At 38.0% G+C, this 72,089-nt stretch overlaps 2 protein-coding genes across 3 annotated transcripts; both read left to right on the top strand.

The window, feature by feature from the left end:
* The first annotated feature begins 22,254 nt into the window (after nucleotides 1–22,254).
* Nucleotides 22,255–29,431, top strand: LOC117288450 (homeobox protein HOX3-like). Of its 2 annotated transcripts, XR_004518881.1 has the most exons (3): nucleotides 22,255–22,711; nucleotides 27,500–28,706; nucleotides 28,802–29,431. XR_004518881.1 is itself a non-coding variant. In XM_033769318.1 (2 exons), the coding sequence occupies exons 1-2, from the start codon at nucleotides 22,255–22,257 to the stop codon at nucleotides 27,979–27,981; spliced, it is 939 nt and encodes a 312-aa protein (XP_033625209.1). In that variant the 3' UTR covers nucleotides 27,982–29,431. The 2 variants fall into 2 exon arrangements, 1 of the variants encoding a protein (XP_033625209.1); XM_033769318.1 differs by having other exon boundaries at nucleotides 27,500–29,431.
* Nucleotides 29,432–39,269: 9,838 nt separating this feature from the next.
* Nucleotides 39,270–47,027, top strand: LOC117288252 (homeobox protein Hox-A3-like). Its single transcript, XM_033769034.1, has 3 exons — nucleotides 39,270–39,716; nucleotides 41,578–41,726; nucleotides 44,506–47,027. The coding sequence occupies exons 1-3, from the start codon at nucleotides 39,293–39,295 to the stop codon at nucleotides 45,157–45,159; spliced, it is 1,227 nt and encodes a 408-aa protein (XP_033624925.1). The 5' UTR covers nucleotides 39,270–39,292; the 3' UTR covers nucleotides 45,160–47,027.
* The last annotated feature ends 25,062 nt before the right edge of the window (nucleotides 47,028–72,089 follow it).

Genomic DNA, 72,089 nt, shown 5'->3' on the forward strand with positions numbered 1-72,089 from the left:
GGCCCGAGCCGGAGGCGTAATAAAGAAAGAAACTCTGTAAAACTTATCCGTTTTCCGACGTGCTTGAGCTCTGTACGTCCGTGTGTTGCATTGTTATGACTGAGACGACAGTTTCCGGATCCGTTCAGCGCCCGCATCGCCCGTAACGATAAACGTCTTGCACCTAATACTAGCGCGTAGTATCGGAAAACAACCGGTTATAAACAATGCTCCAGCTGGTCATTATCAACCGTTTAAACACCTCCACGTGACGCGCTCTCCACCAATAGGAATAGCGAAACTGTATGGGTATTTATGAATAAGTATTATAAAAGGTTTAATAATGAAACACACTGCACCTTTACTTGTATAGGAAAAAGGTGTGTATGGAAATATATCGCGTCCAAACAACATCCAAGTTATTGAGCAAAATACGAAATTACACCCTTTTACTACAGCGCTGTGTTTCAACATGAAACTTTACCAAATTAAAATGTAAACTAATATTAGCTGTTAGTCGAATGCAAACAACTAGTGAGTGGCCTGACGTTTCGACCTGAGTTTTTCTCGAATGCTAACGAGAGTAGGGTCGAAACGTCCGACCACTAACTTGGTTTTGCAAATTAGAATGGAATGGCATTTGAACACAATACATGCAAGGAAATGTTTACTGTTAGTTTAACAATCGTCAAAATGTCGGCATTACTCCCGGTTCGCCTTTTAAGCCATGTTGAGATTGGCACATAATAGGATAGACCACACTAAAATTAGTGATTTATTCATGTTTGTAAACTATTGCCTATTGGCGAAAGAAAGTCACCAAAACAATGTGAGAACGACTCGATTTTATCAATAAAGCCGAAATACTACAAAACAATTGCAATATTCTGTCATGTGGTTTGTTGACTTCCAACTTTGAATGTTTCAGATAGAACAGAAGGCCCAGAAAAACCCACCAACCCATCACCACACCGGAATCAGGAGGTTGACAGACTTATGTTTGAGTATATTGCACATATCAAAAAATCGGTGGTGTTACCCCACAACCCAAACTTGAAATAGCCCCCTCTGTCTTTCAAATTTAGTAAGGTAGCAAATACAACGTTGGTGTCGCTGTCTTAGACTGTGGGGTGCACCACAATAAACTCGCATATCAACAAATGCTAAAAAAAAAACAATGTTTAATCCTGAACAATACTCAAGGAATAATTATGAAGATTTGTTTTAACCATAGTTCCTTTCTCTAGGCTTCTATGTTATAACTTACAAACTTACCGTATCTTGGTCATGCTCTGCAGTCCTCCTCACTATGTTGCTGGGTCGGAGTCGAATCTTTAGAAATGTACTCGCCTTGTAATGTTAGGGTGGCTGTGTACAACCGACGCCTTTGCGAACACACTAGCTGAATTTATTATTAATTACTATAAGCTATAACTTACGGTGAATATACATACAGTGATGTGTGTCTAACTAACCTTAACTGCAATACCTTTACCAATCTGAATGAAAGTGCTTACTACATGGCTTATAAACTCAAGCACATGTATCCACTCTGGTAGACTTGTGTAGAGAAGGGGAGTTTGTGTTGGCACACCCAACTATTTCAAGCCTCAGTGCCCTACCTAATCATGTACGAACGTAACAAAAGGCTACCCACATGCCTTGATGCCCTGAGATATCCAGGTGTACATATAAATAAAGGCACTGTGGACATTGGGAGGAGACTTGAACATAACATAGTGGTCACTACACATATTAGAAAGTCATTCAGCCTCTTGAAAAACAATCCAATTATCAGAAAAGTAAACTTTAAGGAACACGTTGCCTTGGATCGGTCGAGTTGGTCTTTGAAAAGCGTATGTAACCGTTTGGTATGTAACCCTTTGCGAACTAACACGGTCGGCCATTTATGGGAGTCAAAAATTTGACTCCCATAAATGGCCGACCGTGTTGGTCGACGAGGTAAAAGGAAAACCACGCAATTTCGAGTAATACTTGTGTGGATCATTATATTTTACTTTTTAAATATCTTTCTAATCATATGCATTCTATAACAAACGGTTACATACGCTGTTCAAAGACCAACTCGACCGATCCAAGGCAACGTGTTCCTTTAAGATTTCTTTGCATTTTTTTTGTTTGGCATATCAGCCGTTTAGAAATTTACAGATTACCCCAGATGTGCTTTTGTGTTTTTCCCATGCCAAATCGTACAAACTTTAAAGCATTGTATCTTATATCCTCCAAAAATTAAGCAAATATTATTTTATTTTCAAAATTATCCATTAGTTTGTGAAGGCCTATTACACCTTAAATGATAATCAGTTTGGCGCAAGGGTTTTTACACATATCGTGATGCACCCTAGATCTGTACAGCCGATGGGTTTCTGTTGCTGTAATCGTGACATTATACATAAGCGTGCGGTGTTAGTGGATAGGTGAAATGAGAGGTAGTCAAACTATAACCAAACTTGTTTTTCTGTAAAAAATGAAAGTCATGGAAACTTTCGTAAACATTGCATTCTTTACTTGTTCAATTGTTTATAAACTATACATAGACTTGTCTGTGTACACACCATTAGAACATTGTGGTGTGCATTCGTTCAAGCAAAAGCACAATTGTATTATGTCTTATTATTTAAATGTTAGCCTGGTTATGCAGATCTTTAAATTAACACAACCCTTCTTTCGATGATTGTTGCTCGATTTATAAAAGAACGTATGCTAGCGCCTTACCCATTTCTAAAACGATTATTCTGTTTTATAACAACATAATAAGTTGGGAAAAACCTTTCACCTGATGATTTTAAGATTTTTTTTTTAAAACATCATCTTTGTTTACTTGACTTACTGTATAAAGTAACAGGAACTATCCGATAGAGGTCTTGGCCTCGAAGGAGCCGGGGTTTCTGGTTGCAAGACGGCGTCCAATCCTCACCAAGAACCCCTTGATGACAGATGATTTCCCGGGTAACACCTTCACTAAGAAAGAGGAGGGAGAAAGCACATCTGGATCGCACTAGAACCTCTGAGTCTTGAGGGAAATAAAATATATCAAGATGACGAACCAACTAAAGGCACTGGTCACGTTTGTAGTTTGTAACTATAGCATAAATGTACAAACTTACTTGGTAGCGAGAAACGAGAGATGTTTATTTAAATATTGTGGGAAACGGCTCCCTCTGAAGAGATTTAATTTCCCACTAAAATATTTGAATCTGAGATATCTAAATGCAGACGAGGGTGTTTTCAATTGCATTATTTCTTGCAACTTCAATGACCAATATTGAATTAAAATTGTAACAGATTTGTTACTTTATGCATGGTTGGGGTACTCCAATTGAGATTAATTTTTTTTGACAATGATACTTTCAAACGTGTTCAGTGTCTGTAAAGGAATATCGTTTGTGTTGTTGCTTTTTTACTTGCCATCTTTTGTTTAAACTTTTACTGCAATTTTAGAATGTTTAAAGTATAGTATATAAACGTGTGTTTTTTATGAGCTAGGTCTTGGATACCTTATCGATCATCATCATTTTGTATCATCCGTTTAGTGATTATATATTATGTGATATGGAAATCGTTTTGTTTTTTCCAATACTGTATAATGTATACGGTCCGATTATTGTTTATGATTAAAACAAAACTCAGCTGACTTCAGTTTGAGCTGTTTGTTTGGCAACCAACTCCTCTTAGTATTATGTTCGAAAACCTTGGTTCATTTAAAAGGGTCTATTAAGGAAAACAATAAATACAAAAAGGGCAAAATGGGTTCGGCGTAAGAACAGTATTTTGGACCAGCAAAGTGTTATCATTGAAAGAATTTCGTTGAGCAACTCTTTGGCTCAGCTCTGTGTTGTGTCAGGATTCTTATCGGTGCTCTGCGGTTGACGGAAGAAATTTAGTTGTATATATATTAAAGGAACACGTTGCCTTGGATCGGACGAGTTGGTCTATGAAAAGCGTTTGAAACCGTTTGTTATGAAATGTATATGGTTGGAAAGATGTTTTAAAAGTAGAATATAATGATCCACACAAAAATCACTCAAAATTGCACGGTTTTCATTTTACGTCGCGAACTAACACGGTCGGCCATTTATGGGAGTCAGACTTTTGACTCCCATAAACGGCCGACCGTGTTTGTCGACGAGATAAAACGAAAACCACACAATATCGAGGCATATTTGTGTAGATCGTTGTATTCTACTTTTACAGCATCTTTCTAACCATACCGATTTTATAACAAACCGTTACAGAACGCTTTTCAAAGACCAACTCGTCCGATCCAAGGCAACGTGTTCCTTTAACAGTGGGGTTAGAACTATCAGGTGATGTGGTGAGGTTTTCACAAAACTCGTTGAGTGACCTGGGTTAAGATGTTGTGGCTTTTACTTTCCGATGCAAAACCTTTGAAATATCAAATATCTATTTGTTTTAATAAGTGTAAGATTAATCGAACACACATTAATGTATTGATGTTTTGTTTCCACAAATTATGCGAAAGACTGACGAGTTAAACTTCAATTCGGAAACTGAGGAAACGTCGAAATATAGGCTTAGTTATTTAATTCCACGTACAAGTGTGAACAAATAATAGTTTGTTTGTTATGCCAATACTGATTTTGATAATGTATTGTTTGGCATATTATTTTTGACAAACAAATAACAAACGGAGAACTATGCTTGCCTTATATTATTGCAGTTAAATTTCCTCACGATTCGATTGAGTGATCTGTTGCATTGATAATACTGGAATACTTTTAAATGAATGAGAACCATGATCCTCTTTAATTATCACATTATTGTACTAACCCCTTATTTTAACTTGAGTCGAAGTAAACAAGGGAGGGTTGGAATTGAGACATGGTAGTTTGGCTGATAACAGTATTCTGGTAAGCATAATTTTGTTGTGCTTAGCTACTTTTTGTGCTAGCTATAGCAATTTGGAATCTGCTTGGCGCTCTGTTAGTAATTTAATGTAATTACTAAACAACATCAATGGGGTATCGGGAAAACAATCCAGGCATTTTTTGTTATGCATAATTATGTCGAGTAAGGCGTTTGCTGTCTGTCTTTTTCTTGAAGTTCCTAAAACGAGATATTTCTGAATCCCTAGTTTCATTGACATTAGATCCACCTAAAAAAAAATATTCCATACTTAAAACACATGAGTTGTCCACCAAAATCCTTTCCGAAAACCACGCCCCTTCGCTCCCACCACCCCTCCTATAGGTTCCCGTGCCCCATTGATGTCGTTTAGTAATTACATCAATACTAATAGAGCAACTCGACACAGCACCAACCAGGTCCCAAATTCTTATAGCAAGCACAACAAGTAGCTAAGTACAACAAAATTATGCTTACCAGAGTACGGTTACCAGCCAAACTAACATGCCACAACATTTCATAAAGCCTGCAAGCGTTACAATTTGCTAAGCACAGATAAATCTTGCTCAGCAGATACCCCTTTCATTTGTTTGCTTAGCAAAATCGATGAGCATTATATTCTGCTTAACAGCTTTATGAAAATGGGCACTGCTCCCAATTCGTTAGCAATAGTGTGTGCTTATTGGACCATGTCTAAAACACAGTCGATCTAAACAACCCCAAAGTCCCGATTGTTGTTCAAACTAAATCCTAATCATAAAGTGATGAAAGTCCCCCACGACCAGTCAGTAGAGAGAGACAGAGGGGGGGGGGGGGGGCGAAGCAAGCTGGAGACCCTATCAGAAACTCTACCCTCCACCGCACTCCAGGGAGAGGCGAGCGAGAGCAGACTGTGGGCTCTTAGTCTTTGACGAAGACCAGAGAGAAAAGAATTCCACGACATATGAAACGCCTTGGCACCAAGGTGGGAACGTTTTCTGAAAGTGATGAACGAGGCGACGATGGGTTGGCACTTGCATTAATCAACGACTTTCATATGAAGTGTATAATAAGAGAGTAGTACTTTTAAACTCTTCAAGGTGGCGTGAGGGAATCTCAAACAATTCAGTATTTACAAGAATCATTTAAAGACACTGGACACCTTTGGTAATTATCAAAGACCAGTCTTCTCATTTGGTGTATCTCAACATATGCATAAAATAACAAACCTGTGAAATTTTGAGCTCATTTGTTCGTCAAAGTTGCAAGATAACAATGAAAGATAAAGCACCTTGTCATACGAAGCTGTGTGCTTTCAGATTTTTGATTTCGAGACCTAAAATTATAAACCTGAGGTCTCGAAATCAAATTCGTGTAACATTACTTCCTTCTCGAAAACTACATCACTTCAGAGGGAGCCGTTTCTCACAGTGTTGTATACTACCAACCTCTCCCCATTACTCGTTACTAAGTAAGGTTCCATGCTAATGGTTATTTTGAGTAGTTACCAATAGTGTCCACTGCCTTTAACATTTATAGGATAGGATGAAGTTCTACATAAAACGGTACCCAGCACTGAAACATTATTTTGTTTGATAAACGTGGAAAAAACACATTACAACTAAAATATAAAAATGTGGTATGGTTGTGTGGAAAAGAGTGCAAAAAAAGAAAAACGTTCATCCCCTATCCACTATCTCAGTAAGGTTGAGATGAAATGTAAACCTAATTTGAGATGGTTTTCATTCAGTGTGTCGCCTCTATTTAAACAATGAGAACGGGTCCAAATTGGTTGTGTTTCACTTGTTACAATGTTGGCACATTATCTGACCAAATATTAATACGAAACATTGTATTATCTTTAAATTGTCAATTGTTACTTTAAAGGGGCTATAACGTTTGGTAATCAAAATATTAATGCCAACACAAAATTCATATTGTTATAAGAGAAAGCTTTGGATAGTACAACGCATTTTGAGACACCTTTCACTTCGAAATACTGCGTCTATGGAAGCAGAAATCATGGTTTTTCGCAACAATGTGAATATGAGAAGCGTTAATGACAGTAACGTTTCTCACATTGTGTAATCAAATGGCAGAATATAACGGATTGTCGGAGATATAAAAAAAAAAAAATGAAATGAAATATTCACAGGTTAGTTTCTTAGTATATCTAAAACTATTACGGATTGAAATAAACAGTGGTTTCCTTGTAACAGTATTTTTCTTGATTAGAAGCCAGTATTTAGTATGTTAAATGCACTGGACACTATTGGTAGTTACTCAAAATAATGATTAGCATAAAACCTTTCTTGATTGGGAGAGGTTGGGAGAGGTTGATAGTATAAAACATTGTGGAAAACAGCTCCCTCCGAAGTAACGTAGTTTTCGAGACAGAAGTAATTTTCCAAGAATTTGATTTCGAGACCTCAGATTTAGAATTTGAGGTCACGAAATCAAGCATCTGAAAGCACACAACTTCGTGTGACAAGGGTGTTTTTTTCTTACATTATTATCTCGCAACTTCGACGACCAAATCAGCTCACGTTTTCACAGTTTCTTTACTGCATGCATATGTTGAGATAAACCAAGTGAGAAGATTGGTCTTTGACAGTTACCAACAGTGTCCAGTGTATTTAATGTTAGAGTAGTTATTTTATTGATATGAATTGTGCACCATTTAGCACACACTATGTATCTCTTCACGACACACGAGGCACGAGTCCTACTCGCGGTTTATCTCACTCTACCGGTCATTAGTCTTAACAGTCCAATATGACAAAGTGTTCAGTTCGTGGTCTTTAGTTTTAACTTGAATAAATCCTCCTTCCAAGATTGCAGATCACATTCACCATAAAAAGGTACGAAGGCTCAGTCCTGCCCCATTAATCATACAGAAAACACGCTGATAAAGTTAATATCCTTGTTTTGTTTTCAGTTTTTTTTTTTCTGCGTGTATGGTTCACTCACAACCCCTAAGGCCCGAGAAACGTGTGCCTTTAGGTTGTGGAGGGAAATACAACTTACACGAAGTCTGTCGTTGTATTTAATTCTTCATCTCCGAAGTGTTCATTTTGTTACCACGACCATGTCAAAGATTTTTCGTCGAATAATGGTCGACCGTTTGAGAACCATGAGAAATGTGTGGTTATGTTGTGGGTGGAAACAGGCCTTCAAGTAGTTTGTCTTTGTCTTATTCTTCATCTCCGAAGTGTTCATTTTGTTACCACGCATGTGAACGATGGAGGCACGGCATCCAAAGCCCCTTGGTTGCAACTTGAATGAAGGAAATGCCCTTCCTCCCTGGGTGGAAGGCAGATTGCGGGAGATGCCGATGCCTGCACCATCACGGAGTAGACACAGCCTGCTTTGTTGGGTGTGTGATGTGTAGCGAAATACACCAGGATCTCCGCTGGTTGTCTGAGTACGACTTCAAGCTTCAAGTAAGTTCGCATATGTATGTATGTACATGCATGGATGTAGGTACATTAATTTATGTATGTATATATGTATGTATGTATGCTTTATAACAAAGGATAAGTTATGGGCTTGTACACACAAAGGGTTAGCTCATTTATACCAGCAACATAAATATATTATTTAAATACTGTAGTATATTATTAACAATTCACTCAGAAAAATATTTACACAATTTGTGTAAAAAAAAACATGTTTTAGAGGCAGGGGGTGAACCTGCTAACAGTTAGGTAAACTTTTACCAGTTCGTTGCAGGGTAAAACTTACACAACAAAGACTTACAAACTTACTTCGTTTAGGAGTAAACATATTTACCTAAATTTTCAGTAAACACTAGATATGTAAAATATTACACATTGATTGTGTAAGCCTTACACTTATATTACATGTAAAACTATTCCGCGTTACCCTTTTAATGGGCAAAAACTTTGATTTACCTTATAGCTGTGTAATTATTGTTATTTTACCGTTTGTTTAGGTAAAATGTTTACTTGGATTGTTTGTAGTCGTACAAAATTACATCTTTTTACCGTTGTTTGTACCCTTTTCCCGTCTGAACGTTTGAGTTTGTTCTAACACGACCCTAAGGCCTTACTGCCTGTTTGTGCTCGTTGAGCAAAAGTTACAAGCATGGGGATTTTGCTCTTTGATGGGCGTATTGAAAGGTGAGTTTCTCAAAAAAATGTCGATCTTCAGTCATATACAGACACTGATGTTTGCGTATTATTATTTGTTAGTTTTTACAACCATTTCGGCCTACACGTTTGCCATAAACGTGAACATGTCTGCAGCGCTATAAAGTGAGCATGTGTTGTAACGTGTTGCAACATGTTTTCTTGCTATATAGCGCTGTATACATCTTTAAGTTCATGGCAAACATGTTGGCCAAATTGTAATGGTTGTAAAACTAACAAAAAATAATACGACACGCATCAGTAGATGGCTGTAGATCGTAACAACTTTTGAGAACTCACCTTTTAATACGTCCACCTAGGCGCACAAATCCCCATTCTTGTAACTTTTGCTCGCCGAGCACGAACGACATGACTGCATGGACTGAGACGTTAGCAACTTGTCACGCAGACACGCGCGTGCGCAAACGCGGGGAAAACACAACTTGCATGTAAACACCGGATTATTTTTCACAGTTCCTTGTAAGACCTACCAATGCCATGTAAAGTTTCTCTTTACTTTGGTAAATCTTACATAACTTTGATTAACTGCAATACTTACTCTCAAAACATGTATATATTTTTTTACATTACAAATCAGTATATATTTTTGGCCGTGTTTTACTTAAGTTAGGTAGTTTCTTACATAACTTTTTTTACAAAACATCTTTTTACCATTTGTTTTCTGAGTGTTATACGTGTAACTTTGTCGACACACTGTGTGCAATTCCTGGCAGAGGAGTAGTTTTGTTGTTGTATACACAGAGAACCTGTATTATGAACGGGAGGGGGGGGGTAGGGGGCTTCAAGACATTCCAAAGTTTATTCATATCAATATTTGATAAAAAATGTAACCGCAATCTTCACAATAACAAGAACGACTGAATGTTCATCAACGTCTGTGCATGCTGCGTAGCTGCTCGAACTCTGGGTGGTGTATAGTTCTAACATACAGGTCGGGAAGTGTGCATCAGATCTGTGAAAAAAATACATCAAAATTGAGCATACTCAGTCTGATAAAGATTCACGTGCCACAGGCAAAGGAAAGGTTGTCTCTTAGCATTATTAAGGCAGTGAACACCATTGGTAATTGCTTAAAATAATTATGAGCATAAATCCTTATTCGGTAACGAGTATTTGGGGAGCCGTTAATAAGTATAAAACACTGTGAGAACTGGCTCCCTCTGAAGTAAAATACTTTTCTACGAATTTGATTTCGAGACCTCAGATTTAGAATTTGAGATCTCGAAATCAAGCATCTGAAACCACACAACTTCGTGTGACAACGGTGTTTTGTCTTTAATTATTATCTCGCAGCTTCGACGACCAGTTTAGCTCAAATTTTCACAGGTTTGTTATTTTATGTAGGCCTACATGTATATTATGTTGAGATACACTAAGTGAGAAGACTGGTCTTTGACAATAACCAATAGTGTCCACTGTCTTGAACCATTAATACACACTAACTTGTATTTAGCAATAAAGCTATGCCTATATCAACTAAACTATACCCTCAATGAACCGGTGATGTCCTCTGCTGAGGACAATGATTTTTACTTCAGTGTTTTTTACGGCCTTTCCAGGGGATATGAAGGAAGGGACTGCTGTATGAGTTAGTGGGGTGCAGCGTGGTCCTATCCATACTCGGAAATACAAATTAATGTATGGGTGAATTTAATGATTTTTTTTTTTTTTTTTTTTCATTTCAAAGCTTCAGAGGCATACTATGTATGTGTGAATAGATCATGTCCCTTTTCGCCCTCTTTTTACACTTCCATCCCGTTTGTATGGCAATGCAGCTTATCCATGTGGTTGATTTTCTAAAAGTTTACGTAATTTTGGGGGTTTGAGTTTGAGGATGGCCTGCATGGAATGTTCGGGTGTGTCCAAAAAGCACACCATAAAGGAGTGTCATGTCATAGCCGAGGTTAACACTGCGATGTTTTATTTTGCATGAAGTCAAAGAGTGAAGTCCGTGGTTGGTGTTGGGACGACGATGTGACGGTCATAGGTCGCAATGGAGGAATTTAAGTAGAATAGATACTTTTTGTTAGCCAATGATTGCAAACATTCACAGGAAAATATTATGTTCGACTAACAACGTTCATAAACAATGAATAGGCGCTGTATCAATACAAACATTACCAAACATACCTGTGTTACAATAATTGACCTAAATTTAAAATGTTCTCTTGTGAACAATCCACACGGTTGTTGGTAAAAACAAATAACCGATGTTAAAGGAATGTACACACTTGTCTGTTTATATAATTTGAACTTCAGTTCCTTCTAATGATTCAAAACTTATCAGTTGGGAAAGACGGTTATAGCGCATAACGAAATGGTTTTTGTCAGACTATCTTTTTCTAAATACAAAATGAGTCAAAATTCAAGTTGAAGTCCAATTTCTTGTCATCGTTTTACCACAATCGAAATTATCTACAATTTACATGTTCCAATGTCTATGTTAGAAGTACGTTTATATATTGTGACTGCCTTCGTAAACCAGTATGTCTTGAACCCACGAAGTCAGAGACCTACTTACCCCACTCCCAATTAGCAATCAGTAAATCAAACAACAAGAAATTCCTTTCAACTCACATCGGATAAAACTCGTTGTTTTCTAACCATCTTGTGTAATTGTCAACATCTACCTTTGGGACTTATTTTTAAGCTAAACCACTGGACATGGACTCGGAACACACAGCATTGAGGTTGTTGTCTCGGTATCGCAGTCCATAACCCCGATGAGACTTCGCAACCGGGCCCACCGGGGGCCCGACCCCGTCGCTACTCGCTGACATCCCGGGGCGATTTAACGAATTGAACGGTAGGGGTAGACTCACAACAATCCGGTCATGGTCCTACGCGCGTCTGCTAAACCGTTTGAGTCTCTTCAATAGACTCAGTCAAGGGGTTAAGTTGGCATTAAGAAACACTGGATTAAGATGGAGCCCAAGAGATCTTGAAATGAAATAGCATGTGGGGCTAGCAGCTCCAGGCGTTCTATCCTTCATGTGGAATAATCGACAAACGAGAGCAGTTTATTGCTTCTCATTTTGTGTTACCTCGAATTACAATGAATTAACTTTATAGACCCACCTACAAAGAACTCGTTATAGCTTTGTATTTTGATTTTATAGCCCAGTCGGGTTTTTTTTGTTTTGTTTTTTCGAGATACACTGACAGCAAAGGTCCAAGTTCACCACGCTAGGTCGAAACAAATTGCTGTATTTTGCAACACTTTTCTACTAATAATAAATAATGCAAAATTGGCAGTGGAACTTTGTTTCACATACGGTTGACCATTGTTTGGCGAAAGAGTATTTGTATGGGTTTTGGGGGTATTTTAGCCATGATGTAGGTGGACCATTTTGTTTGTGCTTTGTTCGTTATCACCATAATCGAAACGAGGCTATGAGGGAAACCAGTCTCACACCAATTTTGTATACCAAGAATATCTGATATTTAAGTTAGTAATCTTATTTAGTATGGTGTTTTACTAGTTCCAATGTTAAGGTTTATAAAGTAAGTATTGAATTCGTACATTATCAGCAGGTGATTTTAGTTGGGGGGGGGGGGGTTTCAAATATGTTTTTTGAGTGCCTCGAAAAAGCCAAAACTCATCATTACGAACTAGTTTTAGTCTTGACTTGTGCCAATTGTCTCATTATTCCTCATGATTTTGTGTACACGTAATAACTTTGACTTGTAATAAGTCATAATTATGTGTAATAAGTCATGTGTATTAATTTCTTTCTCGCCAAAAGGGTCTCCTTACGGGAAGTATTCATGTACAATGTCCAAGGGAAACTACTAAGGGAACTCGACACTATTGGTAATTGTCAAAGACTAGCCTTCACAGTTGGTGTATCTCAACATATTATGCATAAAATAATAAACCTGTGAAAATTTGAGCCCTTGTCACCCTTGTCACACGAAGTTGTGTGCGTTTAGATGTTTGATTTCGAGACCTCAAGTTCTAAATCTGAGGTCTTGAAATCAAATTCGTGGAAAATTACTTCTATCTCAAAAACTATGGCACTTCAGAGGGAGCCGTTTCTTACAATGTTTTATTCTATCAACCTCTCCCCATTACTCGTTAACAAGTAAGGTTTTATGCTCATCATTATTTTGAGTGTCAACTGCCTTTAAAGGAACTCGACACTTTATCATAAATAAAGGGGGGGGGGGGGGGTCAGGTCCAGAGTGTAACTTGTGTTTTAACTATTAGTGTTTTGATGTAAGGTCTTGTCGCCATTTTATCCTGTCAATGGTGATTTTTTCTTTAGATTATTTTCTTGCAACTTTGATGACCAGTTGAGCCACATTTTTTCACTGATTTGTTAACTGTTACATTATGTTGGGATACACCAAGTGAGAATACTGGTCTTTGACAATAATACCAAACGTGTTCATTTACTTTAAGTTTTTTTGGGGAAAAGGAACGAGAAAAACGTGCGAACGCATGTAGTCCACATAGTGTTTCAAGTATCTACATTATGTGGACTTACTTTGTTTTGCAGGTCCACACTGTTCATGTAGCGCTAAAACAAACACAGTCGTTTACGGACAGTTTAATTGCCACTAAAAAACAATAGGTAATTTAATTATCAAGCTTCGTCTTCGAAACACGAACATTTTCAATGCTCAGCCAACTCCAAAAAGTGGGTCAAGGGGTTAGTTGACAGCTCTATAAAGTCCCTAAAAATTGAGGCTGGGAGAAAACAAAAAGAGAGACAGGCCAAGACGCTTTTGAAGACTCTTTGAGACGTTGTTTCCTTCTTTCGTGCTGGTCACATCTTGTAAGAATTTCTTGTGTTCGATGTTGCTTCAGCTGGCCCGAGCCGAACGGGAAGTCGTCCGAGTGATTTACAATAATGTTGTCCTCTTGAATTTCCCGTTGTGTTCTTAAAACAGGGAGAAACGTCAACTGTGTATGATGAGGCTACGTGAGGTCGGGGGAGAGTGGCTGCTTTGTGAAAAGGACGTGATACCTGATGGAAACTGCGGCTGGTTGGCGCTACCCCCCCCCCCCCCTGAAAAGAGTGATGTAAAATAAATAAAGGTGAGATTAACCTGATGTTAGTGAATGCTAATCGCAAAATATGATGAAGTTTCGGAAGATGTGAATTTTGTAAATCTGTTGAGCTCTGAGGTTGAAACTATTTTAAGATTTTGTTATGCCCATATTTGGTTTGTTCTGCTGTGAGTTGATCTGTTAATTTTTGTAGGAAATTTTGTTTATTCTCTGTTAATCTGTTTTTTTTTTTTTTTTTTTTTTGTTTTTTTTTTTTTTTTGGGGGGGGGGAGGGGGGCGAACAGCATTTTCCAGCACACAGCTCCAAAGAGTACGCAGTGTTAATTGTCTCACCCTACCGTTGTTTATAATTATTTCAAGAGAAGAAAAAGAAAATCAGTAAATCAAGACCTATTGCAATTATATTAAACCAACTTTTTTAGAAACTGCTACTTGTTTTCAATGTGGCATTTACCACTTTCAAAAATATTTTGCAATGAGCTCAAACCTCCTCCAAGGTTTTAACTCATGCGGGCAGATCCTGTTGAATCTATTTATAAGACACTAGTAAAGAATAATCCGCGCTAGTTTTAATATTGGGTTAAGTTTACCCACTTCCTGCTAAGCATAGATTTACGACATTGCAGTTACGCAGGCCCCTTTAAGCTGATCAAAGTGATGTCATATATGTCATTTTGAATTATAACTTGATGCTCGGTACTTTTATGCTATTCGAAACATATTGTACATTGGACATAACAGGAACGTAGCATTTCTAAACGAAATTGATTCAACCGTTTTTCATAGAGGTTTTTAAGGGTCATGCATAGGGGAGCAGTTGCATGGTTACCATAGAAATGGGTTATTTGAGGTTAGTTATAGTGTTCCTGGCACAAATTGTAGAGAACAAGTCGTGTCTGGGGGACTGTGGAGACGGTTCGGACATAGTTGAGTCTGATTTATTGGGGAATTGTTCAAATGAAAATGAAAAAAAAATCCTCAATAATAACCAATTCGATCACGGGACTTTCAGTGAACTTGTTTTCGTGTTGTTGTTATCAGGGACTTTCAGTGAACTTGTTTTCGTGTTGTTGTTATCTTTGCTTGGTCCATTGTACCCAGACGTACAATACCATTATGTTACTATTGCAAGAGGCCCCAGACTATTATTTATCTGTTAGCGAATATTTTGTTACATTGTAATGGATGGGGCTGGGCAGGGTTAGGGGGGTGCAAGTTGACTGGTGAAAGATAAGGTTCTTCTGTCAGTCATGTACGAAGAAATACATAGTGTGATAGAACTTGGCAACCGTTCAATTGTTTTCCTATATTTATGTAAATGATACAATCAAACTAACCTGTGAAAATATCATTTCCGTGGTCACGTTTTTTTTTTTTTTTTTTTTTTTTTTAGATATGGCGAACATTCCGAAACGAGTATGTCCACGCAGGAATAAAGTCTGAGAAGCGTTACCGACAGATAGCGCTTCTCATATTCAAAAGTTGGTGCATAACAGCTGATACCGTTTTTGTTTGCATAACTTCCAAATAAAAAGTTTTTAAAACTGCTTTATGTCTATCGATTGCTGATGTAGACGTCTAACCAAAAGTTTGTATTGCCAGTCATTTTAAGTCTGGAGTGGTTACCGAAGGTATACCTTCCCTTTAATAGGCCTATATTATAATTCATGTATATATGTTACCCACTGTACATGTTACCCACTATGTATATATGTTACCCAACTTATTTATAACTATTTAGCAGCACTAGTAATCCATGTAAAGAAAAACTATTGAAATAGTAACAACCCTTTGAAACAAAATGATCTCATTTTTGTTTTTACTGCAGAATAAATGATTATTTTTCAGGGCAAAGATTTAATGTAAAAGTGTTGGTGCTGCTGAGTTTAATAAGAGAGAGAGGGAAATTGATCTAAAAAAGAACATAAAAAACAGGGGACTTTACATGAAAAGAACCTTACATGACAAATATTTTCAAGTCAGGGAGGGCATCGAAGGTAAACCATAGTGGAAGAGGGGACTTTAAAATAACAACCATCAGTTCTAAGAAATACGGTTCAGATTAGCTTAGGGAGGAGTAAACATGGTTGTGTATTGGTTTATCACCCCGGTGGGATTCGAACAAAGCCCTCTGGGATAAAGAGAACCAATTTTACCTGTAATCATTTTATTAAGCGTTGTGCGATAGTATAAGTGCGCGTTATTGGTCGGTTAAATTGCGGACGTCCGTTGAAAAGGGACCCCGGTAATTCTTAGGTAACTTTGGTTATTAAACACACCGATCCATTATGTGTACGTTATTGGGTGAATCACTAAGATTGCCGTGGGGGTTATGACACTAATAGGTATGGACTGGGGTCACTTGTTCGGGTTATAGGCTTGTACAGGCTGGAAGGGGTCAGAATTATCTTCGATGAACTTGAAACAAGATAGAAGTGAAATGTTGGGTATACATTTGATAATCACTCTTCAAATTTATGACAATACAAACTTATTTGTGCATTTTTGTACAGCACTGAAATGAATGTTACTGATGATGAAATGTTACTGATAATGATTTTGTTTAGACATGCATCAGCTTTCGATCGTAAAAAAGCATTTAGAGAATCGTTTTATTTCGAAGTTATATGGTTATGGAAAAAAACGTAGAGGTTAAATTTACGAAATATTCCATTCGGTCAAAGGTCAGCATGCGTTCAAAGCTTGTTACTTTATCGATTATCAATTTGTACAAATAGCTATTTGTGATTTAATTTACAAATTTTCGGGTAAAATCGGTCAACAATCATTGCCCAGCATATTATGCTTCGAACCTTTACTGATAATGTTTGTTTCATGTATCGGATTCTGTTCTATATTGAATAACTATTTGCCGCCATATTCAAAGGCAAGGTTATCACTTTAAAAAAACTGCAGAAAGTTGTCATTTAAAAACAACAAACTTTCGAAAGTTGTGGCAAAAGTCTGAGATCGCTTATCTCTAGCTTTAATTATGTATCCATAGATGATTCCGTATAAGACAGTTTCGGCTCACGGTTTAGGGGATCCCCAGACATGGAGCATAAATTACAATGATACGAGTGTCAAGAAACTGAGACCGAATTCCTGATCATGTTTTAAGATGCGAGCCGCGCAAGATCGACTCCAGACGCGGGTTGGCACTGACGGATGTACGCGCAGTTCACCGCTGACAAACCCGACTCGCCAGGGACCTCGGAGCCGAGTTTGTCTATTCTCCGTGGAGTCAGGACTGGTTTTTGATGTTCCGAACGAATGGATTAGGAGATGGAAAATGGCCTGCAACTGCCAGATTGTTGTCAAAGGACTTGGGACATATTAAATGTAAAATCTAACTGAAAGAATTACTGTGTGTTGATGCAATTTTATAAAAACATTGTTTAGTTAAGCATCTGAGGCAAGATACTTTTCCAATTATGGTCATGATACATTTGGAGATAACGAGTTTCGTTTTGTTATTTTGTTGATCACTGTGTATACGTCTCGCCGGTCCTGCTCTAAACTTTTCCAGAGAGAAAACTATTGTCAATAAGTGTAATATTTAGTAGCAGAAATTAAGTTGGTTCAGTTTGTTTGTCAAATATTATATTAAGCAATAATAACGTTATTAGACAGCATGTAATTTTTAAATATTAATAACAAATAAATATAACCTTACTTTTTACAGATCGCATGTTTTACTACTGAATCGTTTGATTTAAAGGCAGTGGACACTATTGGTAATTGTCAAAGACTAGCCTTCACAGTTGGTTTATCTCAACATATGCATACAATAACAAACCTGTGAAAATTTGAGCTCAATCGGTCATCAAAGTTGCGAGATAATAATGAAATAAGAAAACACCCTTGTCACACGAAGTTGTGTTCGTTTAGATGGTTGATTTCGAGACCTCAAGTTCTAAACTTGAGGTCTCGAAATCAAATTCGTGGAAAATTACTTCTTTCTCCAAAACTATGGCACTTCAGAGGGAGCTGTTTCTCACAATGATTTATACCCAGACGTACAATACCATTAAGTTATTATTGCAAGAGGCCCCAGACTGTTATTTATCTGTTAGCGAATATTTTGTTACATTGTAATGGATGGGGCTGGGCAGGGTTAGGGGGGTGCAAGTTGACTGGTCAAAGATAAGGTTCTTCTGTCAGTCATGTACGAAGAAATACATAGTGTGATAGAACTTGACAACCGTTCAATTGTTTTCCTATATTAATGTAAATGATACAGTCAAACTAACCTGTGAAAATATCATTTCCGTGGTCACGTTTTTTTTTGGTTTTTTTTTTTTTTTTTTTTAGATATGGCGAACATTCCGAAACGAGTATGTCCACGCAGGAATAAAGTCTGAGAAGCGTTACCGACAGATAGCGCTTCTCATATTCAAAAGTTGGTGCATAACAGCTGATACCGTTTTTGTTTGCATAACTTCAAAATACAATGTTTTTAAAACTGCTTTATGTCTATCGATTGCTGATGTAGACTTATAACCAAAAGTTTGTATTGCCAGTCATTTTAAGTCTGGAGTGGTTACCGAAGGTATACCTTCCCTTTAATAGGCCTATATTATAATTCACATTATAATTTATAAATCACATATTAAATGTGAAATCTAACTGAAAGAATTACTGTGTGTTGATGCAATTTTATAAAAACATTGTTTAGTTAAGCATCTGAGGCAAGATACTTTTCCAATTATGGTCATGATACATTTGGAGATAACGAGTTTCGTTTTGTTATTTTGTTGATCACTGTGTATACGTCTCGCCGGTCCTGCTCTAAACTTTTCCAGAACGAAAACTATTGTCAATAAGTGTAATATTTAGTAGCAGAAATTAAGTTGGTTCAGTTTGTTTGTCAAATATTATATTAAGCAATAATAACGTTATTAGACAGCATGTAATTTTTAAATATAAATAACAAATAAATATAACCTTACTTTTTACAGATCGCATGTTTTACTACTGAATCGTTTGATTTAAAGGCAGTGGACACTATTGGTAATTGTCAAAGACTAGCCTTCACAGTTGGTTTATCTCAACATATGCATACAATAACAAACCTGTGAAAATTTGAGCTCAATCGGTCATCAAAGTTGCAAGATAATAATGAAATAAGAAAACATCCTTGTCACACGAAGTTGTGTTCGTTCAGATGGTTGATTTCGAGACCTCAAGTTCTTAACTTGAGGTCTCGAAATCAAATTCGTGGAAAATTACTTCTTTCTCCAAAACTGTGGCACTTCAGAGGGAGCTGTTTCTCACAATGTTTTATACCACCAACCTCTCCCCATTACTTTTCACCAAGAAAGGTTTTATGCTAATAATTATTTTGAGTAATTACCAATAGTGTCCACTGCCTTTAATAATAAAACTAAAATAAATATTTGGTCTACATCATTCCGTACGAAAAAAATAATCATACATCACGATCGCTATCTTCTTTCCAAGAGATATTGATACAACTTTCTGAATTTTTACAAAACAAATTGAAATTTAAATAATAATTGAAAGGAAAGTTTGAAGTATCTTTACAACCCCCTACAAAGGGTGTTTCCTTGCTGCCACTTCCCAGATTGTTTCATAAAATGGGTGCGATCCCTGGCTATAAACGGCAGTTGTTGCTTTTGACTGGCATCCCCAACGAAATATTGACAAAATAACAGGGAGACCACCAACATAGGGCTAGATAGCGCGGTTGGTAATGCGCCGGTACGTTATACCAGAGGTCGTTGGTTCAAATCCAGCTCGAGACATCGTCTGTGTTCAACCCCATAATTGACACTATTTGCATAAAACATATTTATTCACATACAATCTCTCTTTTTTTTTTTAAAGCGGATTAAGCAACCTTTTAAAATGTGCATAGGCCTACCATTGGATATTCAACAAAAACACAGCTCCTAAAAAGAATAATAAAAAACATTAACCAGTTTCAAATTTGAACACAAAACTTCCAACGTCAATTACAACGTCTTTCGTAATAGTTTCCCCGTTTTACATTACAAGAAAGCCAATGTTATTTTAAAAACCAGCAAATTGAAAACTTGAACTTCCTCCGTGAACCAAAAACCGATCAATTATACTTGTTAGTGCTGACTCGTTCAGATATTCTAAGTTTATGTTTCAAATTAGTCGCTTCCTGACACTCTTGACGGGTGTCAGATTACGCAGTAAACTAAAAATGTATACGCCACGATATTTGGTTAGGCACATTTCCTTTACCTTTAAGTATTTGGGGAAATTGTTGGCTGGGAAAAGTAGAGGGGTTGGGGGGGGGGGGGGGGGGGTTCTAGTGGGCAAACATTGCCTTTATGCTTATCAAAGTTGAGTCTATTTGAAACATCCATGTATTAAACAGAAAAATATGACAATCCCGGTTAGTTAGGATTTTGTTTTAAAGGCAGTGGACACTATTGGTAATTACTCAAAATACTTGTAAGCATAAAACCTTTCTTGATAACGAGTAATGGGGAGAGGTTGATAGTATAAAACATTGTTAGAAACAGCTCCCTCTGAAGTGACGTAGTTTTAGAGAAAGAAGTAATTTTCCACGAATTTGATTTCGAGACCTCAGATTTAGAATTTGAGGTCTCGAAATCAAGCATCTGAAAGCACACAACTTCGTGTGACCATGGTGCGACAAGGGTGTTTTTTTTTTTTTTTTTTCATTAATATCTCCCAACTTCGACGACCGATTGAGCTCAAATTTTGACAGGTTTGTTATTTTATGCGTATGTTCAGATACACCAATTGAGAATACTGGTCTTTGACAATTACCAATAGTGTCCAGTGTCTTTAATGTGCCAACCATTTGCTAACTATTTGTCTCCTCATTCTGAAATATGATACCCGTTTTTTTACGCAAGTCCTTCCGTTACGTGCTCTTATACAGTCTGATCCAAATTAATTGAAGATGTAAACTATTACCGAGGGTAAGTTGTTTTTTAAACTATATAGTTAGGCAAAAAAGAAATATCAGTCGATCGTCCCCTCCTTCATCCTTTTTGAAGGCCGTCCTTTTTTGTTTACTACATTACTTGATAAATTGTCTGTGTATTTCTCAGTAAACTTACTACTCTTTTAAGAACTTGTAACTACAAAAAGTAGGTGGTGACCTTAAAATAAAGAATTGGTAGCCAGTTTAAAATAAAAATGCTTGGCGGATACCTTTGAAACAAATAAAAAAAATAAAAATAAAAAAGTCCCTCATCCTCCTCTTTATGGAAAAACCCGGACAATCAACGGTATATTTTTATACTTGGCATTAGCGTCAGTAATTTGTTTTGTTAATGTTAACACTGTGGTCTTTCGTTTGTTTCCATGACCTGCCCATGGATTGTCTTGGCATTGGTTTGCTTCCAACGAGTATTTCCGCACATCCATTACCACCTTCTTGCTTATATAGAACAACCAATTATTTCATTGTTATGATGGACACTTGAGGGGATGTGGTTCCAATCCTCCAGAGTTGCGTTTATTGGTTAAAGCTCTGCAGTCACACAGACCTTGATCGACCGGTCGAACAATAATGAGCTCTTGACTTTACAGCCAGTGTAACTTAAAAAGAACCCAGACACATCGACAAGGAACAAGGATTCCCTATGTTGTTATTCAAAACGTTGAGACCAAACCGGCTTTGTCAGAGCCAAAACTCGCTCAAAAGAGAATTATACGATGGTTCGACCTGTAAGTTTATTACTACTTATAGTTTAATCCGAACAAGATTTGTTTGTTTGTTTGAGGGGTTGTAAGCCCTAAGTGCTAAACACAGCTCGGTACTAACAGAGTAGCTCCATACCACCGACCTTTAGCACTTGACCTTACGGGGATAGTATGACCTTAAAGAGAGAATCGACTTTTTTATTACTCAACCCAAACAATTTCACTCATCTACTAAACCGTGAAGATCACATAAATCCAAACATAGCCATGACTTTCTACAACACTTAATTTTGCAGAAGGGGGGGGGGTAGTCCGTGTGGTATAATAAAGAGAATCTGTGTTTGGACGAAATCTGGACCTCCTCAGCAAAACTCATGTTGCAACATCAGTGCCGTAAAGAATCCCCGACTAAATGCCTGCTGTCAAACTGCCCTCCACTTCATTGGTGACAGACCTATATCACGTGACCCCTATCGGTGAAGACAGTCTGCTCAATAATTATGTCAGGAGTCTGTCGGAGGGACATAAATTTTCTCCAGGGCGATGAGCGCGATGCACAGCCCTTATTTTGACAGCACGGGTGAGTTCTACCATAGCACAGTCTCGGAGTCCGCGGCCTGCCGCGGCTCTTCTTCGGGCGGCAATGGATACGGCTATGCCCACAGCCCACGGTACTACAACATGTATTATAACACCGCACCAGGAGGAGGTGGTGGTGGGGCCTACCATCCCATCGAGACCGACCCCGCGTCTGTCCAGTGCCTCACCGCACCGGTCGGGGAGCAAGGTTGTTACGGGAACATCCTTTGCGAAGCGGCAGCTACGGGGAATAGACCCCCGTCTAACGGCAGCTCTGACTCGGCCGACGAGGAGGGGGACGAGGATGGATTGAACACCGGGGAAAGGTTACGGACGGCTGGGGGAACGACGTCGAAGAAGATCTACCCATGGATGACTGAATCGCGACAGAACAGCAAGCATAAGATCATTTCTGCAAGCGGTAAGAAAGCCATAAAACCAATACATTTCAAGATCAAAAAGAGTGAGCTAAATATGAAATGGCATATTCTTCTGTTTGAGATTCGAGAATGTTAGAGAGAGCTAAGCTTTCATTAAATATGGCATGAAACACACATCACAAGCCAGTAGTAATTAGTACTAAACTAAAACCTAATTAAGTTATTGTCAGTGTCACAAAATAAATCGCACATTCATAAGTTGTGTAAAAATAATTGTGCATTAATTAGTATTTACTGTGCATTGTTTGAATGATTTTCGTTAAAAAACACCAACATTATGTCAAAATTCGTTCTGAGACAAAAGCGTCTGAAAAACTAAAATCTTCCAGCTGAAATCGGGCCATGAAAACTAGAGAATTGCAACTCGTAAACAATCTTACAACTGTGTATTCAAACTTAGCTAACATAAGCTTTCATTAAATAGGGCATGAAACACACTACACCACTCGTAGTAATTAGTACTCAACTAAAATCCAAATAAGATAGTGTCACAAAATAAGTTTTGTAAAAATAATTGTGCATTTATTATGCATCTGTGCATTGTATGAAGCTTGAAATCGTTTGAATGAATGTCGTTTAGAAACAGCAAAATTATTTCAACATTAGTTCTGATAAAGAAAAATAAACGTTTTAAAATGATTGTAATCGGTAACTAGTCCTCTCTTGTGTTGCCTGAAATTGGTATTCCCCGTATTACGATTCGCAATTTGTTTCGTGTACTTGTGTTAACTTTTTTTCTTCAAGATTTGTTTCAAGATTTGAAAGCTTTAAACTGCTAAAAACCGTCAGCAAATACCTTTCCTACGATTTAAAGGCAGGAACACTCTTGGTAATTTTCAAAGACCGGTATATATCCCTTCGTGTAACATAATAACGGAACCTGTGGACCTTTGCAAGAAAATAATTAAAAGAAAAATATCCGTATTGTGTAGAACTGTGTGCTTTAAGATGCCCTGGAAAGGCTTCAAACATGAAGTCCTTCTCGTATTTAAGTTGTGGGGTGAAACAATTCATCTCTCTCTAAAGCAACAATATTTCGAAGGAAGTTGTTTCTTTTATCAACTCTTCAGTGCTCTTTAACAAGTGATGTTTACGGTCACTAATTTGATGAGTAATTGCCAAGGTATATATCCCCCATGGAACTTAGAATATTCGAGATGTATTCCTAACTTGTCGTGTCGACTAAATTACTGAAATGTTAGAGTTACCATGTTCGACAATGACATTTATAAACATAAAATTCAGCTATTCACGAACATAGCAAATGAAATACTGAAGAGGGAATATTGTCCTTGGTTGTGGCCACATCTTGGAGTAACCTCAGTACACTTGCCAACCGCTATTAAAGATGTCTTGATACCCGCACATTCTTGTGAATATCTGATCGCCAGACAACATTATTACCATTCTTAAAGAGATTGCTCAAAACTCATCCAGAGAAATAATTTTTTAACGAACAGTTGAATGAAGTTACAGATCCGTCGTTTTATATAGCATTTAAAATTAAAATGTATATAAACATTTATCATTAAAATTAATACATATATTTATTGGATGTTATAACATTACACGGAACTGAAACCACCAATAATGATTATAGATGAAACGTTGGCTTCCCCCATGTGTCGTTATAAATGACCCAATTTATGTTATATTTCAAAACTTTGTAGGCATCCCATAATGGCAAAACACTCTACAAGTTACTGACAGTTCCTACCTAAAACCCACCCAAAATGTCTCCCTGGTAAGCACACGTTGCCTCACAGACAAAATGTGTTTGAATAAAGTCTAGTGCTTACAATAAAACTAAAACGGCAAGTTTACTTAGTCAGGTTTAAGCTAGCAAATCTTGCCTGCGTAATTGCAAGAGTTTGCATGAGTTCTTTGTGTAACTTTGTCAGCACTTTTCAAGTCAACTTTCACTCGAGTGTTGATGTGTCATTATCAAAGGGGTTCGTGTATGATAACAAAGTTCAAATTCCGTGGCATGCCCAGCACACACACTGATAAAATTTAACATTTGCATAAATGCAAAAGTATTATATTACTTCAAGTCCGGTCAGTGTAGTTTACAAACCAAAGCAGGAGGGAACATACACATTAGTTATATTCAAAACTGGTCACACTAATAGAAATGAATTAGAATAATGTTTTTGTTTTGTTTTCGAATTGCAATTTGTATAAAATATATTAATATTATTTATCGTATTGATTTCAACTGGCTAAATTTACGGGAAATGTACAGAGGATTTGATTTCGATAATACTTTATATTATATTATATAATTTTTTTTTTTTTTTTAAATGTCACCTGCTGATACTGGTGGTGACACACCAGCTTCAAGGGAAACATTGGTCAGTTTTGCCAGCTTTTGATCAATATTATTTGTAATGTTATGTGTAGTCGCAATATTTGAAGAGTGATCAAACCGTCTTTGGACCATGTCAATCGAATGATTAAGGTGCAGAACTAATAATATATTGATTTATTTACTTACTTAGTTTTTGATCATTTAATTTTCATTAACGTATGTTACGGGGTCATTTGTTTTTGGTTTGTTTTGGTATAAAAGGCGAGTGATATTATTAAAAACGCGGCGTATCGCTGCAAATTAAATAATGTATTAATATGTTTATTATAAATAAAACTTGTCATTAAAATGAATTAAAAAAAAAAAAATGAAAAATCTTGAAAACTTAAAAACACAAACTAATTAATAGATCATAGTTAATTGCCCTAGCTCGTGTTCCCTTTTTAACATGAGATGTTCATCGGGAAACAGACCTTCATAAATAAAACAAAGCAAAACAAAAACTGTTTCGTGTACTTACGTTATAGAGATTGAAAACAAGCAAACAATAGATACGCTGACGCAAAAACTAAATTGGCAACATCCAACTAGGATACGTGAAATGTGAACTCCATTGCCCAAGTAAAGTTTGTCTTGTATGTGGCCCTGTCAAAAAAAAAAACTATATGGAAGAATAAGGGGATCCCTTGATTTGTAAAGGTTTGAGAGTTAATTCGAATGAAAAACAAACAAACATGGAGACAATGCGACCAGTGTCTTTGAAGAAAATGCATAGGGGCTTACGTGTGCTAATCACTCTTATTAATAAATAATGTCAATATAAACTTACCTGGTTAAAATCTGAGAAATACAGCAGCTTTCGATGTAAAATCATTCAATGTTAATATGGAAAATATTCTTAGTTGTTATGCCCCAAAATTTGAATCTGAGAACTAATACTGCAGTAACGTTTCTAAAATTGTGTATTCATATGTTTTGCGATTATTCTTCATGCGTGAACAGTTTGCTCCGGATATTCGGCGATCTCTCAAAAACGTGACAACCTTTTCAAATGAAAGGTTCTTAAGTAGAATATTTTGTATACAGCTATACTTCTGCAGCCGTCTTAAAAAAAAATATTTCTGCATTTTACATTTCTGTATTTTACAATTTCTTCGTTTCGAAACAGCATCATTTGTTTAAAATCCTCGTGTAAAAGTGTAAAAACCTCGCGTCTTTAACAGTAACTAATGTTTTATTAAAGTCACCTGGAAATATATATTTTTTTTTTCAAACATTAGAGAACGATAAAATAATTTTTCTGAGTAATTGTTTGTAACGATTTATATGTTTTAAAAATAGATTAAGTTGTTTGGGGGTGACCCCGCCTACTAATTGTGTGACGTCAATCGAGGCAGACTCCTGCCTTTCATCAAACACACGTACGTGGTCGTGAGTTTGTACGTTTCGAAAAAAAATTGTTTTCTTGCATTTCCGGAAATGTCGACCACGTGCATTGCTGCTCTGGATGCAGCAAAACAACTAAAGATGGGGTCAGTTTGCAAAGTGGTCCGGTACGACGTCTTTTCCAAATATTTTAGTGACAAAAGCTTTAGTTTGACAAAATACCACTTTCAGGTGACTTTAACTTTTCGGATACTTTGTTTTTGTTTTTTTGTTTAGCTTGAGTTTAAAAGCTTTTTATGGCGTAGCCGGACAAACTGAATTAAATCACAAAGCTAAGCATTACACATTGTGCTTTTTATTTACTTTCATTAATAGTTTGGGTATATTTTTCGTGTTTTAAGGTTTTACCAATAGAGTTGAAACAATTAAAATCGGTTTGGATTGGTCATAATGTTTACTTGAAAGTTTACAGTGAAATAATTTAAAAAGGATACTCGTTTATTTTGTTGTCAAATAGCGACAGTTGTGGAACGGCCTGATGTTTGGAACTGGTACGCAACAGGGCACTATTGGTACTCTCCTTAAAGACACTGGACACTTTTGGCCATTGTCAAAGACCAGTCTTCCCACTTGCTGTATCTCAACATAATGCATAAATAAAATAACAAACCTGTGAAAACTTGAGCTCAATTGGTCGTCGAAGTTGCCAGACAATAATGAAAGAAAAACACTTTGTCACGCGAAGTTGTGTGCTTTCAGATGCTTGATTTCGATACCTCAAATTTTAAATCTGAGGTCTCGAAATCAAATTCGCAGAAAATTACTTCTTTCTCGAAAACTACGTTACTTCAGATGGAGCCGTTTCTCACAATGTTTTTTTTTACTATCAACAGCTCCCCATTACTCGTTACCAAGTAATGTTTTATAATATTAATTATTTTGAGTTATTACATTAGTGTCCACTGAATTTAAATTGTATTATTTAAATAAATCTGAATGTGATACCGTATATCACAAGTTTAGACTGGTAATCAATCAGATGTAATCAATCAATTATTTATTTTCCTTTCAGAGAAAAAGAAACAGCTTGAGTTAGCAGCCAGTAAGCGCAACCGGACCGCATTCACCAGCGCCCAGCTCGTCGAATTAGAAAAAGAATTCCACTTCAACCGCTACCTCTGCCGTCCCCGTCGAATCGAGATGGCTGGATCCCTCAGCCTGACGGAACGTCAGATCAAGATCTGGTTCCAGAACAGACGGATGAAGTACAAACGAGATGCTAAGGAGAGCGAGCGAGCAGAGAGAGGGATTAAAGTCTCAGACTCGGTACTGGCTCGCCAGTCAGAGAGGAGCCCACGGTTCATAGCCGCGAGCGGTGCCTCTATGATGTTAAACTACCCGCCGGGAAACGGCGTGGTCGCCCCCGGTGCAGGTGCTGCCTCGCAGTGTATGGATGGAAGGAACTTTCATCATGGAGGGGGAGGAATATATAACCGTTTCCCCTACCCGCAGGAGCAAACAATGAATGCATCACCTAGACTCACAAATTTGTGACAAAACGGAAGCAACCCCAAAAGGTCATCCATGGACATGATAGTTTTTTTCAAGAATGATGGCCTAAAAGTTACGTTTCTATGCAAATAAGAACACTTTTGTCGTCTAGTTCGTGTGCGTATGGCAATTGCAATGATAACGTTAAGACCAATCTACCTTCTGTGGACAGCGTCGTAAACTATATCACTGGTCTTTTGACATACGCATGAACAATCGACAGAAACAAAACGCTTTATTTATTTCGAATAAGTTACAAACTTTTTCGTAAGTATTTTGTATGGCCAAGTTCGACTTAAGTCAGCTCTGTTTGGACTCAAAGCTAGTCGACTTGTTGGAACCAGCCTACCTATACTTGGAACAGTCACATAATTGGTTATCAAAATGCATTATTACAGCACAGTGCAGAGAGTACCAGTTATAATGTTGATTCGACATTATTCACTTAGACTTTTTTTACCAACTTTTGCAACAACAATAATTATTGAAATAAAAAGCTATCCATAAAAACAATTCGGGGTACTGTTCGTCAATAATAGCCGAGGAACGCAGATAAGTTAACTTTCGTGCACTTTGTGGTAAAAGCATGAAACTTGGCAAATATATTGTAAACTTTACACCAAAACATGCAATTTTAGATAATTTTAGATTTGGCCTTGGGTGGACTTGGCGGCCATTTAAAATGGCCGCCAATTCTGATATAAAACTACATAATACTAATTTTAAGGGTAAAAATGAATCTTTGATTTGGCCTTGGGTGGACTTGGCGGCCATTTAAAATGGCCGCCAATTCTGATATAAAACTACATAATACTAATTTTAGGTACAAATTAACAAAATAGTCCGTGTGTGTTCGATGTAGATTTCATAAACTCGTCCAAAACATAAACAAACTGACCACTGTTATGATTGCATTGACTTGACATGGCTTGCTTGGGTGTTTCGCACTTTAACTTCAGTGCGCATGCCCAATGCGCATCACTAATCAACATCTATTGTTTAATCGATGTGCGAACTCGATTCATTATGACACTGTTGTAATCATTTGGACAATTTGTGAAGTTGTTTTGTATCAATTCAAGGAATTAAGTTCTGAATTGATTTATGTTATTGTCCCACGTGATATTGTGACTCAATCCAACATTAATGTGTTGAATGTTTTTAAACGAACCTCGAATATTGGCTAAAATCACTCTAATCTTGCATATGTCCACAATAAACCACGTGGGTAAATTTCCAAGAGATTGAATAATTATTATTACATGTTTTTCTTTCTATGTTTGTAACTGCTCAAGTTGTTCGTGAAGGTTGGGAATGCATTTCGGTCAGTCGAAGAACTGACTGACCGACTTTGACCAATGAGGGCAGTGTTTTATGAGTATATTTCAATGTCGAAAATTGTGGTCATATCATTCATAAGCTTTTTTTTTTAGACATGGCCGACACAATGCTACAACACTCTAAGGTTTGGGTCAATTTGTGTATATACACCCAAACCAAACAGTACACACTCTTATCACGTCCGCCATACCTCAAAGAGTTTGTTTCGAATAGGGCTACTTTTTAACAGTCGCACAACTTAGGCTAATTTCTTATGAAAAGGCAATACTTCATACACACAAAGCATGGTTTGTAATTATTGTTAGTGTCGGTGTGGGGGGGGGGGGGGTAATGAAGTGTTTGAAATATTTTTTAAAGACATACAGGTTTTTTAAATTGTATAAAATAAAAATGTGTATTCTTATTGTTCTCGAGTTTATTCGCACAGACATTTGAAGGGTTTCTCAAAATGACAAATAATATCAGAAAGCAAATGAGAAAGTAAAAAAGTATTGAGCCCCTTTTGGTAGAACAAAACATGCCTGTGCTTTATTTTGTTGGCGGGCTGGTGCAAGTCAGTTTTACAACAGCATGATCTCAATATGTTTTTGTTTTTTTTTCTTCTGAAAACTATAACTATTTCCTTTTGTCAACTTATAAACAGTTTGAAAAATAAACATGTTTTACCTTTATATAGCTGGAATCAAATTGGTAGATAAACAAATCGTAGTACTCTACTGTGTTAACCCCCCCCCCCCCCCCTTCCTGGTTGTTAGACAGAGCGGTAACATTGTTTTGGTCGTCTTCTATTTTAGAGAAGTCTCCATTGATACATAACTAATGCCTAAGAGATCAAATGTTAATTAATTGCCGCAATGGTTACTTCGTCAAGTTGACCGTTCAGATATTTTATACGCTTCTCTTAATATTAAATGTTCATGGGTACGTCCAATTCTTACCCAAAACGAGGCCGTAGGCGCAGCCACTGCAAGTGGTGGCAAACGTGTGCCTATACCTGGCACCATGATGAATCATAAAAACATCACGGTGCAGCCATCTTTAATTTCTCCCATTGATATCAATGTTACCAAACCGAGGCTGGAAGAACAAAATAGTCTGGTTCCTAATTGCAAGATGATTATTAGCATACACTATTGTTAATCGATACGAGGAACATGATCAAGAGGGCGGCAGCATAAAGGTCTACAGTCTCTATCATGAGTTTTCGTTCTCAAACTTATTCTGAATAGCATTATAACATCCGCTTATTTTTTCATTTTCAAATACACCATAAAGTTAGCAATATTTCATCTTGCCAGAGCTGACGGCTCTGCATCGAACCATCGAACCTATAAAGAGCGCCCTCAAGCAGAATTAACCATTGTTATGCTTGCTATATTATATACATTTTCTTTTTTACTCGATTAACAAAAGGAAATACTTTTTGTTTACATGACATGTAATCTCACCAATTGTCCTACATTATCGAACAAACGCATAATATCAATAACATGTCGCTTGTTTATTACAAATACCCCATAGCAAGGATGTGTGAAATAGTTTTACATTAATTGCGCCACTTCTCATCCCATTGAAGTTGCTCATCTTCTCATCCCATTAGTGCCTTGTTGAAGGCACTGGACACCTTCGGTAGTTGCCAAAAACCCGTATTATAACTTGGTGTCCCCAAAAATATGTATCATTCAAATTATATTAACTGTGACAGTTTGGAATGAATTTGTCATCAAAGTTGCAAGAGAAAAAACAAAACAAAAACTTTTTGCACAAATTGGTGTGCTTTTAGATGCCTAATTTATTTGAATGATAATTTACCTCTTTCTCGAAATCTACGTTACTTCAGAGGGAGTCGTGTCTCACAATATTGTATACTATCCAGCAAAGACCCAGCAAATCAGACCATACCGCCTCCACTGTTTCCTACACTTTCGATAATGGCTGAAATGAAGAGTACACACGGAGATGTGTTGCCCATGGCAACGTAGTCCGAGTTAGAGAGCGGGATTTGTTTTATCACCATTCATTTTGTGTCTTTGATCCGTTGGCAGAGGGCGCAAGATCCGTTGGCAGAGGGCGCAAATTGAGCACTTTGACAGTGACAGTCTGAAATTAATTGATAACCCTTTTCAAACGCACGGCTTCGGCTCCAGATTCCACTCCAGGCTATCTTGGCCGCGCGGTTGTTTTGACAGCTAGTTGTGCGTGCTTTGCGTACGTGCTCAGAGCTTCATGTGAAGCCTGAAGCCGATTCCAAAGCCGAAGCCGTGATTTCGAAATGAATGGTCTAGCAATCATAGACCTTATCGCAAATACCGGGGCGCGCGCGTAAAGCTTGGAATTAGGTGCATTGTGGTCTTGCTGGTATCAAAATTTGATCCATATATATCCCACAATGCACCTCATTCAACAGTCTGCGCTTGCGCATTGGTATTTGCGATAAGGTCTATTCAATGAATGGCAGTAAATACACAGCGCCCTCTATGAAGAAACACTTTGTTTTGTTTAGGCCTTTGTTTTATTGAAAACATGTTTTTTTTTGCAGTATGGATTAAAAACAAAAACAATATCAAGAACATTGATTTACAAGGGGTTCTTTGAATTCATTGAAAGTTGTAACGTTTAATAACCTACACCAACTTTGTCTTTCTTTTTTGATAGGCTAGGTGGTCGGGCATCAGCTGATTAAGTTTTTTGTCTTCTTCTTCTCTTTTGTTTTGTATGATGTGTTTAACAAAAACAAGATTTTGCCGTTTAATATTATGCCGAGTAACCCGAAATTCCTACACATTCCTACACAATTTCATTGGGCGACCAAAGTTACTAAGAACAATCTATACATACAATTATAAAGCAAAAAATAAAGACATTCTTTTTTATTATTACCATATCGTAACTAAGATGAAACTTTCAAATTATTATTTTCCTTCACATATAGGCCTACAAATTATATTTTAAACTTGACAACATTCCCGGATTGTATAGTTTTATAACATGGAAATAGTTTCTATTTTGACATTTCTTTATTTTTCATAGTGACGTAGTGATGACGTCATTAGTGTAAGTCTCGATATGCTAAAAATTCCATAAATATTTCATCCACTGAAACATTGTTACAATTGCCTACTGCTCAGTACGAGTATGGAGACTAAACTCACCCTGGTTATCCGCAAGAATAAAGACATGTACATGTACTTGTTATTCAGAACCAGTGATTTCATTTGATGCAGTGATTTTATTGGCTACATGTGCAGTGACGTAAGCTTTCTTTCCACATATCTGCGTTTTGATAGGTCGAGGTGATGTATAGGTGCAGCTGACAAACATAACCTCGGACCAATCAAAACACAGATATGGAAAGCTTACTTTCGGTCGTCTGCATGTTGTGTTGTATTTGTATTACAGCCATTGTGTATCACAACTTATATATAAAATAACAAACCTGTAAAAATTTAGGCTGAATCGGTCATCGGAGTCGGGAGAAAATAACGGGAAAACCCACCCTTGTTTCCGCACGTTTTGCCGTGTCATGACATGTGTTCAAAATAAATTCGTAATTCTCGATATCGAGAATTGATATTGTTACAATGTTTTCTCAAAAAGTGAAGCATTTCATAGAATAATATTTCAGGATAAGATTTTCTCCAATAACTTCTGTAAACCCTGTAAGTTATTTGTGAAAAAAAATATATATATATGTACCGAAAGTGTCCAATGGCTTTAAGTGCACACAGTTGGGTATACATGTACTAGCATGTAAATTTTCTTTAGCATGTATGTAGCCAATTGCGTGACGTGACGTGTGTCTTATAAGCTACTCTTTCGTATAATTGATTCGGTGAGTGGCCCCGTTGACGTTTATGTTATAGTTTTCTACATGAAGTTCCTTTTTTAAACAGATAACAAGTACATGTTTCCATAGAAAATTTATGCTTTATTACGTGTTCCCTCACATATTTTGTGTCATGATCAGGTGACAATCACTCTACTCTTTTTCTGGTGTTTGTTTTCCTTCGAAGCCATCAAAATGTCATTCAATTGATACCAAAACCTGCCCTCTGCTCAGAGGCCAAACCTTTTTATATGTCTCTCTTTCCTTTTGTTTTTTCCTTTTCGTCTCTAGTTTTTCGTTTTAATACTTGTATCATGAAACACACCTCTGCATGTTGACCTTCAGCGCGCGATATGGTTAACTTATCTGTCAAATAGCATGGTCTCAAATTATACAACTGTTGATAACAGGGATCGGAATACAGTGGTGTCTGAACAGCGTAGTACATGTAGAAAACTAATCCAACAAGTGGTGGAAAATTATTTCATCCTCTTATAAGCGTATCCGAATAAATGATGCGGATTAAGCTGCGGCAACTAGTGGTGCTATGGTTTTGCTAAGGGGTTGTGAACACCAATGACGTGGTAATCCAGCCCCAGCCCTAGCCGTATTTCTAGGCCTAGCTGCCAATTCGAACTCGAACCGAGTGTCTCAATCTGTGAGTTTGATATCGGGGTTTTATAGGTGCGACCGTATGTAAGGGCTTGTTTTAAAGGCAGTGGACACTATTGGTAATTACTCAAAATAATTATTAGCATAAAACCTTATTTTGAGTAATGGGGGATGTTGAAAGTATAAAACATTCTGAGAAACGGCTCCCTCTGAAGTAATGTAGTGTTCGAGAAAGAAGTAATTTTCCAAGACCTTGATTTCGATACCTCATATTTAGAATCTGAGGTCTCGAAATCAAGCATCTGAAAGCATACAATATCGTGTGACAAGGGTGCTTTGTTCTTTCATTATTATCTCGCAACTCCGACGAACGATTGAGCTCAAATTTTCACGGGTTTGTCATTTTATGCATAATATGTGAGACACACCAACTGTGAAGGCTAGTATTTGACAATTTCCAATAGTGTCCAGTGTATTTAAGGTATGACAACGCTTAGTGTATAGATACATGGAACTTGACAACGATTGTTGGACGCTCAAAGCAATCCAATCATAAAACATTTAGAGAGTAAAACAGACAAAACACCCTGTGAGTAGAATTGAGTAAGTTTGGCAATGCAGGAGATTTTCTTTATGATCAAAGCAAACAGTTTGAATCTTTATACATACTCGCACCCCAACAACAAAAACTGTATACAAGAACCCCCAACAAGCAAAACAAAAATACATACAAAGCAGCCTCGTTCCTCATGGCTGTATTCCACCAACACACTTGGGAAGTAGAAGGTAATCATTTTCTATCGCAAACTTAGCTCCGAGCATGCGCACAAGTGGATTGGCCGGTTGTGTATGCTGCCAACTAGCGTCCGGAAAATTCGTTCATTGTACATGCACTGAGCGAGTGTACTGGGTCGCATTTATCGTTGATTAGTGTTATAATTCTGAAAACACACCCGTTCAAAATTTACGCTGATACCAGGTCACGTGGCCTGACCCATTTTGTCAGACTGGGCCGGAAAAGGGATATTAGGACCCGAAAATGCTCAGACCCAAACTGTTTTTCTTAACTAGCTATATGCTGTATTGAGGTGAAACTTTCACACGTGACTTTGTCTGTTGTCACAGTGTGAGAAACGGCTCCCTCTGAAGTAAAGTAGTTTACAAAATTTGGTGGGAGAAAATGTAACGAATTTGCGTCGAACGTTCTTGTGACGTCATGCAAGTAATTGTGGCTTCTTATTGGCCAGCAACTCACCACGCTAATGCAGTATGCATTACATTTTCTCCCACCAAAACCGTTGGCAAATGTAAAGAAAAACATAAGGCCCCCAAAACGAGTTGGTAAAGGCGCTTCGCGGCTTCGCCGCTCGGGGTGATAGTCTTTTTTCGTGCGTTACATTTTTGGGGCTGTGCGTGCTATCCGGTGTGCCGCGGGCGCCTTGACTAAAGGCTATGAGTTGAACAGCTTTGGTTTAATAAAGTGGGTGGGGTTAATCCCACGTAAAGATGAGTTATGTTTTCTGCACATGCGCAATGATGGTGCGTCTACTCTGCATAGATGGGTAATTTTATCGAACGAGATAGGTCAATGTTCTTACAGTACAGTGCAAGGACGAGGTTTTAACAAACGAGATATAGATCTTTGTTCTGAGAGGGCATGGGCGTTCTCGCTTCACTTTCGTGTGCAAAATATATGGTGACGTCATTGAGGGCAAAAGTCCACAGATAAGGAGAGCAATTAGCAAAAATAAACTAAAATACAGGAGCAACAGGTGTGCGTGAGCTTACGTGGATGTCATTGAGGGGTATTTTACACAAAGGACCAAAATACCCCATAAGGGAATTCATTGTTCGACGTGGACCCAACAAGGGAACGCTTAAGGACCCCTGGCAGGACCCCGCAAATCATCATCATCATCATCTTCCTATACTGTGCAGAAACCCCCTCTGGAGTATACTCGCACATTGGATCCAATGGTCCAAGGGTCGATGATGACCGTGTTACATTTTAAACTGAGTCTACGGTTCGGGTTCGTGAAAGGTCCACAGTTGGAAAACGTGTACAAAACCATTAGGAGCTGTTGCTTAAAAAGCAAGTATAAACAAAAGAGGGACAATATAATAATACGAAGAAGAAATGCTTTTATAGCGCAATTCAGTACTGCAAGTACTCTCAATGCGCTTTACAAAACAAATAAACAAATGTATACAAGAGAAAGCAACAATTTAACTAAACAATACAATATTACAAAAAAGATTTAGTGAATAAGTGAGTTTTGAGATGGGATTTGAAGAGGTCCGGGTTTATCTGGGATTGGAGAGTAGCAGGAAGAGAGTTCCAAAGTGTGGGTGCGCTGAAAGCAAAGGTTCTTTTACCGTACGTTTTTTTTTCTGTATGGGGGAACTTGTGGGAGAAGCTGTGAAGAGGAATCTAAGTGACCTTGTCGGGGTGTATGACGTTATCAGTTCAGAAATGTAATGAGGGGAGAGAATATGACGTCCACGGTTGTGAGGTGAGGCGTTTACAAGTTTGCTTGTGTGCATTGGTGTCTACGCATATAAATTACATTGTACACTAAGGACTTTTACAAATAGTTCATGGAAAATTACAGGGGTGGTCCTTAAATTTCTATTGTGTACTCTAAACCAATGGGGACGTCGCTAAATAACAACTTGTTTTCAGCTTACACCATTAACAAACTTGTGGTGGTGTGTTAGATGTTTACCCTCCCACTAAAGTAGACTGGTCCTTAAGTCTTTATCCGCAGTGACGAAGACAGTCACTGGTGTATGCATACACAGTGATTTCATTGGATGCAAAGATGTCATTTGAATAAAACGTGAAGTGACGTAAGCTTTCCATATCTGTGTTTTGATTGGTCCGAGCTGACGTTTGTCAGCTGCACTTTCGATCCGTCGTCTGCATGCAGCGTTTATGACTGACATGTAAATGGCATGCATTGTTGTTTCATATGAAGAAATGTTTGTAGGATTTGACTGTGAAACGGATGCGAGGTTAAATGTGATTTTGGAAGAGGATTAAGAAAAAGCGTTTGTTATTTAATGGATGTGGTTGATAAGTTTTACTTGACACTTGTTTTCTCTCATTATTTTACTAGTTATCTAAATAAAAAAATGATAAAAACAACGAGAAGCCCCTTGATTTATGGAAATTTGTTTCCTGATATTTTGCCCTCTGACTATATGGCATATTGTTGCAATGGATTTATTGACTTATCAACACCTTCCATTTAGACCCCCAACCCCCCCCCCCCACCCCCACCCCCCCCCTTCCATTTAGACCCCATGCTACCATTTGACAGTAACGGTAACAGCATCATGGGCTCCACGCCTTTTGGGAAAACATGCAAATCAAACCGAATTATCAACTTCAAGTTAACTGATTACGAGTCTTACACGTGTTGATAAGTCCTACACGTGTTGATAAGTCAATAAATCCACCCGCACCGACAAATCTAACAAATTTGTCAACCTACCTATGTTATCTCGCCGTCAAATAATTGTCCACAGTTTGGTTTTCGGTTTTTCTTACTGTTTGCATTTTGTTTTATTTGGGTGATGACATTTTCCTCAAAAACTACGTTACTTCAGAAGAAGCCGTTTGTCACAATGTTTTAAACTAGTAACAGCTCTCCACTGCTTGTAATACCAAGTACGTTTTTATTATAACAATTATTTTTAGTGGTTTAAGTGCAAACACCTTTATTTTATTTAAATAATTAAGCCCTACATAAAAAAGCAAAAAAACTAAAAACGGACGGACGGACGGACGGACGGACGGACGGACGGACGGACGGACGAACGGACGGACGGACGGACGGACGAACGGACGGACGGACGGACGGACGGACGGACGGACGGACGGACGGACGGACGGACGGACGGACGGACGGACGGACGGACGGACGGACGGACGGACGGACGGACGGACGGACGGACGGACGGACGGACGGACGGACGGACGGACGGACGGACGGACGGACGGACGGACGGACAGACAGACAGACAGACAGACAGACAGACAGACAGACAGACAGACAAACAAACAAACAAACAAACAAACAAACAAACAAACAAACAAACAAACAACCAACCAACCAAACAAACAACCAAACAAACAAACAAACAAACAAACAAACAAACAAACAAACAAACAAACAAACAAACAAACAAACAAACAAACAAACAAACAAACAAACCAACAAACCAACAAACCAACAAGCAAACAAGCAAACAAGCAAGCAAGCAAGCAAGCAAGCAAGCAAGCAAGCAAGCAAGCAAGCAAGCAAGCAAGCAAGCAAGCAAGCAAGCAAGCAAGCAAGCAAGCAAGCAAGCAAGCAAGCAAGCAAGCAAGCAAGCAAGCACGCAAACAAACAAACAAACAAACAAACAAACACAAAAACAAACAAACAAGTAGACAAAACATGGGAAGAAAAACAAAGGCAATTAAACCATAAATCTCCACTTTGTGATAAACTTGTCTATTTGTAATTGAGACAGTCGCAACCTTTTTTTACGAATTCATAATGATATTTTACTAAATTAACTTATTGTACGCTCCTCCCCAACCCCAGCATCAACCCAAGTGAAATCAACCCCAAACCATTACACCCACAACTCATGTTAGCGTTGAAAATGTTGTAAGTTTATCCTGACAAGATAAGACATTTGGCTATGCGTGGGGGAAAAAAAAACACTAAGTAAGGTTTGCGGTGACACCATAATTATAACACTCTCTGCATGAGTAGTGGTGGTTCAACGCTACCAACACCCACAACGAGATTGTCACGAGGTGTCATCGCAAAAGCAAATTCCAGTGCACGCCCCCCCCCCCCCCCCACCACCATGACAACAGAAAACGGCAGTAATGCTCCCAGAATAAAAAGTGGAAATTTAATATTTGTATAAATAACAAGAATTGTAGTAAACAATCGCCACCGGGATTGCTTTATCGGCCAAAGAATGTAATACGAATACGGCGTACCCCTTCCAAAATAAAAACACCCTCGGGAGACCCATTCTCTGGGACAACAGCCCGTCTACAACGGTCTACAGTCAACCACCCCCCCCCCCCTTCCTCATCCTCTCGCCAACACCCGTGTGTGGCCGGCCTTCATCTTGTCGCCAATCCCAACAAGAATAAACCCACAAGCAGCGACGTCTCGCGTAAAATGAAAATGTCACTGACCACGTGAATTTGTTTTACGTGTATAGCAATGTCGATACAGTAACGTGTTCGTCTATCACGTGGCAAGGATAAGACACTATAGAAAAACAAAGCTGAGGACACCCATTACAAGCTCCACAGTTAAAGAGTTTTTTTTTTTTTTTTTTTTTTAACTAGGTCACGTCATAAGGAAATATTGGTATAAAAAGCCGGTGATTTATATGCAAGGTGGCAGTTACAGAGCAGCCAGTATCTATGTGGTCCATCCCAGCCTGCAGAGAAACCTAAGGTATTTGTAGTTAACTCTCATGTACATTGCACAGACTCGCCGTTACTCATCTTCAGACATGGATGAAACACGCAGTAATGAGCAGTTTGCGGTAGCTAACAACAACCACACCACACACAGTTTCCAAAATGGTGTGGCCAGTAACCTTTCTACATCTATGCTTTCATCAAGCAGCGCTGTGCGGACGAGTGTGAACTATCCAGCCATTTCTGCCCATCAATCCGGTGTCCAATCGATTACTGCGAATCACTCAGCAACACCGCCTCAGGCACAAGACCCGAGCTTGCCTTGCTCAATGCCGTCGGTTGGCTTGAGTAGCCTACCCTGCTGCCACGCTCTGACACCGTCTAAAGTCCGTACTAAAGTGGTTGGGTCCAAGGGATGCCCGGTGCCGTCTGTGAAGTTACCTGAGTATCCCTGGGTGGACACTACCCAACCAGTGACCCATGGAGCTGAGAAGAACCAAGACGTTAGTAAAGGAGGTGAGGTTTTCATGCAAGAAAATCCTGATTAATGGGGGTTCATGTTTGTCATTCCGCGAAGTATTGTTATTCCGCGAAGTACCAGTTAGCCACTGCCAACATGTTGACTTTTTCCATACTCTTATAGTTGATGAAATTTGTACATACACCCACACTAACTAAATGGGGGAAAAAAGAAGAAACAAAATCAGCATAAAATGTCTTGTTGTTTATGAATTTGAACGAAGTTCTCGTGAATTTCATGCTAATTAGAAACTATGGCCACAGGTGGTAATGATACCTCAAACGTCAAGTCTTCTAAACCAACATGGTTTTTGAGACAACAAAATCAGCATTTTTTTTTCTTTTTCGAATTGGCTATAATAACATGCAACAGGATTGTGATGAATAAGTATTCAATAATGGTAAACCTATGATTAAAATTTATCATGCGCATCCTTAATGCATTTTTTGTTTACTCAATCGTCCTCAAAAACATGACCGACTGAGCACTATTTTATTAAAGTTGTAGTTATAATTATCGATAGAAAATATTACAAAGATGTCACCAAAGGCACGTTGTTAGTGATGTCTTGGACACACTTTGTTTACGTTGAATGAAACGTCGACTAAACACCAAAACGACTTGACTCAGACTGATGAGTTAACTACAGCCAGGTAGATATGAGTCTTCCGGGTTACTACGTTGCTGAAAAAGCAGTCAAAGACCCGTATCCAACCTGGTGTATCCAAACAAGTGCATGCTACCTGTTGTAGAAAAGTGACTAATTGGTCCTAAAAATTGAAGCAAATTATAAATTAACACCCTGTTTCCTTAGAATCAGGTCCTTTAGATGCATGAGAAAAACTTCATGTCTAAAACCTGTCTTAGATTCATATCTCTGGGTAAATTGTGACCCCTTGCTATGACATTAAAATTTACTTTAAATTGGATCGTTTGTACTAATGTTGTATAATATCAACATCTCTCCAGTGCTCTTTACCAAAGTAAGTTCGATGACAATTAACTTGTCGTATATTACCAAAAGAACCCTGCCTTTAAGCTGGCAATGTCAGTCGCGACTGTTTTGAAAATCCTTATGTATGGTAATTAATTTGCAGTTAAAACAAGGTATCAATATATCCGAAGTATGCTTATGAATTTGTTTGTTTGTTTGTTTGTTTGTTTGTTTGTTTGTTTGTTTGTTTGTTTGTTTGTTTGTTTGTTTGTTTGTTTGTTTGTTTGTTTGTTTGTTTGTTTGTTTGTTTGTTTGTTTGTTTGTTTGTTTGTTTGTTTGTTTGTTTGTTTAACTGTTTGTTTGTTTAACTGTTTAACTGTTTGTTCGTTTAACTGTTTGTATAACTGTTTGTTTAACTGTTTGTTTGTTTGTTTAACTGTTTGTTTGTTTGTTTAACTGTTTGTTTAACTGTTTGTTTAACTGTTTGTTTAACTGTTTGTTTAACTGTTGTTTTGTTTTGTTTTAACATTGAATTGCATTATTCAACAAATTATTTAACAAACAATACCACGTTTGAATATACATATCTTTAATTTGGTTCAATTTTGCTATAAAGTATGTTGAATTATTCACGATACAGAAAAAATAAAATGTAGATAAATAACCGCAATCATTTATAAAGCGCAATAAACAAGAAATCACAATTGGCCGATCAACACGCCTTGCAAACATCTTAAACTATACAAGTTAGTCAGCCAGCAAAAAGCAAGCAAAAGAGTCCCCTCCCCACTAAACAACGGCAAATTATGGATTGATTCACTTTCCGTATTGTCAAGCAATATGCTTATTAGTTTGAAACAATGGTGATGATATTGGTTTTCCCTGTTTACCATGAACTGTTTGAATTATTGTGTCAATTACAGGAAAGCCACTCGGCCCAACGCGACGTGTCCGAACGGCGTTTACCAATACACAATTACTGGAGCTGGAGAAGGAATTTCGCTTCAATAAATACATCTGCAGACCCAGACGAATTGAAATAGCTTGCCTTCTGGAACTAACGGAGCGACAGGTAGTTTACTTTATTCCAAATTGTTGAGTTCAAATCATTACAGTTACTATAACTCTCCTTAACCGATGCCTAAACTCAATTGCAAAAGTTGAGTTGTGGAAAAAAAGCAATGGGACGTCGAAATTCCCTTCGCATTTGCATTCACAGGAAGTATTAACCAAGCCCTTCAGTCAATGGCTTTGGTCTAAGGTTTCGCACCATTTCAAGCTTTCGAAAATCGTTTTCTGCACGCCAACCAAAACATAAAACCGCAACGCATAGAAACAAGTTATCCATTAATATCTTCTGAAAACCTTAATTAAGTATATTGAAATGATACTACTATTGTACAATTGGTTAAGTATTATTTAAATACTTAATCCACGATGACTAGTGGACGAGATTCCCGAGCAGGGGAATAAAAAGTTGATTCAAAACTGTCTCGAAGATTTGTCATGACGCGACCACGATGGTATAACAGCAACTGGCCCTCTTGAGCTTGCAAAAGAGTATAAAACAATAACAATTCAGACTTCAAATCTTCTCACAATTGTTATAAGTTCATTCCTTCTTATCGAATATTTACCATTGATGTTGGAAATGTATGTTTCAAAGTGATTTCAAGGCAGTGGACACTATTGGTATTTACTCAAAATAGTTATTAGCACAAAACCTTACTTTGTAACTAGTAATGGGAGAGGTTGATAGTATAAAACATTGTGAGAAACGGCTCCCTCTGCTGAAGTATAATGTAGTTTTAGAGAAAGAATTAATTTTCATCGAATTTGATTTTAAGACCTCAAGTTTGGAATTCGAGGTCTCGAAATCAAGCATCTGAAAGCATACAACTTAATGTGACAATGGTGCTACAAAGGGTGTTTTTCTTTCAAAAATATCTCGCAACTTCGACGACCAATTGAGCTCAAATTTTCACAGGTTTGTTATTTTATGCATATGTTGAGATACATCAAGTGTGAAGAATAGTATTTGACAACTACTAATAGTGTCATGAGTCTTTAAGCTCAAACGCTCTAATGCCGTAACCAAATATTACAAGTAAAGAGTTTGCAATCTTTGTTTTACACATTTTCCTTTGTTTATGATGTACTTTCAAACATTTTGACAAAGTTCGTTAACCATATTCAACATAGGATCCATAAGAAGAAGAATAGTCAAATTCAAAACTTTCTGCCATAAAGGAAAAAGACATGGATGAAACTTGTTGAGTGCCGATGACTAACAGAGAGCATCTGTATGAGCAACTAAGATTTGAAGAAAGAAAAGCCAGATATTGAACTTGCATCGGGATAAAGAATATCATTTGGTTTTGCTCTAACATACAATAAATAAAGGATAGGTAACTAACTTGCTTCGGGGATAACTTATAGTATTTGATTTTACCATCTCTATAAAGAAAATATATGTGTTAAACTTGAATCGGGGATACAGAATAATTATTATTTGGTTTTGCCCTAACATACAATAAATAAAGGAAAGGTATAACTAACTTGCATCGTGGATAAGAAAGAAAAGAAATGAGTTAAATTTGCATCAGGGATAAAGAATACTATTTGGTTACCCACACATAGAGGGCATAATAAAGAAAACTGGATATTAAACTTGCATCGGGGATAACGAATATTGTTTGGTTTTAAACAAACATACAATAAAATAAGTAGGCCCCCTGTGTAGAAAACTTGCTTCATGATAAAGAATATCATTTGATTGTACCCTAACATATAATAAAGAAAAAATATATATTAAGCTTGCATCGGGGATAAAGAATACTTATTGGTGCAACCCTAATATAGAAGAAAGAAAAGATAGATATTAAACTTGCTTCTGTGATACAAACATTATAAGGAACAGAGATGCAAACGACCCTGGCAGAGTCTTTCTCGAAGGCTAAGAGAAAGACTCTGCTAGGGTCGAAACGTCAGGCCATTAACTATTTTTTTGCATTATACAATCGGTCCATTTGATTGTAAGTTGTTTGCAACAGCTAATTTTATTTTCTCAAGAAACAGAAATATGTACTAAACTTGCATCGGGAATACAGAATAGTATTTGGTTATACCCTAACAGACAAGCAATGAAAAGATAGATAGTAAACTTCCATCGCGGGAATAAAGAATACTAGTTGGTTTTATCCCAATATACAATAAAGTTAAGAAGTACATTAAACTTGGATCGATGAAAACATAATATAGTTTGGTTTCACCCTCATATACAAGAAAGAAAATATGTAATTATAGTAAACTTGCGGGGACAAACAATATTATATGGTTTTACCGTAACATAAAAGTTAGAAATGTTAAATACTAATCCTGCATCGGGGATAACGAGTATTATTTGGTTTTATCCTAACGTACAAGAAATATAGATGTACAGTAAACTTGCATCGGGTAAATAATATTAGTTGGTTGCACCCTAAACATGCAAGCAAGAAAATATAGCTGTGAAACTTGCATCGGGGATAAAGAATATTATTTGATTTTAGCCTTACACCGATGTGTGTTACACTGTATGAAATTTTCCGAGTCATGTTCAAACCCCAAAATCCGGCATATTTACTGGGCTGGATTCGAATCAAGGCGAACCCAACTTGGCTAACCTCCATTTCACCAAGACTGTCCAGTAGCGATGGCTGCTCAAATCCTGTATTTAGAAGCGGACAAGTTCATGTTGAACCTCTAGGAGAATCATGGTGTTTCAAAGCTATCATAAATACTAGAAGTGAAAACTAAGCTGATGATTCGTTCACAAATGAAAACATTTAACTTTATTTTTATTTGAACAGGTGAAGGTTTGGTTTCAGAACCGACGAATGAAACAAAAACGTATTGCCCTGAAGAATGTCACAAAAGCCAAGGGTTACCCGTCATGCAGCACTCGCTCTCAAGACTCAATGACCAATGACGTGTCTCAGTTTATCGAGCGTAGCCCCCCGTCCTTCACTCACTGTCAAAAGACCATGCAGTTTGAATCGTCCTATCGAAATATGGCATCACCAAAATCGTCCTCCGCGTACACAACGGTCGTCAACTCCAACCAGCTTGCATCCAAGTCCATCACAGATGACATACAGCAAACATCCGTCGCCCAAAAGCAAAATCCTAGGTCAGGCAATTTGACCTATGACCGGAGCGCCTTACGTCCAACGCTCGGCAGTGGGTCATACGCGAGTTTTGGGACCTACGCGGGCCCGTCGGGAGATATAATCGAGGGGTGCGTCAGGGGTAACTTAAACGCGACTTGGAGCCCCTTACCAACGGGCAACCAAGGTTGTTCCAGTAGCACTGAGGGTTATCGACTGGCATATGGGACCGAGGTTGGAGAGGTCACCACGCATGCTCCCTACAAGATTTGTCATGTGAAGGACAGTGGAACAGGTCAACAACCCCACTCAAATATTAACACCAACATTAATGTTGTCTATCCACCTCACTTCTAATTTTCTTCTTGAAAACCTCTTTTAGTAAAAACTTCCACCATACGCAGTTTCAAATCCTACCGAAGAGACCTTTCAAAAGGAATAACGATCACTGCATAAAAATAAAGATGTTCAAACAGCATCAGCAAAACGCATGAAAAGGAGGTAATAATACTTAATAAATAAAGACACAACAGAATACTCCAAAACTTAATTGGTGAATCAAACACAAAATAATACAACGTTTTAGTTCATGTAAATAGAATACGATAACTTATAACCATATAAACACTCGGTTAATGTTTACGCACACATTAAACATATTTGTCGTATGCATGTGATTGTTGATAAATAAGTGTGAACCACTAATATAATTTAGTTTATGATGTTCATCTGATTTGCATTAAAGACGATATATCTGTGCTCGATTTAAACCAGAAATTTTGTATGTATGTGACTGTGTAAATTCGATGAAGTGATAGCTTTTATATAATGTATTGCACAAACAAATGCACCTTTGTTAAAATGATATTCCATTAAAACCTACTTATTAATTATTGGCAGGGTCCTACATTGTCTCACATTGGGCCCATCTGCAATAATTTATTGTGTGAAATGTCCGTGGCATAAGTGAACGTGTTTGGAAAGTTTCTCTTCATTTTGTCAAATTTAAAAAACAAAATCGGGGAAAAAAATGCTCGAGTTGAAGGGTTTTGATACCTGGCCAATGACAAATATTGCCATTGACATGACTGCCTATACTCACTGTGAATAAAAATGTATGTACTTACGTTTAGAAGTTGCACTTACATCAGTCGTCAAGTTTTTGAGAAACAAGTGAGCAGTGTTTTCAGGAGAGTGGCGTTAATCCCTAGTACGTGCTAAAACAATTGTCGTCTCGTTAGAGAGTTAAGTTCGTGACATTGCTTTACTCATTTCTCAAAAACTTCAGAACCGAGCATAGAAACATGTTACGGAAGGATTTCTACCATCATTATCTTCAAACCGTGGAAGTTTAATGTAAATCTGACAGCATTGTGTTCTGTGTCGTACAAAGAGTACCAAAACCCTTTAAGTGAGAAACACCCCAGATAACACCTTTCAGCAAATATGTGCCATGCAACTTTAATTTAGGAAAAATAGACTCCTCTGCCAACATTCAATGCCAGCACTCCTTCTTTTTGTTATCTTCTTCGCCATGGATGTTTACTATTTTAAGCAAATGCACTTAAAACATTACTATATGTAAAATGTAAAATACAAACAATGAAAAAAAGTATAAAGTTGATTATATTTTGTTTGAGTTGCTTTATCTGACAGTTCTCTGATAAAAATTCCTCTTAACAGTTAACAAAAAAGCCGCACGTACAATTCCTTATTATTTTTAGAGAATCCCTGTACCGGATCTGGCCCTTGTTTAAACCAACCCTTTATCAGTGATGATATATATAAGTTGTAAACCTAAAAAGAAAATCACATAATTATGTCATGAAAACGAAAACAATAATGAGAAACAAGAAAAACTAACTAAACATTGACGGTAGATTTTTAAAAGAATATTTTGAAACCAATATTACGGGCTTCCGTAATGTATTTAATGGCAAACAACATTAAAAAAAAACACAGACAATGACATTTCTGTGTTTATGGTGTCAGATAAAACTCCCAAAAACTCATGTTGATAGACTTGTATATAAGCAATAAGGAAAAGCTGAGACATGAACAGGCAACGGACAACTTCTGCATCTGCAAGAAACTTAAGACAATGGTCAGACCGCCACATGACTTAGAACAACAAATATACATTTGGTTCAAAGACTACATAATAATTGTTAACACGAATGTTTGTACTTGTCTGCCCCCTGCCCCCCCCCCCCCTTCCCCAGGAAAAAAAAACAAATTTCTGACTACAGTTTCTTAGTTTGATTGTATGCATATTATGATAAACGATTTACACAGTTGTTCGTAAAGTTAACGTAAACAGTAGCCATGTTATTTTATACTTAAATTATAACCACTTCACTGTTTTTTAATTACATGTATTTATCACAGTAAACGTTTAAATATTTTTTTTTTCTAATAAAACTCACTAACAGTCAGTAATAAATCCACAGAAGTCGTTTAAAAAAATTGTTGTGGTGTTTTTTTGTATGATTGTTTCATTGTTTATTTGCATAATTGACTTTTTTTATGGTCACATACATTGTACAAAACTGTAAACAGTATGTTTTCATTTTATTTGTCTTTTGTAGGGCTGTACACAACAAAATATGGTTCTACAAGAAATTCGTGCAGAGAAAATTGTTCTTTAATATAGATAAGGGTGTGACATTGATACAACGAGGTATGTTAGTTTTTTTCTGGTTTTGGGGTTTGTTTCTTTTGAAGCACCAATCTGGGTCATGCGTCTGTCTGATTCGTTCCTTAGATTATAAGTAATTATTAGTACTATTTCAGACGAGTCCTCCACAAAAGGAGTGGATAAAATACAAAGGGCATAAGCTAAATATATTTACTTATATATATATGTTCCACTCAAACAGAACAAATCAATAAGTATAGCACCCAACCGTTTATAAAGCATTGGAATATTGTTATTGATTATGTATAAACAAACAAGCTTGCAATTATTGAATGCGATCGGACAAAAATACGGACAATGTGGTGAAGTATAAAACGTCGACCAAACAAAATGCGGAGGGAGAACTATTTAATTGCCATAATTTTTAAATTTGTCTTTTGGTAGTCGTGTAGATCTTTTTGAAATGAATATTGTGGCAAGTTTCATAAAAACAATCGCTCAAAATGTGGTTATAATATTTGAAAGAAAGAAACTGTATTTGTCATTTGAATTGTACAGAAAAAGCACAAGAATTAATAACTATTTAACATTTCAATTGTTTGCAATGTTGAACATTTTATCAACAAAATAAATGTCCTTCGAGACTATATTTAGTTTTTCAATTCGTTGTGAATTAGATTCGTTTCAATTTCCAATTTGTGATGGATTCGTATTTCGCAAAAACAAACCACCTTGTCCATAACATACAAAATTATTTATAATTCTAAAGAATCGTGCACTTTTCTTCAGCCAAGTTTTAAGTTGTAATCAAGTTTTAAGTTGTAAACAAGTTTTAAGTTAGTTGTAATCAAGTTTTAAGTTGTAATCACTGTAACAGTTAATGACAATAAAAACCTCTGTTTAGAAGCACACATCAGCGTCTGATAATAAAACGCATTTTGAGAAACACTTCACTGCCAATTATGTGTTTATAAAAAGATAACCGTTTTTATGTCTCACAATTTGTTTTTGACGCTGATCAGATTGTGTTGTCCTTTTAGGGATTATTCTTCCAACGTCGACATTATATTCATTTCGCTTTCCAGTAACATCTCTTAAAAGTGAGCACCTTTTGAAATTGAATTTTCAGATAATTAACTGTCAGTGTACATTTACTTTTATAGGATTAAGACAATCGAACGGTTACGGAAACTAAAGGTATACTTTGATTTCAAGTTCAGAAAGTATTTAAGTTCCAACAAGGAAACCCCAAAGATTCATAGAATAAACATTCGTAATTACATTTATAAATAGAGGTAAAATGGTCTAAAAAGGGTGTCTGCGAGTTGGCATTTTCTGGGACGTATCTTCTCATTTCGTGACTCAATTATTTATTTTGTTGTAAAGAGGGCAAAGGGCATTTTAAACAAATCGCATGAAAACTTACTTGGTAAAATTTGTGAACATGTTTGGTTGAAGAAAGAAACATTTTACAAAAGCACCGGCAAGATAATCCTGAGGTCGCGGGTTCCAGACCAGCTCTATAGTAAACGGGTCGTTGTTCATCAGACAACTTACAGTGGGAAACACTGCCTTCCGTCGTAAGTCCGCGAGAATTCAACCGGTGGTCGTATCCAAAATCAGGAATAGCACTTGATTTACAGAATGGTAAACGGTGTTTGTAAGGTTGGGCTCGTCAAACAAGAGGAAAACATGGGAATGTCCAGAAAGCCGGGATACTCCGCACAGAACCTCCGCAAGTACGGACCAATGGAGGAGAAACCCGGCCGTCCCTCGGCCCAAAATCGCGGTTGATCGAGAGAGATTGATGGATGACCATTGAATGTACCCTACCTTGAAGTGTGTAAACTTCTCTCTAGTTCAATGGGGGAGTCCCGTCTCCTCGGACGGATACAACGGCCGATTAACTCCCGGTATCGTCGACTCTAAAACCAAAAGGTAAAGCTGAGTTTGCTTTCGTGTCTCCATACACCCTCGGGACCGGACGTGTTGCGGGGTTTGTCAAATACAACCTCAACTATCGTTCTCGTTGTTGTTTCATCTTCGGCTAACATGAAGGGGATAAAATAGCAAAATGATACAAGCCATCCTCATCGTGACGCAGTTAAAATGTAATTCAATACAATGGTGAGTGCCTTAAGATAAAAACGTTGCTTTGAACTGCACACACAGTGAGGACCCCTATGTCTATGTACAGAGGTTTGTCATCGGATAGAAACTTAGAAAAGGTTTATATTATGCGTATAGAATATTTGGGTTGCATCAACCCAAAGTAATCAAAGTCGCATGCCACCCCCCCCCCCGCCAATTATCTCGCTCTTTCTCACTTGTTAAGTAATCATGATGTATATTCAGACTTATGTTCATGATGATTTCATTTAATTTTCCACTATTGTTATATTTACATTTGGTAAAACACCTTTATATAATGTCGCCTGTCTGTCAATTCTTAAGTAGGTTATCTTAATCAAGACGGGGGTCAAGGATCAGGATACATGAGATGATACATTTAGGTGGGTTGAAGAAAAAGATACACCAAAATGGCTGCATCTTAAAGCAAAAAGGCTGCGCCTTTGGGCAGTGGTGTAAATGGACACTTGGTTTTGGGGTTTGTTTATTTAGGTGTTAGTTTGTCTGTTTTGGTATATGTTCTTTTCTTGTTAATGTGTCATACCAATCATGTTTTTATTTGTGTGGGGGTGTGTGTGTGTGTGTGTCGGGGGGGGGGCAATGTTGACAATAGGGGCATGAGTGAGCAAGAGGGGGCAAGATGGATAAAGAAGGGGCACAAAGTGCAAGTTTGACAATATGCGACAATAGGAGACAAGTGTGTCAAGAGAGGCGAGATGGAGGGAGAGGGGTACGCGGGCAAGTTTGGCAAGATGGGGCAAGAGGAGGTAAGTGTGGCAAGCTTGAGTGTGGCAAGAGGGAGGAAGAGGAACAAGTGGGGCAACTGGGGAAAGAGGGGCAAGAGGGAAGAAGCGGGGCAATAAGGAGGAAGAGGTTATAATGGGGAAAGACGGGCAAAATGGACCAGAGGGGAATGGGAGGAAGAGGGACAAGATGGGGCAATGATTTTAAAGTTGGACGGGGAACGCTCAGACGAGCAAGTAAATTATTACACACGGGAACAAAATTATGGGGCAAGAGGGGCGAGAGGGTCAACATTAACAAGAGGTGGAAGAGCGACAATAGGCAAGTGGAGACAAGATGGAGGGAGAGGGGCATTAGGGGCAATTTGGGCAAGAGGGAGGAAGAAGGGCAAGGGGGAAGAGAAGCAAGTTGGGCATGTTCGGCAAAAGGGGCAATAGAGGTGACTAACGGGGGCAATAGAGGTGACAATGGGGAAAGGTGAGCAAAATGAACAGGAGGGGTCGGGGAGGAAAAGGGGAAAGAGGGGGCAATGGGGAAAGGTGAGCAAAATGAACAGAAGGGGTCGGGGAGGAAAAGGGGCAAGAGGGGGCAATGGGGAAAGGTGAGCAAAATGAACAGAAGGGGTCGGGGAGGAAAAGGGGAAAGAGGGGGCAATGGGGAAAGGTGAGCAAAATGAACAGGAGGGGTCGGGGAGGAAAGGGGGAAAGATGGGGCAATGGGGAAAGGTGAGCAAAATTAACAGGAGGGGTCGGGGAGGAAAAGGGGAAAGAGGGGGCAATGATATTTACGTTGGAGAGGGAACATTAAGACGAGCATACACAAATTACACACGGAAACAAAATTATGGGGACAAGAGGGGACAAAGGGGGAACGATGGGGCGAGTGGGCAAGAGGGAGGAAGAGAGACAATGGGGCTGGACTTATGTTCCTAAAAATATGTTCCTAAAAAATATGTTCCTAAAAATTTAATTTAAAGGAACGTTACAGAATTGGTAAGAAACAGACATCGTGAAGATCACAGATTTACATAAAACTTACACGGTATAATGATGATGATAGTTGAAAACATCCCTTGAAATATTTCTGTCTGAAATGTCATATTTGATGAGAAATAAATAATCTAACTTCGCGTTTGGAGTTTATCGCTCAGTGAGCGTTACTTTGCAAAATTTTAATCGGTTTTTCACTATTCTCTCGTGACCCAGATGGCCGATCGATCTCAAACTTCTACAGGTTTGTCAGTTAATGTATATGGTGGATTACATAAAGTGCCTACACTGCCAGCAACTGTTTTGTTAGCGAAAACCAGTTCTGTAGTTCCTTTAAATTTAAACCTGAATCCGGCGGCACATACTAGCCATGTTATCATTGTGCACTTTTTAGTTTTATTGATTTGCTTCTATACGGACTGACTTGCTGCAGGTCGCAGAGCGATTATTGAACTATCTCTTCAGTTTAGCAGACGCAGGTGGTTGAGGTTTCCCTATGAGCTGCTGCGGCCTAGGAAGGGGCTGAGGAGAACACTAGTTTAGTTTAGACCAGGGGTATTTTCCAGGATTTGTGTCAGGTTTCATACGTCCAAATACACGCAAAGGACACCGGAGCCGTGTGCTAGATCGCTAGCCGGTGAGCAGTGATCTTTTGGTACCCTCCCTGGCTTGTCTGGTTATATTTAATTAAACATCTGTCATATTAAACACAAAAGTGCATTGTGCGTATCAGAAACAGAATAAGATTATTAAAAAATATCGAAGATATCAGATGATATCAGAATATAACAGACGCGATGGATCTGGTGGTAAAGACTAAAAGCTTCTTTGGTTAACGACAAAACAATTACTTCAGCCCACATAAAACAGGTTAGGGGTATGGAGGCGTTGTTAAACGACTGTTTAATAATAAATAGTTATAAAGTGACTGCAAATTGATGTTAAGTTCAGATTGTAAGTGGAATGGACAGCAATAAATCGTGTTTACCCCCTCCCCCATAGTCAGATGAGATCACAAAGAGTGCAGTAGAGGCCTGATGCACCTTTTAACCCGGTTCAAATAGCTTCAACTATAGGCGTCTTCACTGTGTTGCATCGGCCATGTACGTTAAGCGGACCATGGGTATTTTCTGAAATTACATTTATATCATAGTATTGTAGAATGATTTATGTAGTAATGGTTCATATAACAAAGTAATGCCACCAACCGGGACAGCTCCTCAAAAATCAATCTCCATTCGGTGTGTCAATTTGGTAAGCAGAAGTAAGCACACGAACAAGCAAAAATGAGGTGGTTAATAGAGGAACACGTTGCCTTGGATCGGTCGAGTTGGTCTTTAAAGGGCGTTTGTTACCGTTTGTTATAAAATGCATATGGTTAGAAAGATGTTTTAAAAGTAGAATACAATGATCCACACAAACTTGCCTCGAAATTGCGTGCTTTTACTTTACGAACTAATACAGTCGGCCATTTATGGGAGTCAAAAAATTTACTCCCATAAATGGCCGACCGTGTTAGACGACGAGGTAAAACGAAAACACACGCAATTTCGAGTGATACTTGTTTGGATCATTGTATTCTACTTTTAAAATATCTTTCTAACCATACGCATTTCATAAAAAACGGTTTCAAACACTTTTCAAAGACCAACTCGTTCGATCCAAGGCAACGTAATCCTTTAACGACACAAAAGTATAAGTTGCTATTCGCTTTTCTCTTGAAATGTATGGGTTGGTTGTGCTCGAGTCGGTAACAACTTGTGACTTGACTTGTCTTGCGCAAAAATGACTTGATAATTTACAATTGACTTATACGTTTGATATACGTCAATGCAATTTTTGTTTAAAATAAAATGTGGCAAGATTGAGCCTTCGGCAACGATGCCGCCCGATGTTTTCGAGTGCATGCTCTTGTCACCTTTTCAAGGCCTGATTGTATTTGTGTATGTCACAGCATCATGTGAGTGGGCTTATTTAGGGACATTATGTAACTAGTGACTTGACTGGACAAGATACGGAACACGTTTAACATTACGTTTAACATAATTATTCGCTCATGGGTCATTTCCCTAAGATGTAATTATTTTACATTGCATGGATTACTTGTGCACAAAGACAGAACATTATTAGTAATGTTTAAAATTCATCAGCAAATTTTCAGATGGTGTGATAAATTATTCTCGTGATAAAATTACTCACAATATATTGGATTTTTAAGTATGCAATCCCAGTCAGTTTCCCCAGCCCCCCCCCCCCCCACACACACACACCCCCTCTATCCGTCTATATCTTTGTTATCCATTCACTCTGCAGATTTGACCGTTGTACTCAACGTGTGTGTAACTCGGTATAACGAAGGAATTCAAAGCATCCCTTGGGCAAATATCTCTCAACACCAAAACTGTCTGCTTTGTCGACGTGTGGTTGGAGAGAGCGCGATGATGAACAAAGCAGATGTTGTCTGGCGCCACCAAGCGGTCACGCAACACTGCGTTTTTCTAGCTCTGTCTTTCATCATTCTTTGTCTTTTTTATCATCTTCGTCTTCGTGGTTTTCAAAAGTTCATCAGAACCGAACAAGTGGCGTTAGATATTAAAGTACAGTTGTTATTCACGGGAGGACATGTCAGATTTCAGTGTTGAAATTGGCTGGTTGCATAATAAGAATTTATTATGTTGAGTAACCTCGATATGCTGCGAAGTCCAGCTGTTGAAAATCCATAAATGTGGGGAAATTGTGCACTTTTACTAAAGTTGTTATGTATACCCTTACATTATTAGACATGGACCCATCTTGGGTATTACCCATTTAAGGGGCGGGCTACGTTTTCTGAAAGTGGGGGTAAATAACTAAATAATGTAAATTTTGACGTTATGTTAGGAGGTGAACAGTAAATTAAAAACAATAATAAGCGTGGTTGGAATACTGATGTCCTATGCTATACTGAAGATATAAATTATTGCATGATATGATTGTTGTTTTAGTTTGACCAGTATGTCGCCATGGTTGTCATTGTCATTGTAGCTGTCATTGTCTCTGCAATGTTGTTGTTGTTGTCGTTGTCGTTGTCGTTGTCGTTGTCGTTGTCGTTGTCGTTGTCGTTGTCGTTGTCGTTGTCGTTGTCGTTGTCGTTGTCGTTGTCGTTGTCGTTGTCGTTGTCGTTGTTGTTGTCATTATCTCGTTGGCGTTGTCGCTGCAACTGTGACGGTCATTGATGTTGTCATTGTCACTGTCATCATCGTTGTTGTTGTCGTTGTCATTGTCATTATCTCGTTGCCGTTGTCGCTGCAACTGTGACGGTCATTGATGTTGTCATTGCCACTGTCATCATCGTTGTCGTTGTCGTTGTCGTTGTCATTATCTCGTTGCTGTTGTCGCTGCAACTGTCACGGTCATTGATGTTGTCATTGTCGCTGTCATCATCGTTGTCGTTTTCGTTGTCGTTATCGTGGTATGATTGACGTTGTCGCTGCAACTGTCATGGTCATTGGTATTGTCGTTGTCTTTGTCATTGTCGCTGTTGACGTTGTTATCGTTGTCGCTGTCATTGTCATTTTCGTTTGTTCGTTGTCATTGCACTTACCGTTGTCATTGTCGCTGTCACTGTCACCGCGCTGTCGCCGTCGTCGTCTATTATTAATCTCTCATTATCATTTTCTTGTCATTTATTATAAGTATATATCATAAATTAATCATTTGACGTTTAAATCAAATCAAAAAAGTCTCAGTCACGGTGAGCTGTAAAACAAAATGAGTTTCACTTTAGAGGCAGTGGACACTATTGGTAATTACTCATAATAAATAATTATTAGCATAACACCTTACTTGTTAACGAGTAATGGGGAGAGGTTGATAGTATAAAACATTGTGAGAAACGGCTCCCTCTGAAGTGACATAGTTTTCGAGAAAGAAGTAATTCTCCACGAATTTGATCTCGAGACTTGAGATTTAGAATTCGAGGTCTCGAAATCAAGCGTCTGAAAGCACACAACTTCGTGTGACAAGGGTGTTTTTTGTTTCATTCACATCTCGCAACTTCGACGATCAATTGAGCTCACATTTTCACAGGTTTGTTATTTTATGCATATGTTGAGATAAACCAGGTGAGACGACGGGAATTTGACTATTACCAATAGTGTCCACTGCCTTTAAGTGAGATGAACAAAATCCCCCAAAAATAACAAAAAACAATAATATAGTAAAATTCTAGTCATTATGGGTAGTTTCCTCAGAAATAAATGAAAATACCTATACTGAGGTTTTTCATTTCAAAATCTGCACACACAAGCAATCAGCGTTTACACCGGGGTATGTGTAACTCCGTCACCTGCATTGGCCATACATTAAACATTTGTTTTAAACAACCTCATTATAAAAACACCACTTCAAGTTTCTTGACCACAAAATCGAATTTTGAGATTTATTTAAGTGTGGGGAGGGACACAAATATGAATAACCGACTGAACAGGAGGTTTGAAAATAACAATTTCAATGCATAAATCGGGGATCGGGGATAATGAAATTGTCACGGGCGAGCAGCGATGCGTAGCGTAACCATTGAGCTTATTGCCCGTTGTCTGGCGTCCGTCAGACGGCAGGGTTGACAGCCACTCAAGAGCCGACTCTCTACCGAATCACGGACATATTTGACTCGAACCGATTTCAAAAGAAAAAAAAACCGTTGTCCCCAGGGAAAACCGCTCATTTCAATTTCAAATCTAAGAGTAATAGTCCCCGCTTTTCTCCATCAAAACCCTCTCTCTTCCTGCAAATTAAATAGTTTGTTTGGTTGTGGTTCCCAAAGAATCAATGGAAAATGTCGTGTGAATGAAATCCATCAGAAAACACGAATGTAACGAATACAAAGCGCTTTTCAAGGACCTTTTTTAACTTTTAAAAGTAATCACATGTCAAATTTATTATTACGATAACTGACATTAAAATTTAATTTTCGAAAATGAATGCGTTTTTGCCCTAAAAGCAAAATGTCATTGACCGACCTGTATTGTTTTTTTTTTGTTTTTTTTTTTTTTTTACGTCAGAAAGCAATTTTTGCTTGTATATGTAAACGGATAAAAATGTTCAGTTTTTGTATTGTTGTTTTCGAGTGCATTTTATTACATAATTTGTGTATTGAGGTTGCAAATAAAGAAAATACTATTTTATTATAAATATTCGTTCTACTTCACTGAGATATAACCTTTCCTGAAATTGAAATAATTGACCAAGATGACTTTAACATTTTACTTAAGATCTCCTACTGGGGGAGGGGGTGGGGTCGAAATTGAATTTTTTTTTTTTTTAACAGACCTTATGGTATGCTTTTGTCGGATACAAAGGCTGTCAATAACCGTATCATGGTGGTGTAATGGGCCGTACGTAGAACGATTTGACAACCTAGTTCAGCAAGTATGCGCTCAATTTCACCAGAAAGTGAAATCAATTGAGCCCGAACGTATTTATGGCAATTTTTTGTCAAATACCAGTATTCTCACTTGATTTATCCCAACAAATGCACAAACAACAAATCTGTGAAAATTTTGACTCGATTGGTCATCGAAGTTGCAAGAGAATAATGAAAGAAAAACACCCTCGTTGCACAACGTGTGTGCTTTCAGATTGCTACTTAAAAGGCTTCAAGCTTGGTATTTTAGCATTTTAGTACACTCAACAGCTCTTCATTGCTCGTTACCAGGTAAGTTGTTATGCTATCAATTATTTTGAGTAACATTGTCTAGTGCATTAAAGTCTACCCCAAAGCGAGGTCCGCAAAGCGAACAAGGTAGACAGATTCGCGGTGACTGGAGGAGTGATCAGAAGCGGTCACGCCGGGTTCACCCTCTGATCATCGGCGCAATGTCACAGGCAACCTCTGGAGGACCGCTGCTACGTGTGGATGAGCAGAGATCCCATAATTCAGGATTGTTGATCAAAGTATCAACGCCCAGTCGAAAATTAATACGGTCCTTTGCTTTGTGTCTCCACCTAGGTCCCGTCCATTTACGTCTTGAAAACGGTCACTGGATACGAGTTCACAGACCCGTCTGTCAATCAAGGGAGTTTTTTTTTTTTTTTTTTTTTTTTTTTTTTTGCTGCATGTTTATATCATTGTGTTTTTGTATAGGTGGTTTTAGTGTTTGTGTGTTTGTTTACTAGAGCATTTTTATTTAAAATGACTAGTTGGACTGGAATAAAATGTTATCGCCAAATGCTTAGGGTAGACCTAAAATGTTTTAACGCGTGCAAACGTTTTCTCTTGTTTCTTGTTTTTGGTTATTTTGGGGTTGTTGTCAAAACTCACAAATTCCAAAAAAAAGTACAACTGCTAGAATGAGAAGGCAGTTTGTGGTTATCGAAGGAAACGATCGCGTGACTGTAATTTGACGGTTCTACGCCTTCGTGGCCATATAACCCAATACGGGAGACACACCGCTCCAACGACCCCAGACTAGTCTCTCTGGAGAGGCTCAACGGCTGTTTGCTGCATCACAACAACACAGAAGTAACACTGCTGAAACTGTGCAATATCAAATAATATTTCTACCCTTACCCCAAATTTGTAAACACTGCATACTCGGTACTTTCTGTAAAACAAAAGGCAACGGCATTATTACTCTTGTAGGATTCAAACCCACGACATTCTAGTCAATCTAGAGTAGCGCAAGATCAAGTGCGAGTGAGTGCAGACATGTATCAGCCGTCGGCTGTCCAATGTTATGTTATTATGTATAGTGCCAGTCTATCATTACACTCAATGATGGGGAAAAACAAGTGGGATTACAGCTAACACCATTTCCATGTGGTAGTACTGACTTGTTACTGAGATTGTGCCCAGGCGAACTATCCGCTCTGAATATTACCCCCCCCCCCCCCCCCTCAAGCGCAACGGATCCAAAACTACGAAACACGAAACAGTGTTCAGTGAACCTGCTTTCAAAAGTACTTGTTCGTGTGAGCTCCCCGGAATTAAACCACTATTTAATCACAACAAAATAATAATGATAACGATGGTAATTGCATTAACACTTGTAGGCTGATTTTGTTAACACGACGTTTTTAATTTCAAATTATGGAAAGTACATTAATTAGTTACTTTTACAACAACAATGGACACACTGGTTTTAGTCTGTGCTGTTAAGTATGTTGAACGTAGAAATGCCATTTCATTGTGCTCTGACCAAAACAAAAATTAAGTATGTCTGCTGCTAATAATACACACGGCGCTGGTTGTATTTTATGGCCTATTGGTATTTACCTAGTCGTTGACTGGAGTCCGTCAGAGACCAAACAGTACAAAGTGGCACATGAGATGCTTACTCGTAGCTGGCTGGATTCGGACTACCGCCATCAGGGCTACACACCAGCCTGCCCCGCCAGCGGTCACGCCCTAGTGGTTTATTGCGTATAACTGGTCAATACATTCCTCCCCATTTTATTATTGCATAACTGTACCATTCACTACACTTTCAATAATACTTTGTATCACTGTACGTTGAAAATAACTCGTGTTCCAAGACAACGGTCAAACCTTTTTACTTGGCAAAACATTGTTTGGCCACACGTTATTTGCTATCTAACATAACGACCCACATAACGATCATGTCATCAACGATGCCGGTACATTCAAAAGCCACGGCCGAAGTCGGACGCGGCTCACGAGTCAATCAACAATCACCCACAGTATTTAATGGGGACAGTATACCGTTGGTTTGTTTTCATCTTTTGATTGTTTTAGTCATAAGTAAACGAATATTTGTTGTATAGAAAAGAGCAAAAATCTGTTAAATTTCATTTCAAATGATGCTTTAGCGCTGTTGAGATATCACCGAAAATCCGGAGCAGTTTTGTCAACGCATAAAGAGTCAACCGCAATATTGGATGCAAAGTGCGAGAACCGTTTCTGACAGAAATGCTTCTGAATGTTGGCACTGGTTTACTGAGGCGCCCGTAAGCAGAATGCTGGAACCGATGGACAGCAAAGATATTACAAGTGGATCAACTAGTTTGCCCACAGCACATCATGACATCGAATCACCACAAACCTAAAAGTATCGTTTTATACTTTTAGTGAGAACATTTAAACATGTTCACACTAAAAGTATCAACAAGTTTCACATTATTTCATATAATTGATATGAAACTGACATTCCCAATTACTCGGTGCATTGAAAATACCAGTACAACCAGTCGTTTGAAACAAGTGAAGGAAAACTCACACGCATCAGCAGGGAAAATCGTTCCAGGATATACAAATAATATGTTGCAAAAGAAAAAGAGCTGAGGCAAACATTTTGTTGGATGATCGCAAAACAAACATTTACGTCAACACTATCCATTGATGCAACAGTTTCAATAGTATGGCCGCTGCAAGTGACGCCATTTGCAATCAGCCTTGAAGATTCCACGCATTGCGTTGAGTAGACACCAAGCTAAACAAAACCCATCTTCTTCAAATCTCTAGCGTTTATTTATTTTGATCTGAGACAATCGCAGTTGGTTGGCTCTTCCCCGTACGCTAGAGACATGACAAAGTGGCAAAGAAGCGTATCATATATCGCGTATGGAGAGCTCATTAGAACTAATCTGAGCGTGATGCGCCGGCAGACTCTGATGGGTGAATTGTGATGCAGGCCAGGCGGCACTTCAGTCGCTACACGCGCCAATCGTCTTCGGGTTGTACAACACTTGAAACCAATCCTAGGCCAGTGTGAACTAGTATTATCCTGAGCAGACATCTTGAAATGTTCTTAAGATTTATGAAAAACAAAAGTGTTTTGATGAAGCGGATGTCAAGGACCAATACTCCTTGAAAAGGTATCGTCTTTTGCAGAGTAAACATTGACATTAGATGTATAATGTGTGTCTTATTTGAATGTCTTCAATAAAGACAGTGTACACTATGGGTAATTTTCAAAGACCAGAGTCTTCTCACTTGGTGTATCTATAAGCATATGCATAACAAAACAAACCTGTAATAAATTTAGCTCGTCGTCGAATTGGTCTTCGAAGTTGCGAGATATGAATGAAATAAAACAAGAACTTGTCACAGGAAGTTGTGTGCTTTCAGATGTTTGATTTCGAGACCTCAAATTGTTAACTTGAGGTCCCAAAATCAAATTCGTGGAAAATTACTTCTATCTCGAAAAAAAGTCACTTCAGAGGGAGCCGTTTTTCACAATGTTTTATACTATCAACCTCTCCCCATTACTCATAACCAAGAAAGGTTTTATGATAATAATTATTTTGAGTAATTAATTATAGTGTCCACTGCCTTTGAAGACACTGGACACTTGTGTTTGAAGAAATCAGGGCCATAGCAGTGGGCTATGGCTTACGGCTCCGTGAGTTATACCGAATAATGTGTGCTAATACAGCATGAGGCTTCAAACAGTCGCACCTCTTGATTTAAAAAAAAACAACGCTGCTGTGGTACCGTTGACTACTATAAATTGTAGTAGCTTGCTCGAGTTAGCATGCGTGTTCGTCATGGATCACAACAATCACCTTTTATTGCATGGGCTTTATAGCGGTTCAAAATTGAAGCGGAAATAAGGTCTGCTTAAAACAAAATCACAACATTTGTCAAACTCATGACAATCTTAAATGAATTGTGATTTTATCTTATCAGCAATTGCCCGAATAATGCTTCTGTACCGGGAGCCTTGGTTGGATGTCGACTTGTAGGCCATGTGAACTTTGTTTACAATAAGTGTGACCTTGTGCATTCTCTGGGTATTCTGGCAGGCAGTATACTGCACTGGTCCTATTGCAAACTACACCGTGCTGAAACCCCTCACCAGTCTTATGATCAAAACATTGCATCAGCTATAGCTACGCACCAAAAGTTTGTCAACCCAACAAGATCTTTCCCCATCCAGCCCCCCCCTTCTCCTCTCACTGCTCCATTTTGAAACCCCTCACCACTCCGATCCCACACCCCCAGGCGCGTGTTTACACATTAAGTTTGGATAAGTCGAAGCTTATACCTCTCTAAATAGCGTTATAGTCACCCGCCCTGGGAGCCCTCAAGCGTCCGCAGATGGCGGTATGACGCCCGGACAAGGGACAGCACTCTCCTCAAAGTGGTGCAGATTACTACGGGGTAAGAACCTGCACCAGAGCTGGTACTCCGTGGATCGGTTTCATGGCCCCAAGGCCTTCTGAGAAAATTAGGCTCAGCAAGAAAACAAAGAGCCACGCTGAGTGTCATTTTCTTCCACTTTATCTCTGCTGAAAGTCACGGATACATTCCCCATCCCTGGATCTGATGATCCACTCAACCAGTGTCAATTATTTCTACCTTGACATCAAAAACTACACAGTGTAACTTTGAAATTGATACAACCTCATTAATTTCACCCTGTGGCTAGCTCTCAACAATGAGGGCGCTATATCAAATGAATGGACCGAGGCCAGCAGCGGGAGATTTTTTTGTGTCGCGTTTTGCTTCGTTGAATTGACGAGAAAGGGTATAGTTACGGACGCTTCCGTCCATACCGCGAACTAGGCATAGTAGAATACTCAAATTGTTTAGGGTGTTTTTGTGTTTTAGTTTTTTACTTATTGTGCACGAACAATTTTATCCGGATTTTATTGCGGATAAATTTAACGTTTCATTAGTAAGTAATGACTATAACTTTTTATAAGATATCGCGAGCAGTGCACCTGAAGCTAAGCTGACTAGGGAGTAGATTTTGTTAGCAAGCACCATGAGCGCCTGCATTGGTGGATACCGGCGCTATACAAGACTTCGATTATTATTATTAAGTAACGTAGTTAGATTTTACAAATGTTGCCTTCGTTGAGAATAACTTCATTCCTTTTTGCGTGTAGGATAATTTCAATATCCCTATTCCTAGTCTGTTCTTTCCTTTTGTTTCTGGTTAAATTCACCGTAACAGTAAAGAGTCACAAAATCAACCCTTTTCCCACCAAACAATCTCCAGCTTTTAAGGCAGCAGATGCCGTACCAGCAGAGGCAGCTGACCATACCGCGGCATGAAGCGAGCGATCAGCCGGTAGTCGCCACGGGTGAAAACACGATATCGTCCGGTACATGGTGCTCGGGGGCGGGCTGGTGAAATTGTCCTTCTCGTTGATGCACCCTTTGTCTACAGTTATTCCTTTGGGATCGGGGACGACCAGGGTTTGGGTAGAGACTCGGGAAGCGGCTTCCACGCTATCTTGTCCATCCATCAAGCCTTTCGATGACTTTTATTCTTTATAAATGCAGTTTGCATAGTTTAGTTTACTCTGAGGTGTATTATTTTAACAGTTTATCAAATGATGTACCTCTGCTTCGGGTATAAATCGTATTCTACGTGATGGTGATTTTTATTTTGCATGATGTATTTCTTGTTTCGTTTTTCTAAAAATTAAATTGATAGTTTCATATTATATCAGCTGAAAAAAAAAATGCCGTGTGGTTATATTTTGACTGATACATGGGCATGCTGCAGAGGACAGTGCAAGTGGACAAAAATAGATTCTGGGTGTGAAAAAAAACCCGTAAAGACCCAAGATTAACCTCCAACCCCTATACTGGCCTCTTAAAATTGTCATTATTACATCTAAAGAATATAATATTAATAACAATAATATTTGTTTAGTAAATTTTACAACAGAATGGTTTGTACACTGTTTTTGGTTTTGTTTTTGTACTGATTCGTTAAGCGCATTGAGAGCTTATTCGGTCCTGAAATGCACTTTATAAGAACGTTTTATTGTAATAATTATTCGATTACAATAATGCAAGACCGTGTGGTCGTTTTTAAAGCCTGAACCAAGATAAAGTTCAATTTAAAAAACAATCGTAGCACAATTAGCTATGGTGTGCTCGAAGTCCCTGATGTCCCCGTACCTACACCCATTACCAGTCTGTGTATGTGCCAATAAGGTGCACCAACACACCCCGAGTCGTTGTGAGCCTAAATGTATTGTTTTGTACTGCGCTTTAGAAATGCCACCCAGAAAATTGTTCCTGATCTTTTGGTTAAGGATTCCTTTTGTAATCGATTTAGAAAACAAAAAAGAATAGCACTACGACAGTAGCAATTTCGAAGTGCAGAACAAAAATTGCAGCCTGGATAACCACACAGGGACCGCCCCCAGAGTCTCCCCCATTCCCCCCCCCCCCCTCCCAACAGGTCACACGAGGCATTCAAATCCCAGAGACAAAGACAGACGTGGTCGACAACTGCGATATGAAACTGAACCCCTAACAGAAAGAGTAACATGGATAGCAATTCAGCTGAGCCAAATGTTAAAGTATTAGTGGTACCCGCCCCGGGCAAAACAGTTTCAATTTATGCAATATCCAGTGAACACTGCAAGAAAGAAAATCCATGGCACACCGTCAGTTGATTATGTGGTGTGGGTATTGTCTAGGGCCAGGGTTGGTTGCACTTTGCATACCGTGCGGTTGCAACAATTCCCCCCATGAAGAATCCAGGTCTCGATTGCTTTGTGATGATACCATCTATGGCATTGAACAGTGTTGAATTTCTCGTTGGTTCCCTTCCTTCATCCATGGTATAACGCTGTTATAGACCCAAAACCAGCTACAATTGCAGTAGGGTGAAGCAGAAAAGCATGAAAGCGAATGTTAATGAGGTTGTTTTTTTCTAAGGGTCTAAACATTTTTGCCGCCGCCGTTCAAAGACTAACGCCAATAGTTACAGGAAACCAATGCATTGAGATAGAGCTGCTCTTGTAGCTTCTTTAAAACGGAACGCTTTTTTAATTTGTAAACGTTCGGTTGGTTCCAACCTATATAAATGTAGATACAAAACCAAAAATAACCAGTGCTGCGTTTTTGAGATATCACCGAGAATCCAGAGCTGTTTTGTCCACGCAGGAAGAATAATTGGGATACACAATCTGAAAAACGTTTCTGACAGTTACGTTTCTCAAAATCATATTTAGTTGAACAAAACATGATATTATTTAAAGATTTCAAACATTAATTGTTCATGTAATTATAACAATACCATTATATTACCAGCCATTATATTACCCACAATTTATGACACTAATTGATTATGATTATTGCATTGGTTTCCTTCAACTATTGGCGTTTAGTTAATTGTCTTCATTTCTTATATATTCTATAATTTTTATATAGGTTCTTATGGTTGGAGGGAGACATATGTGTGGATTCATGAAATATTGTCTTATTGAATGAATTTACTGGTGTGTTTCCCTGTAATTATGAGAATTTATATTTGTTCATTTTTTTCTTTCTGTGCTCCATGTAATTTGATGTACGTTCATTGATACTCCATCTCTTGATCGTACTTCATTTGCGACTAAGTTTTCTGTTGTTTTGTTTATATTTGTTTGCATTTATGTTTGCTAATTTAACTCATTTGTTTTGACAACTCGGCCTCTGCTCGAAATACCTATGTCACAAGGGACATTAATGCAACTACAATCCGTTCTTTCACTGCAGACATTGTCAATTTGAACTGGGGCAAAGTATATGCGGCGGACCAAGCCGATTCTGCCTACAATGCTTTTCTTTCTACCTTTAACTCTCTTTACAGTATTCATTTCCCCTTTTCAGTAAAATCTAGGGGTCGTTCTGTGAGAAATCAGCCTTGGATTAATCACTCTATTGCCAACTCTGCTGATCACAAAAACAGGTTGTACCGGCGTTTCTTACGTAATCCAAGTGCTGCTAACGAGCGTCTGTATAAGGATTACCGTAATCGTCTCACCTCAGTCATTCGTGCTGCTAAAAAGAATTACTTTGCTCAGAAGCTGGATCACAACAAAACAAGCTTTAAAAATATCTGGCGTGAAATTAACAGCATTCTGGGCAAAAATAAAAGGGCTGACCTCCCTTGTGAATTCACCAACGGCGAAGAAACTCTTCGAGACCCTCCTGAAATCGCTTACTCGTTTAACACACATTTCTCTAACATTGGTGCTTCATTGGCCAATAACATCCCTAGTACTAACTCACACTATACAGACTTTCTTCATAACGCGAACAGCTTTTCTTTTTGTCTGACTCCTACTAACTTTCTTGAAGTCATTAAAATAAGCAATGATTTAAAAAGCAGCTCCAGCTGCGGATTCGATGGCATAAATTCTTCTGTGATTAAATCTGTCATTTCCTTTATATCTCGCCCTCTTGCTTACATATTCAACCTTACTTTTACTACTGGTTCCTTTCCTTCTAATCTAAAGGTTGCTAAAGTCATTCCCGTCTTCAAAAACGGTGATAAACATAACAACAGCAATTACAGACCTATCTCCATTCTTCCTTGCTTTTCTAAAATTCTTGAGAGACTTTTCTACAACAGACTCAATACTTTTATTTCTCGCTTCCATCTTCTTTCTGACTCTCAGTACGGGTTTCGAGCTAAACACTCTACAGACATGGCGCTTATTCAATTTGACACCATTGATCACTCCATTCTCCTTGACAAACTTAATTTCTACGGCATAAGAGGTGTTGCTCTCAAATGGCTTTCTTCATATCTTGACAATAGACAACAGTTCACTTCTTTTAAAAATCACAACTCTTCTTGGCAAGAAATTCATCATGGCGTTCCACAGGGTTCTATTCTTGGCCCACTCCTCTTTCTGCTCTATATTAATGATCTGCATTCTTCTTCTTCCCTTCTGTCTTTTACGCTCTTTGCAGATGACACAACTATTGCTTTCTCTGACTCCAATCCGGCTAAATCCTTAAATATTATGAATGCCGAACTTCTTAAAGTCTCTTTCTGGTTTAAAGCCAACAAACTTTCCCTCAATGAACACAAAACTAAGTTCATGCTCTTCAGTAAATCCTCTCATCTCTCAGAAGATATTCCTATTCTTCGTATCGACAATAATCCTATCCTTCAAGTTCACTCCACTAATTTTCTAGGTGTCATTATTGATGATCAACTCTCCTGGTCTGAACACATCTCTTCCATTACTAAAACCATTTCCCGCAACACTGGTGTTATGTCTAGACTTCGTGCTTTTCTTCCTCCCAAATCTTTGGTATTACTTTATAATACCCTCATTCTTCCATATCTTCACTTTTGTAATATCATCTGGGCACAAGTTTCTAAAAACAAACTCCATTCACTATTAACCACTCAAAAAAGGGCCATCAGGATATGCACCTTATCGCATCCCCGGGAGCACACCGCACCTCTTTTCGCACAGTTACACACACTAGCACTTGCAGACATTAATAAACTTCATACGGGTATCTTCATGTACAAATTCACCCACAACCTTTTACCCACCTCCTTTCGTTCATTCTTTACCTTTGTCCGTGACACTCATGGGTACTCTACCAGATCACATAACAAATCACACCTTTATGTGCCATTCACCCGCTCATCATTCCACTTAAAAACACTTCGTTTCTTTGGGCCGCGTCTTTGGAATGGTTTAAGCCAGTCGATTAGATCACAATCATCTGTGGGTCGATTTAAACGCGCATATAAAAGAGCTCTCCTCTCCCAGTATTTGACATAATTTGCCTTCTCGCTCTCATTTTACTTTTGCCTAAGTCGTCAGCAAACGCTTTTTTTTTTTTTTTTTTTTTCGATTTCTTATTCTTATTCTTATTATTGGTATTATTATTATTATTATTATTATTATTATTATTATTATTATTATTATTATTATTATTATTATTATTATTATTATTATTATTATTGTTATTATTATTGTGCAATTAGTGTTCTCATCATTGTTGTCTTCATCATGTCTGTCTTTGTTCGTTTTGTCAGTCCGTTCGTTCTTGTCCCCGTTTATTGTCTGTCCCCAGGCATCCCTACATAAGCCTCGGCTTCCAGATGATGCCTCCATACTCTATGTATTTATTTTTCTCACCCTCATTAAATAGCTTTGTTTATTGGTTATTCCTTAAGAACATTGTTTGTACTCTGTTTTCATGAAGTATGGAAATAAATATCAGTTTGAATGAATGAATGAATGATAAAGTCTGGTGCATTTTTCCTGTCCAGCCCAAACCGTCCTTTACTTTCCAATAGAAGTACACACAGTTTGCATCCATGTCAACAGCCCTCTCTTGCGAAAAAAAATATCAATACATATTTTTATATTATAGTAGTATGAACCTATTTCATAATAAAAGCTTCATGCGATTTCACAACTTAAAACACCTGTAAATGTTTAATGAGTCTTATTTCAGACGATTGTCTTTTGGAGGAAATGAACGGAAAGGATTCTATTATCCTCCTCTTCCCCTCTCCCTCTCCCTCTATCTCAAAGACTCTCCCGGAAAAAGCAGTCGGCAAGATGGTCTTCCTCGGTTTCCGGTGACTACCGACTACATACAGATGCCGCTCCGATGCCAAACACCCGCGGGTTGAGAGCCGTTGAACACGGCGTGGCAAAACCAGAACGATTTCGGTAACTTCTCTGTCATCCCAAATGTGCCCTGGGGCATTTACCCCGCCATCTGCCTGGAAAATCTGACACTTAGACAACAGTACATGTATACACACGGTGGGCAAGGCAGGAATAATAGAACAACATGCAGCTGACGGGATTATGGCTAAAATAGTAACAGTTGTCGTTGACGTTTCTTACGGGCTTCGATGACTCCGTCATCCCTCGCTACTTGTCCATTTCAATCCAGTGTTTCTTTGCAAAGAGCAATTATCCAGTGTCTGCGTTTTATGTATTAGCACATGCACAATTAATATGGGCTCTACGCTGCCTTACCATGCCATTTGTTGTCAGGTTCGCTTTGAGCTTATACGTTATAATCCATTACTCTATTTTAGAGTTAAGTGGACTAAAAAAATGACACTGACCTGTTAAAACGAGACGGGATTTGGTAATCGGTAATCCCTGAAGAGGAGCCGATTTGTTAGAATCTAACGTGGATTGGGATTTAATTGGAGCGTAAATCTCTTCAAGGGATGAGGGAGGAAGGCGAGATTTATGTTTTATCTTTGAGATGGAAATTAGGAACATAATCAAACATTATGAATTATATTATTGCATACATAATATCCAGACTTGACAAGTGTAACTCACTTCTATATGGTCTTCCTAATACTCAAATTGAACGACTTCAGCGTATTCAGAACTATGCTGCTCGTGTTATCACCTTAAATAAAAAGTCCTGTCATATAACTCCGATTTTGAAAGAATTACACTGGTTACCCGTAAGCAGTAGAGTTAAGTATAAACTTCTGCTTTTTGTGTATAAATCACTCACCAACAATGCCCCTGCATATATGATCTACTCAAACCATACAATCCTCCTCGCAAACTCCGGTCTTACAATTCTAGTCTCCTTATTGAGCCCATATCCAATCATTCATGGGGAGACCGATCTTTCTCACATGCTGCCCCACGCCTTTGGAACAAATTGCCAGCACTAGTAAAATCATCTGTTTCTTTAACACAATTTAAGAAAAACCTTAAGACACATCTTTTCAACCAAGTATTTGAGAAAATGGTTTGATTTTTACCCTTCGATGTTTTCTTTGATATTGCATTTGTACTGTATTTCTCTTCAACATGTTCTGGATTTCTTCTTAGCTTAGGCTTACGTTTCAATTTTGGTTATTGTACATGTAAATATTATTCTTTGTATTTAGCGCCATGAGCACTTTGATGGATTTGTGCGCTTTATAAGTTCTCATTATTATTATTATTATTATTATTATTATTATTATTATTATTATTATTATTACATCAAGTTAAAAACATTATTGAAAAATACATCCCATAAAAAAACATAAATAATTCAGACTCCAATAGCAGTAGACTCTGCATTATTGTTCAACTGAAAAAGACAACAAATTATGAAGAACGTTTCATTATATCACAGTGGAAGCACACGTGACCAACATGTTATGTATTTTCAGAATGAAAACAGAGGCAAAACTTAAAATAAATAAAAATGTAGGTGTAGCGAACCAAACCATACCACATGAGTCAAGATATTGGAACCACCATACACACAATATTGGAACCACTATTAAAAAAAAACGTGATCTCGACGTGAAACCCATGAAACCCGTCACCCTTTGCAAAATGATCATGTTCACAATGAAGGTATACACACTATGCATACAATTATCATACAGCCAGAGAGTTGCTGCAACTAACTGGCACTAGGGGGCGCTAGACCACATAAATGCACACATTGCGGTTCACCTAACAGCTTTCCATAGCAACTTAATTGTAAATGCGTAGTAATCAAAATTATTGAATAGTCTCTTAAACATATAAAATACAATTGCTGACAACAAAACATGTTTTATTTTAAATTTTTATTAGGTTGAAGCAGAAGGTGTATGCTTACCCATCTAGAATTGAAAGCACCACTGAACGGATAAACTAAGATAAAATTCCTCATACTTCGGAGTGAAATGGGTGTTTTAGAGGGCTGGTGTGCCCCAAAATGAGATTTGGAAAGTCAACTACCCAAGGGGCTAAATATGTTACCCTTTTCAATAATCCATCAAAGCCACAACCTCTAAATGTGGTACTTTTACAAAAGAAATTTTGGGTTTGAATTTCATTTTTCTCTTAACTTGGTGTCGTGCACCCATTGTTACACTTACTGCGATTCCGCTTTGTGGTCTGGCTAATGGGTATGAAAATTGACTTAATTTTGATTATAGATTCAAAGGCAGTGGACACTATTGGTAATTACTCAAAATAATTATTAGCATAAAACCTTACTTGGTAACGAGTAATGGGGGAGCTGTTGATAGTATAACCATTTCTACCTCCATGGTATAACACATAGTGAGAAACGGCTCCCTCTGGAGTAACGTAGTTTTCGAGAAAGAAGTAATTTTCCACCAATTTGATTTAGAGACCTTAGAATTAGATTTTGAGTTCTCGAAATCAAGCATCTGAAAACACACAACTTCGTGTGACAAGGGTGTTTTTTCTGTCATTATTATCTCGCAACTTCGACGAGCAATTGAGCTCAAATTTTCACAGGTTTGTTATTGTATTAAAATTTTGAGATCACCAAGTGAGACGACTGGTCTCTGACAATTACCAAGAGTGTCCTGTGTCTTTAATATTATAATGCAATATAAAAAATAGCGAATGACAACCATGAGATGAATAATCAGTCTGGTTCCCCGATTTTACCCCAAAATGCCCTAACACCTAATCTATAGGGCTCTTTTTCAGAAATCCCACTAGACTATAAAATCATAATACAAATTTAAAATGAATAAATAAAGTGGGCCAGTGTATATCTTGGAAAAGATTACAGTTAGCGCCAAAACAACAGGATGAATAGGAAAATAAAAGAAATGTTTAAGAATGGGGGGGGGGGGGGGTACCTACGCAATCAGGTAGGGACTATGAACAAAATCCACATGCAAGGTCCCGATATGAGGTGGGACTCGAACCGGGGTCCACAAAGATGAGAGGCAGGGGAAATAAAACACTGATTCGACCATCATACTATTTAGCTTGATGAATCTTTATCGCAGTCCGTCGTCTTTTATTTATATCAGATAAAAATATAGCTGGATACAACAAAAGCAGTCAGGCTCATTCAGTAAAATGGAATAACAGTCCATATATTGCTTTGCGATTATGTTCTGCGTTGATGTATTCACACATCATAATACAATCAATACTGTGAACGTTCCTTATCACTTTTAATTTTCTGTCACTGGACTCTTGGTGGCAGCAGACTTATTGATTCAATCTGACATTGATGCTAAACGGTCCGTTATTAAAAAAAGGCGGCACAGAGAAACTCATTTCCGACACGAGAAGGGCGACAACCCGAGCATTGTCATCCCCTCGTCCGTCCCTAAATCAAATGTGATTGGTCAATGCCCCGTGACTACAGACCGACCGCTGTGAGTGGCTGCATGTTAAATGAAACATGATTGGTCAATGTCAAACTCGTGACGCCTAAAGGGGCGTAAGTCAAGTCGGGTTACGCTTGTCTGTCTGGCCCTTCAGGGGTAGGTTGTAATACGGCTGTGATATATCAATATTGATATTATTATTATTATCGTAGTGAACATTATCGTTGCTTTATATCTAGAGGTGTTATCAATTGCTTTTGATGAGTAATTTCGTGCATTTAATGCTTGCATCTTCTTCCTTATTAGGCACACGTTTGTGGAGTATATGATACGCAGCATGTATTGGCACAGATTGCCCATTGATATAATATTATCACTTTACAATTCGTGAATCTATGGATAGCTTATTTAATTATTCTACAGCCTAACTCTGCAACTGCATGAAGAGATAACCCTAGAATAATTACCACTTGTTTTGTGTAAACAAAATGTTTACAATGTCCAAGTTACTGAGGGAGAGACAAATAAATGAGGGAAACAACAACAACCTGCATAGTTTACAAAATTTAGTCGGTGCCTCTGCACTTCTTTGTCCATAATTGTGTCGGGTTTAGACGTTAGCGCTTAAATGTTAAACAGGAATACATTTCACTAATATTATGTGCATGTATTCTGAAATGTGTGTAATTTTTACGAAGCGTCAATAATAGCATTAACCTATCAGAGTTGTGTATTTTCACTAAGTAAACACAATGTACGTTACGGTTTGTAACGACCGAATTCACATGTTGCATTTTAAAGGTTTTCAGAAACAGTTTATTCGATGATGTCTTCATTCCAGATAAAAGATGGGTCTAGTATGAACATCATAGTAAGCTATGGGACTAACATGAAACATAATGTTTTTTTTTTTTTTTTTTTTTCTATTACCAATCCTGTTTTTTCCCTTTAACATTCACACCCATCCACGGAACAAGACCTCACCACGTGTATAGCTTG

Source organism: Asterias rubens, chromosome 3 (genome assembly GCF_902459465.1).
Source record: "Asterias rubens chromosome 3, eAstRub1.3, whole genome shotgun sequence".
Lineage (NCBI taxonomy): Eukaryota > Metazoa > Echinodermata > Asteroidea > Forcipulatida > Asteriidae > Asterias > Asterias rubens.

Excerpts from the sequence above, each read along its gene's own strand:
- LOC117288450 (XM_033769318.1), top strand. The coding sequence starts at position 22,255 with ATGAGCGCGATGCACAGCCCTTATTTTGACAGCACGGGTGAGTTCTAC. Across the intron at positions 22,712-27,499 it reads TAAGATCATTTCTGCAAGCG|AGAAAAAGAAACAGCTTGAG; the intron begins GTAAGAAAGCCA and ends TTTTCCTTTCAG.
- LOC117288252 (XM_033769034.1), top strand. The coding sequence starts at position 39,293 with ATGGATGAAACACGCAGTAATGAGCAGTTTGCGGTAGCTAACAACAAC. Across the intron at positions 39,717-41,577 it reads CCAAGACGTTAGTAAAGGAG|GAAAGCCACTCGGCCCAACG; the intron begins GTGAGGTTTTCA and ends TGTCAATTACAG. Across the intron at positions 41,727-44,505 it reads TGGAACTAACGGAGCGACAG|GTGAAGGTTTGGTTTCAGAA; the intron begins GTAGTTTACTTT and ends TTATTTGAACAG.